The sequence below is a fragment of the Phyllobates terribilis genome, unplaced genomic scaffold, assembly GCF_046119375.1.
Source record: "Phyllobates terribilis strain yellow unplaced genomic scaffold, ASM4611937v1 Scaffold_9__5_contigs__length_417890890, whole genome shotgun sequence".
NCBI lineage: Eukaryota > Metazoa > Chordata > Amphibia > Anura > Dendrobatidae > Phyllobates > Phyllobates terribilis.
This window is the reverse complement of record NW_027362769.1, coordinates 248,306,534-248,378,622: the sequence shown is the minus strand read 5'-3', so window position 1 is coordinate 248,378,622 and position 72,089 is coordinate 248,306,534.

The following is a 72,089-nucleotide window of genomic DNA, read 5'->3' as shown; positions in this document are numbered from 1 at the left end:
ATAGCCTGAAAATGCAAGTGAAAATGCTGACAGGCTGACTCTTTTAAAAATGAACAAGGGCTGGATTGGGCCACACATCTCAACACCACCGAATTATAGCAGCATAACATAAACTCAAATACCATTTGTTATTTTGGGGAGGTCTAACTCTATTCCCATGCACCTCTATCTTCACATCCAGACATGGGTATACATTTTCAGATTTTATGTATTTGCTCTTGTCCTCCTCCTTCTCCGCATCCTCATCCTCCACCATCATATCACCACCATATGTACAATATCAACATATCTACATCTCTTGCAAGGGGCACTGGAGTTCCTCCAAATTTTTGGCAGCTGTTGCTTCAATGCATAGGCAAACAGTATGGGAGACCCACTTCCTAATAATGGGAACATTGTTTTCAGGAGGCCCTCTGACCTCTACGTCTCTTGCAAGGGGCATTGGATTTCCTCCAAATTGTTGACAGCCATTGCTTCACTGCATAGGCAAACAGTATGGGAGACCAACTTCCTAATAATGGGAACATAATTTTCAGGAGGCCCTCCAACTTCTATGTCTCTTGCAAGGGGCATTGGAGTTCCTCCAAATTTTTGGCAGTGGTTGCATTCACTGCATAGTCAAACAGTATGGGAGACCTACTTCCTAATAATGAGAGCATTTTTTTCAGGGGGCCCTCCCATCTCTACGTCTCTTGCAGGGGGCATTGGAGTGCTTCTAAATTTTTGACAGCCATTGCAGTCAGTGCATAGGCAAACAGTATGGGAGAGCCGCTCCTTTCTAATGGGAAAATGTCATTACTGAGGCCCACCTCTATGTGTCTTTAAATTGTTATCTGGGTTTTTCCTAAATTTTGGCAGCCGTTGGACTCACTTGATACCCTGTAACTGTTTAGCAGACTGGCTCCTTTCTAATGTTAACATGTCATTACTGTGGCCCTATTCTATGTGTCTTTTAATTGTTAGTGTGCTTTTTTCTAAATTTTGGCAGTCGTTGGACTCACATCATACCCTATAACTGTATAGCAGACCCACTCCTTTCTAATGGAAACTTGTCGTTACTGTGACCCTGCTCTATGTGTCTTTAAATTGTAAGTGGGGGTTTTCCTAAATTTTGTCAGCCATTGTACTCACTGCATACCCTATAACTGTATAGCAGACCCTTTCCTTTCTAATGGGAACATGTCGTACTCGTTACTGTGGCCCAGATCTATGTGTCTTTAAATTGTTAGTGGTGTTTTTCCTACATTTTGGCAGCCCTTGCAGTCACAGCATGGGCATTACTACTATAGGAGCCCGCTCCTTTATAATTGGAACATTTTTTTTACTGAGACCCTCTTCTATGTCTCTTCAAAGGGGTATTGGGTTGCGCCCAAATTTTTGGCAGGCCTTGCAGTCACTGCATATGCAATAACATTATAGGAGACCAACTCGTTAATAATGGTAATAGCAAAGCATAGCCGGCTGATGGCTCTCTAACAATAGCGAGGGCCGACTGCTGGCCCTTTAAGAATAGTAAGGGCCGCCTGATGACCCTAAAAAAATAGGCTTTGTGACTTTCAGAGTCCCTCCATCATAAATGAAACAGGATGTGTCTGATGATGTGTCACACACCACGTGGCCAGATAAGGTTGTAAAATGTTAAAATGACATTTCCCGGTGAATACATTTGTCTTAAAAAATAACGTAAAACAAAATAAAATTAATAAATAAAAAAAACACAGTAGGATATTTGTTTAGTTAAAAAAAACAGACTCTCCAATGTAGCCTTAATGTAATCACATAGTTCAGCTCCTGCACCTCCTGCTCCAGTTCAGCCTCCATCTCCGAAATGACGACATCAGTCACAAGCTGAAAGCACTGCAGCTCTGCCTTGGCCAAGGGGCAACAGGCTGTGCTGAAAATAACATGCTTAATGCTTAGGTGACAAACTGCCCACCGTTGCAGAGTTGTTGAAAGCTGTAACACAGCAGCCTGATCTGTGGCTCTCACCGCTGAACATACAGCCAGGCATGGTCGTATGTGACAATGGGCAGAACCTGGCGACAGAGAAATGACAGCAGGAGTAGATACGGTTTCCCTCTATTCCAGTCCTTTCACCGAGCTAAAGAATATGGCTGTGGTGGAATACAACTCCCACTGAGAAGCAGTGGACTGTCTCTGTACTGTCCCTTGCCATATTCACCTGTCCATGTGTTTGTGGTTAGGCGGTCCTTCCCAGTAAGTGCACTGGGGAGGGCACGGGTAATGTTATGGGACCCGCGCTTGAGGAAGGTGGAGATCATACCAGGAGAAATATTGGCTGCTGGGGACAGAGTATGGACAACTGGCTGTCGCCGCCATGAGATTGTGAAAAGCTTCCGCCTCCATGAGCCTAAAAGGCCACATTTCAAGTGCCCAGAAATCTGACAGTTTACTATTGCGTGCCTGTGGGTGGGTGGGAGGGTGGCTGGCTGCATACTTGTGCTTGCATTCCAAGTAACAGAAAACTAAGCAACTGGTGGCCTCTATCATCATCATGGCCTCATCTCGACACTATGAACTCTCCCGATGGAGAAGCCAGGGCCCACCGGAGCAGTCTCTGGTTCTCTGGTGGGTCCGTCCAACCCTGAGGAGAAGCAGCCCTGGCTAAGAAAAGTGTGTGGGAAGGTTCCCGGACACACTATGGCTGCTTTTTTTTAATGTGGATTGGACGTGCTTAATTGCATGTTATTTCTCAAACCACATTTCAGATCAGGCCATTGCCCAACTCTGTAGTCATGAAATTAAAGGGCAAAGAAAAATGTTTGTGTGTCGAAGCACCGACAAGTGTGAGCTGATGTTGGATGGGCTGCCATTGCTTATGCGACAAGCTGCATTAAAGGACTTCCTGGGAGAAATGACAGCCGGAGTAGATACTGTTTTCCTCTATGCCAGCCCTTTCACCGAGCTAAAGAATATGGCTGTGGTGAAATACAACTGTCACTGAGAAGCAGTGTCAGACTGAAAAACATTGGGCCCACCAGAGGATTTGAGTCTAAGGGCCCACCTTTCTTCCCCGCTCAAGAGCCCCATAGCAGCTGCAAAGTTTGCTTCTTTCATGAACTCTCCTGATGGAGAAGCCAGGGCCCACCCGAGGATTCACTGGTAGGCCCGTTAAACCCTGCCGAGAAGCAGCCCTGGCTAAGAAATGTGTTTGGGTAGGTTCCCGGAAAGTTTATGGCTGCATTTTTATTGTGGACTGGCTCCTTACCGTCCCTGGCCCCATTTACCTGTCATCGTGTTTGTGGTTAGGCGGTACTTCCCACCTAAGTGCACTGGGGAGGGCCCGGGTAATGTTGTGGGACCCCTGCTTGTGGAAGACGAAGATGACACTGGGAGAAATAGTGGCGGCTGGGGACCGAGTATGGACACCCGGCCGCCGCCACCTTGAGATTGTGAACAGCTTCCGCCTCAACGAAACTAAAAGGCCACGTTTCAAGTGCAAGTAGCTGTCAAAAATTTGGCAGTTTAGTATTGCAGCCTGTGGGTGGGTGGCTGGCTGCATACTTGCACTTGCATTCCAAGGAATGGGGTAGGGACAACTGAACACTGCGTTGGTACAAGGACGTGGACGGTGATTGTTGTAAGTCTGCAACGACAGGTGCATGACGAGAGGCATCTTCGCATGCCCTAAGGATCACTTATGATGGGCACACTTTTAGGCACTGACCTGGGAGTCAGAGAAGCTTCCAGGGCGCTTGCTCATGCTGTTCCCATGTCTTTTCAGCACTGTATGCATGTGTTTGATGATGTGTCACACACCACATGGCCAGATAAGGTTGTAAAATGTTAAATTGACATTTCCCAGTGAATGCATTTATCTTGGTTGAAAGCATTGCAAAAGTGCAAAAACGCATCAAAAACGCTACGTGTGAACATAGCCCAAGGTGTGGAGGAGCATTTTTGTTTTTGTTTATTTATTTTGCTTATATACAAGTCATAACCCTGGAAAGGATGTTCCAGGGTAATGACTTTTGGTTTTGTTTTTACATGTCTTATTGTGAGTCCATAAAAGTGGCGTAATACCTCTGACAACATTGTTGACAGCAGTGACCTGGGCATCCGAAAAGCTTCCAGGTGTCTTCCCCATGCTGATCCCATGTCATTTGAGCACTGTTCCTATCGATTTGGGCAATATTTAGGCCCTCTGCAGACCGCTGGGGGGGTTGGCAGTGAGGGAAATTCAGAAGATGTCCAAGCCTACAAGGCATAGACGCAAAACTGGGACTGTCTCTGTATCTGGTAAAGTTGGAACTAGAGATGAGCAGATCAATTGACAGGACTCCAGTCCAGCCTCCAGATCAGTGGAGGCTGGACGGGAGGCCACAAATCTCTTAAGCTCCGGTTTCCCTGGTGCGACTGTTGATTAGCCAGAGCAGGCTAAAGTCAAATCCATCTGTGAATCATCCTCATCTTAAGTTGGGACCTGAAATGTATTTTTTGTTCATTCATTCACAGTCATAACTGTTTCACGTGATTAATTTTTTTCAGGAGATATTCCACATTATGTACTTAAATTTCATGGGTGCCAATAATGATGAGCAAGACTGTATGTATCAGTATGATCTGCATGTGGTGTCACTGCCTGAAATACAGATCAAATACACAAAACTCTCTAAGTGGTGTCAGCAGAGACTTTGGCTCAATAGATTCAGCTCCTTCCTTCAATGTTGTAGATTGTGGGTTGAAGTCCCAGGGAGACTCACAAAAAATTAAAATGTCATTATTGTATATGTTTTTCATTATTTATTAGTAAATTATTAGGAAGAAAAATATTTTTTATTTTCCCTCTAGAATACGTGGACATATAAATACACTGTTATATACAATGCATCTCTATGTATGTTTAACATGCCTGTGGGTCTACTGGCTACAATACAGGTCAAGTGTACAAAATTCTCCTTAGGCTGTCATTAGATCTTGTGGCTCAATAGCTTTGCCTCCATCCTGCAATAATAGAGGTTGTGGGTTCAAGTCCCAGGGAGAGTCACAAAAAGAAGAAAACTTTTTTGTAGGTTCCATTTATTTTTGCTTACAAACATTGATTTAAAATGCTGCCTGTGTGAGTTGCTTTTAGGCACATTCCACAATGTAAAAATGCAGTTAAATGCATAGACAATTGCCTTCAGATGACTCTAAAGATAAAAGTCTAAGGGGTTCAGATCGGGAGACCTTGGTGGCCATTAAACTGGCCGACAACGACCAATCCACTTTTTAGGAAACTGTTCATGTAGGAATGCTCAGACCTGACACCCATAATGTGATGGTGCACCATCTTGTTGGAAAAACTCAGGGAACGTGCCATCTTCAGTGCATAAAGAGGGCAACACATCATCATGTAGCAATTTTAGATATCCAGTGGCATTGAGGTTTCCATTGATGAAAAATGGCCCCACTATCTTTGTATTCCATATACCACACCTTTTATAAGTGGTCATAAACTTGGTAAAAAACTCATGAAAGAATAAAGTTATGTTAAAACTAAGCACACCATTGTTTTTCTTACGAAATTCTCAATAAGTTTGATGTGTCACATGACCCTCTTCCAATTGAAAAAAATAAAGTTGAATCCAAAGTGGCCAACTTCAAAATGGCCACCATGGTCACCACCCATCTGGAAAAGTTTTCCCCCTCCCATATACTAATGTGCCACAAACAGGAAGTTGATATCACCAACCATTCCCATTTAATTTAGATGTATCCATATAAATGGCCCACCCTGTACACACACACACACACACACACACACACATACACACACACACACACACACACACGCACGCACGCGCACACACACACACACACACACACGGGAGAGACCATTCAAACAATCTGGAACATGGTGGTGAGAAGCTGGCCAGAGAAGTCATTAAATTAGTCAGGTCTCTCTGTATAAACACAGGTCAACTTTTCAAACTATGATCTCTATCTGTAATGCAATAGCACTACTGTACAGAGAAAAACATACCTGGCTGCAATTGCGCAGTCAGGCTCTGATTCATGTGACCCATTATTCAGGCAACATGAATTGTATTGCAACTTCACTTTAATAAAATGAAAGAAATAAGTTATATGTACCAAAAAATGATGCTGAAAATACAACTTATTCTCAAAAAAACAAGCTCACATAAAATAGTTGAGGCTCTCGGAAAGCAACAAAGAACAAAATGTACTTTGACCTGAAAGCCCAAAATAGGCCAGTCTTAAAAAGATGATAATGAATCAAATCTTGACATCTATAAGGAAATTATTCAAAAATAAATAAAAATTTTGAATTACTTTTTACATTTATGCTTACTCTATAAAGAAAACAAAAACAAAATTTAAGGAGGAAAAGAGGAGGGGCGTAACTAAAGTAGCTGCAGGGGCTACAGTCACAACCGAGCCCTGAAGAATAGGGAGACCCTGCGGCCCATATGAGAACTCCAATATTCTCAAGTATCTGTGATAGTTTGGGGCTGTATTGGAGATTTTGTATTGTGCTCACAAGCTTCAATTTATGATCGTATTGCTTCTTTAAAAGAAATACTTTCACCTCTTTTCACTATCTGGGCTAACAGCTTTCAAGATAAAATTATATAAAAATGCAGATATCGTGAACACAGGCCAGCATTGTTTTACGATTATTTATTCCACTATAAAAAGGTGGCAGTTATCAGTAGTGTCTGGTTCCTTTGTAAGGAACGTGTTCTTGTAAGCTGTTGTTTGCTATGCACCTTGCAAGCGCTGCTTTGAAGCTGACTAGATTGCTGAAGCTTTAGTATCACTGCTTTCTTCTTTAATGCTGCAGAGTAGAGATGAGTGGATCTTTAAAATTCAAGTTTACTGGCTTCACTGAATTTTCCATGAAAATTTGATTTGCAGCGTATAGATTTCCACAAATCGCATAATTAAAAAGTTCCCCTTATAGTCAAATGAACCCATTTCAAGCTTTGTAATGCAAACACAGCTTTTTAATATCCAAATGGCAACATCCAAAAGTGCCTGAAAGTGTACAATAATCTAGGCCTGATTCAGCTTGACAAAGATTTGGTTTGTCAAACTCATAGAGGATAACATGGTTCGCTTTGATGTGACAAATCCACTGACCACGCTGAACATCTTCTCGGATATTACAATGGAAACTGGACATGATAGTATGCCAAAAGCAAACTGGTCCAGTTCTTGCCACTGGTCCAATTTGTTGACCCAAAAATTCACGAGATTAGGGGTTTTGCTTTGTGAAAGGATAAAGTCTAGGAAGGACTGAGATTAGTTATTCAGGTGGTACAAATCTGTTTGCTGATGTTTACCAATTTTTGCACCATAAAATAAGTGATCTGGTTAATCCTGTCATTTATTGTAACTTGGTGTTGCTAATGCCTCAGTTATTTGTAAAATTGGTAATTTTGTGAAAGAAAATGGCACTTTTGGAATTCAAAGCATTTATTAAAAAATGTGGCCTTTTCTGATAATTTTTCCCATTCTGACTTACCCTCGACTTGGGCTGAACACTTGGGGAAGTGTAGGCTCTGCATGGATCGCATACTCGTCACTTGGTCATACAAGTGGACAGCAAAAGTCTAGTGTGTAAAAACTTCAGCAAATAAATTGCAATGCTTCCTCCTCTAAAATGTCTTATTAATTTTGGAAAAAAATAATCATGTCTAATTTTGTGTCATAATTTTAAACAATTTTGCTTTTTTGACCCACTATGCACTGGAACTGCACACGAAGAATTGTTGACTCTACAAGGAGTGCATAGTAGTCATCTTGTTATACTTGCGGTTGGCAACCGTCCACTTTGCAAAAACTTCACCAATTGAATACAGATTTTCCTGCTAATATGCCAATTCCACCACATCAAAAACTTCTGAACAACTTTGGAAAATGTGATAATTTTGGTAAAGAAAATTGCAGTCATGAAAGTGAAAGAATTTTGGCTTCATAATTTTTAACAAATTTTTCCTCTCTGACAATTTTTCTCTTTCTGACCTGCCGTGCTCAGTGTCCACACAATTGGAATTATTGGCTTTACAGGCAGTGGGAAACGTTTTTCTAGTCAGTATACAGTCAGCAAATGTGCAAAAGCTTTGCCGATTAGGGAACACAGATTCTCCTAATTACATGACATTTCCACATCCCCACATCTTCTGAACAATTAGGAAAAAAAATGATAATTTAAAAAAGAATTCATTTATGAAGCCCATAGAATTTTAATTTGATTATTTTCAACAAATTTGCCCTTTCTCATAATCCTGATCAGGGTGAAACAGTGAAAAATCAATCCAGATGCAGATACAATAATATTTATTTTTACATAATATGATAAATTTGCTCAAAAATTACTGCATGTTGAACTCAAACCTGGCAGGATTGACTTTTGGTGCAATTCGCACACTTAAGTAGGTAAACACGTGTCTTTATATTTCAGGATAATGTAGTTTAAAAAAAAGACACATGCCGTTACTAAATAGAATGGGACCAGAAAATGTAGGCAGAATCATGTTCGAATAGCAAGCACATGCAATTAGCCACTGTATTCAGGTGGCGTGTGTACACGTCTTATTTTAGACTATAAGAGCAATGAAGATGGTTCAAAAATTATATTAAGCAACTCGCACAGTTAAGTAGGTAAACACTTGTGTTTAAGTTTCAGGATAAGGGAGATTTTTCTAAAAATAAAAGGTGTGTTTCCAAACACAGGGAGCACACTTTCATTCACAAACAGAAACAAGCCTTGAATACAGAATTTGGAATTAATTGTAAAATTTTCAATGAGTGGTTCATTACTATCTTTGCTTGCTGGCACTATGTGAAAACAAAAAATTAGCTATTAAGGTGCTGTTGCTGTTCCATATCAGATGTATTAACCGGTTCCCGACCGCCCACTGTAGATAAACGTCCGCGCTGCCTGGGCTCTGTGCAGCGCCGACGTTTAAAAACGGTGGGTGGTCTCGCAGCGCTCAGGACCCCTAGGGTCCTGCAAGCGCTGCGATTCCGGTGCAGAGCGTTAGCTCTGACAGGGAACATCATCGGGACCTGATTAGATCAGGTCCCAGTGATGTTAACCCTTAGCTGTCATCTATATGCTGTGATCTATAGTGATCACGGCATATAGGAGACAGCAGGAGGAGAGGGGGTCGTCAACTTACCTCTCCGAAGACCTCCGTGTCCTTCCAGGACCTGGGGTTGCTATGGCAGCTGGAGGTCACATGACCGCCTCCAGCTCTGCCATATATGGTGTCCTGTCTGGCTCAGCTACAGCTGAAGCCTGGCAGGACACACTGACTGTGTGAAGATCTCATGTAATGTAATATATGTCTATTACATTACATGAGATCAGTGATCAGAAAAATAAAAATTAATGTCCCATACAGGGACTAAGTAAAAATGTGAAAAAAAGTAAAAAAAAAGTTTTTAAACTATTAATAAAAAAATCACAAAATAAATAAAAATAAATAAATAAAATATTAAACCAATAAATCCGTATATTTTTACAAAACCAAAAAAAGTACACATATTTGGTATCGCCGCGTCCGAAACAACCCGAGCTATAAAACTGTCGCACTAATTAACTCCTTCTGTGCACACCGTAATAAAAATAAATAAAAAACGGAGCAAAAAAATATGCTTTTTCATCATATTGCCAAACAAAAAGTGGAAAAAAATGCGATCAAAAAACAAAATAGAAATAAAAATGGTACCACTGAAAACGTCATCTTGTTACACAAAAAAAAAGCCGCCATACAGCTCCATCAGCCGAAAAATAAAAAAGTTATAGCGCTCAGAATAAAGCAATGCAAAAAAAATATTTTTTTCTATAAAATAGTTTTATTGTGTAAAAACGCCAAAACATAAAAAAATACAGTAAGTGTAGTATCGCTGTAAACGTACTGACCCGAAGAATAACGCTGCCTTATCACTTTTACCACACGCAGAACGGCATAAAAAAAAAACTCAAAAAACAATTCCTGAATTGTTTGTTTTTGTTAATTTTACCTCCCAAAAAACGGAATAGAAAGCGATCAAAAAATGTCACGTCCCCAAAAATGGTACCAATAAAAATGTCAACTCGTCCCGCAAAAAACAAGCCATCACATGACTCTGTCGGCCGAAATATGGAAAAATTATAGCTCTCAAAATATGGTGATGCAAAAACTAGATTTTGCAAAAAAAGCGTCTTTTAGTGTGTGACAGCTGTCAGTCATAAAAACCCGATATCAATCTGGTATCTCTGTAATCACACCGACCCGAAGAATAAAGTAATCTAATCAGTTATATCACACTAGGAACGGCGTAAAAAATAAATAAAACCAATTCTTCACCTGCTACTGATTTGTTTATTATGTCCCCAAAGATCCCAGTAAGGCTCTGCCCACATTTATCCTGTGCTCTGCGCTGAGCACTTACACCAGAGTTTCCGTGTAAATCTCTGAAATACATGATTCAGCCGGAACCCATGACGGAAGATTCCCTGTAATGAGACAGATATAGGCCACTGTGGACGCCGTCTAGCCTGGGATCCCACGGTGTCATTTGTTTTAGGCGTGCATAAAAGTGCGGTTGGCCACAGTTTTGTGCACTTCTGAAAAAAAGGACACCGCTACACAGAGGCCAGACGGTGTCCAGAGTAACTCTGCTGCCTCATTACAGTGAATGGATCCTGCAGGGGTTTCATCTGAATTACATCACTTGGAAATTTAGATGGAAACCCCGATGTAAGTGCTCAGCCTAGAGCGCCGGATAAATGTTACGTAAAATGTTCCCAATAAAAGCTTCAACTCAGTCCTCAAAAAAGCTAGTCCCCACTCAGGTCCGTCATCTGTTAAAAATATAAGGGACTTCCAAGTTACTGGTAGCAGAAAGGCTCTGGAAAACCAAAATGACCCTTGCCCCCCAAAAGAAATTCAGAAAATTTTGTGCTCCCAAATCCAAATGCCTATTCTACAATAATTTGTTCTCCAATTGTCAAATAGCACTCCGTCCCCCCCAGATCTCACCGTATGGCTAAGCGGTACGATACAGCCACATATGGGGTATTGACACTTTTAGAAGAAATTGTGTGACACATTTCGGCACCATTTTTACCCATTGCCCTGTGTGAAAATGTAAAATCTGAGGGTAAAACATTTTTTTGTGGTAAAAATATAATTATGATTTTTTCACTGCCCAATGGTATAAATTTAAAAATTAAAAAATACTCACTACTTCCCTAGATGAATTCCTTGAGAGGTGTAGTTTACAAAATGGGGTCATTTGTGGAGGTTTCTGCTGTTTTGGCATGTCAGCGACTCTTCAAATGTGACATGGTGTCTGCTGCCTATCCCAGCCAACATAGCGCTCCTTTCTCTTCCGAACCCTGCCGTACACCAAAGCAGTGGTTTTCCCCCACATATGGGGTATCGGCGTACTCAGGAGAAATTGTACAACAAATTTCATGGTGCAATTTCTCCTGTTACCCTTATGATAATGCAAAATTAGGGGATGAAAAACATTTTTTATGGGAAAAATGTGAAAATTTTATTTTCACGGCTCAATATTATAAACTTCTGTGAAGCAGCTGGGGGTGCAAGGTGCTCACCACACATCTAGATAAGTTCCCTAAGGGGTCTAGTTTCCAAAATGGTGGCACTTGTGGGGGGTTTCCGCTGTTTAGACACATTAGGGGCTCCACAAATGTGACATGGCGTCCGCTAATTATTCAAATAAATTTTACATTCAAAAAGTCAAATGGCGCTCCTTCCCTTTCAAACCCTGCCGTGCGCCCAAACAGTGGTTTTCCCTCACATATGGGGTATCGGCGTGTTCAGGAGAAATTGCACAACAAACTTCATGGTGCAATTTATCCTGTTACCCTTATGATAATACAAAATTAGAGAATGAAAAAGATTTTTTGTGGGAAAAATGTGAAAATTTTATTTTTACGGCTCAATATTATAAACTTCTGTGAAGCAGCTGGGGGTGCGAGGTGCTCACCACACATCTAGATAAGTTCCCTAAGGGGTCTAGTTTCCAAAATGGTGGCACTTGTGGGGGGTTTCCACTGTTTAGTCACATTAGGGGCTCCCCAAATGCGACATGGCGTCTGCTAATTATTCAAACAAATTTTACATTCAAAAAGTCAAATGGCGCTCCTTTCCTTTCAAACCCTGCCATGCGCCCAAACAGTAATTTGCCTCCGCATATGGGGTATCAGCGTGTTCAGGAGAAATTGCACAACAAATTTCATGGTGCAATTTATCCTATTACCCTTATGATAATGCAAAATTAAGGGATGAAAAACGGTTTTGTGGGAAAAATGTGAAAATTTTATTTTTACAGCTCAATATTATAAACTTCTGTGAAGCACCTTGGGGTTCAAGGTGCTCACCACACATCTAGATAAGTTCCCTAAGGGGTCTAGTTTCCAAAATGGTGTCACTTGTGGGGGGTTTCCACTGTTTAGGCACATCAGGAGCTCTCCAAACGCAACATGGCGTCTGCTAATTATTCAGACAAATTTTACATTCAAAAAGTCTAATGGCGCTCCTTCCTTTCCGAGCCCTGCCGTGCGCCCAAACAGTGGTTTTCCCTCACATATGGGGTATCAGCACGCTCAAGAGAAATTGCACAAAAAATTTTGGGGTCCATTTTTTTCCTGTTACCCCTGTGAAAATAAAAAAAATTGGGTCTAAAGTAACATTGTTGTGAAAAAAGTTAAATGTTAATTTTTTTCTTCCACATTCCAAAAATTTCTGTGAAGCACCTGAAGGGTTAATAAAGTTCTTAAATGTGGTTTTGAGCACCTTGAGGGGTGCAGTTTTTAGAACGGTGTCACTTTTGGGTATTTTCTGTCATAAAGACCCCTCAAAGTGACTTCAAATATGATGTGGTCCCTAAAAAAATGTTTTTGTAAATTTTGTTGGAAAAATGAGAAATCGCTGGTCAACTTTTAACCCTTATAGCTCCCTAACAAAAAAAAATTTTGGTTCCAAAATTGTGCTGATGTAAAGTAGACATGTGGGAAATGTTATTTATTAAGTATTTTGTGTGACATATTTCTCTGATTTAAGGGCTTAAAAATTCAAAGTTTGAAAATTGCAAAATTTTCAAAATTTTCGCCAAATTTCCGATTTTTTCACAAATAAACGCATGTGATATCAAAGAAATTTTACCACTATCATGAAGTACAATATGTCACGAAAAAACAATCTCAGAATCAGGGGGATCCGTTGAAGCGTTCCAGAGTAATTGCTTCATAAAGTGACAGTGGTCAGAATTGAAAAAATTGGCCTGGTCACGAAGGCAAAAACAGGCTCTGGTGCGAAGTGGTTAATTCAGAGTCACACACTGAGGGGTGATAATGAGTCTCACTCCCATTTTCAAAATAACATTAGGTAATTGCAGCTCACAGGTTATATAGTGGCCATGTGGTCTGCAACTATGGTCGGTAAACCTCTACTAATACATATTATGTGGGATGCTTGTGTATGGAGCAGATTAGTGAGCTGAACCTGCACCATACTCAGCAATTGTCATATAGCAGCTGAGCCCACACCATTGGTAGTTCTGGTGTTGTTTTCAGGTACTGTTGATGGTTCTGGTGCAGTATTCATACACTGGTATTGATTCTAGTGCTGTACACATGTAGTAATGATGATAGTTCTGTGATGCATTAATTTACTAATAGTGGTTATGGTGATGTTTTCATGTACTGACGGTGGTTCTGGTAATGCATTCATGTACTGATGACAGTTCTTGTGATGTATTCATGTATTGATAGTGGTTCTGGTGATGTGTTTAAGTACTGATAGTGGTTCTGGTGATGTTTTCATTTAATGATGGTGCTTCTAATGATGCATTCATGTGCTGATTGTAGTACTGTTGGTGGTTCTGGTGATGTTTTCCTGTATTGATGGTGATTCTGGTGATACATTCATGTACTGATAGTTGTTCTGGTGAGTTGATGAATTAATGTACTCATGATGGCAGTTCTTATGTTGCATTCAAGTACTGAATGTTGTTTTGGTGATGTTTTCATGTACTCATGAAGATTCTGGTGATGCATTAATGTAATGATGGTGGTTCTGGTGATGTATTCGTGTTCTAATGATAGTTCATGTGATGTTTTTCTGTACTGATTGACTTGTGTTGTATTATTTCATAAGACACAATGATTTTTTTTTCCCTATACTGCAATACTGTATTGTATAACTATAGGATTTATGCTGATAAGAGTAGGAGTCTGGGAAAAAATAAAGAGATTAAATTCACAGAGGGAGAAAGATAATAGAGATGTTAGCAACAATAATGCCAAACTCAGTGTAATTGACCAGAGGTGTGGTGTAGATGGTACAAATCATTTAATGCATTTATTGCAAATTTTAAAGTAACTTTTTGAGAGTTATTCAAGACAAAAAAACTTGTAAAAATGCAGTTCTACAAAGATATTATATAATATTGCACTCCAAAAGTGAAAAAACTACAAATTCAGACTTGTTTTTTTGGTTGAGCCCCTTTCTCATTTTTTTATTTTTCTCTCTTCTAATGGGGTTAATTTGGGTGTATTTAGGATGATATTTATTGTCATGTAATGTACTATTTGTACTTTGTACTTTGCATCATGTATTAATCTATTTTTTTATTTCACGGGGTATAATGTGAGTAATGGTGAATATATATTGCTTGAATTTGTATTTTGTAACATTTTAACACAGGTATAAGCTTTGAATTATTCCATAGAGTGCTTTTACAGTATGTAAACCTAAGTAAATTTAAAATCTAAAACATTAAATCTGGAGGCTTATACTTGATTAGGAATTAGTGTTGTCTATTGCATTAAATTATTACTTTGACTCATGCAAAAAGGCAAATTATAGCTGGCATAGTTTAAAATGAAATCTAGTTTTAATCCCTTTTTAATTGCTATCATTATGATATAACTCATTAACCCATATTTTAATTTACCATTGGCCTAGTAAATAGTTTTGTGTTCTGGCTGTTATTGCCTTAGAATTGCCAAATTTAATATTACACCTTGATGTTTACAAGTCAATGGGTCAAATCTACTTATGGAGCTGTGGCCGAACTCCCTCATTAGATGCACCATAGATTTGGAGCAAATCATTTCAGAAAAATATGTTAAGAAATTTGTGTAAAAGAACAGATTTGTGCAGCACAGCTAACACTTTTCCAAATTGGATTTAACCCCTTTTCACCACAGCTAGTTTTGAACTTTCTGTCTAGGCTTTATTTTTCAGATGTCACATGTCAACTTATGTGGTAAAAACTTTAAAATTCTTCTTCCAATGTCAGTGATTTTAAGTGTTACTTTTTTCACAACTCATTGTACTTTTAGTTAGTGGTAAATTTAGGACAATATTATGTGCATTTATTTATGAAAATATCAATAATTTGATGAGAATTTTGAGAAATTAGCAATTTAAAAAAATTGTATTTTATGCCTTTAACCCCTTAAGCCCCGCGGGTGGTTTGCACGTTAATGACCGGGCCAATTTTTACAATTCTGACCACTGTCACTTTATGAGGTAATTACTCTGGAATGCTTCAACGGATCCCCCTGATTCTGAGACTGTTTTTTCGTGACATACTGTACTTCATGATTGTGGAAAAATTTCTTCGATATCACTTGCGTTTATTTGTGAAAAAAAACGGAAATTTGGCAAAAATTTTGAAAATTTTGCAATTTTCAAAATTTGAATTTTTAAGCCCTGAAATCAGAGAGATATGTCACACAAAAGAGTTAATAAATAACATTTCCCACATGTCTACTTTACATCAGCACAATTTTGGAAGTGTTTGGGCGCACTATAGGGCTCGGAAGGGAAGGAGCGCCATTTGACTTTTTGATTGTAAAATTTGCTTGAATAATTAGCGGACACCATGTTGCGTTTAGAGAGCCCCTCTGTGCCCAAACTTTGGAGCTCCCCCACAAGTGGCCCCATTTTGGAAACTAGACCCCCCAAGGCACCTTTCTAGATGCATAGTGAGCACTTGGAACCCCCAGGTGCTTCACAAATTGATTCATAATAATGAAAAAGTGAAAAAAAAAACACTTTTTCATTTTTACGAATCAATTTTACTTTCTCAGATGTGTTTTTTCTGTTTTTGCAGCTTAAGGATGGCTTGTTTCACCTGCATGGAGAGCTCCTTAGACCACATGTTTACATCACATCAAAACCTTCCAAATGCAAGCACCACACCTCAAATCAACTCGAGGCCTTTTAGCTGCTTATTTGAGAAAGACATAACAAAGGGATTGCTCACACCTGTCCATGAAATAGCCTTGGAGTCAATTGTCCAATTACTTTTGGTCCCTTTAAAAACAGGGTGGCACATGTTAAGGAGCTGAAACTCCTAAACCCTACATCCAATTTTAATGTGGATACCCTCAAAAGAAAGCTGAAAGTCTGAACTTCAACAGCATCTGAATTGTTTTGTTCAAAATTCATTGTGTAGCGTCGGCGTCCCTGCCTCCTGCTAGGCAGGTACGCTGTTCCCCTCACCTCTCCGCTCCGTGCCCAGCGTCTTCCTCCCGCTCTGCTGGCAGGGCGCGCTGCTTCCCGGCCACGGTGCTTAGGGCGCGCACGCGCGCGCTCCATCTCTCTTAAAGGGGCCGCGCGCGCCGTCCTAAGGAGTCCCCGGCCAATGGCCGGAGGACTTCACCATATATAAGGCACCTCCTCCAAAATGGAGGTGCCCGAGCAATGTTGTTGCAAAGCCTTCACTCTGCTTCAGCCCTCAGGTCCCGTTACCAGTTACCTGCCAGTCACCTGTCAGATTCCTGCTTGATACCTGACTGATATCCGTTTACCTCCTTGTAAGCCTGCGGTCCGACGGTCTGCCTTCCGACACCTGTCAGTCTGTCTATGGACCAGCCTGCCCGCTCACCTGGGAGCGCTCATCTGCTACCTGCTTGCTTGCCTACCTGGAGGCTCCGCCATCACTTGCCGTGACCACCTGCCTGTCCTGAGACTCTTGCCTGCTCACCTGGGAGCGCTCACCTGCTACCTGCCTGCTAGCCTACCTGGAGGCTCTGCCGTCACTTGCCGTGACCACCTGCCTGTCCAGAGACTCTCGCCCGCTCACCTGGAAGTGCTCACCAGTCACCTGCCTGCTGTCCTTCTACCCAGAGACTGTCCCTGTCACTTGCCGTGAGTACCCGTCCTTCTACCCAGAGACTGTCCCTGTCACTTGCCGTGACTACCTGCCCTTCTACCCAGAGACTGTCCCTGTCACTTGCCGTGACTACCTGCCCTTCTACCCAGAGACTGTCCCTGTCACTTGCCGTGAATACCTGCCCGTCTTCCCTGGGAGCCACCCGCTTCCTTACAAGGACCGCCCCCTTGTATAGTTGCTCAGAGGTTCCGCCTCCCAGACCCGTTACAGTTTGCTCGGGCCATGGAATCCGGTGGCACACAAGCTCACTCGCTCTCGGACCTATGTCATGAACTGTCCCATCAGAGGTCCCAACAAGAGTCCATCCTGAGTCACCTGCGGAGTGTCAACTCTCGCCTGGACACTCTGTCTGCTCCACCAGCAACCACCGCTAGTGTCATGACTCGCAACCCGGCAGCGCCGCTGCCCACTAATACCATGGTATCCTGTCCCGGACCCCGGTTTTCTGCACCTCCTCGTTTTGGAGGTGACTCCGCTCAAGCTCGGGGCTTCATAAACCAATGCACCCTGCACTTTGAACTCTTGTCCCACCAGTTTATCTCCAACCGGTCCAAAGTAGCCTTTATCATGTCCCACCTCATGGGGGAGGCTCTGGCTTGGCGAAATCCTCTGTGGGAGAGAGGAGATCCCCTGGTGTCCGACCTGCCAGCCTTTCTCACGGCTTTCCGGAAAGTCTTCGACGAACCCGGACGGAAGACCTCATCCGCACCGTCTCTGCTACGCCTCCGTCAAGGAGATCTCACCGTGGGCCAATATGCCATACGGTTCCGTACCCTTGCTTCGGAGCTGGCCTGGGATAACGACGCTCTGGTGTCTGTCTTCTGGGAGGGTCTGTCCGGCCGTATTAAAGATGAACTCGCCGGTCGGGACATTCCTACCACTCTCGACGACTTAATAACACTTGCCACCCGGATTGACATCCGATTCCAGGAGTGCGCCAAAGAGGTCACCCGTGAGAGGAGGTTTCCACGTCTAGCCCCCACCTTCCAGAAACCAGTCACTCCCTCCGTTACTCCCCAGGCACACTCACCTGAGCCTATGCAGGTCGACCAGACCAAGATGGTCAAAACCCGTCAAGACTTACGCCGTGCCGAGGGGAGCTGCTTCTACTGTGGCAGTAAGGAGCACCAGATCCGTTCCTGCCCAGAGAGGTCGGGAAATGCCTGTGTCTAGGATCGCTCAGAGAGGTCGCCCTAGACAAAAGTAAACCCTCTCCATCTCTGATGTTGTCAGTCTCTATCACCTGCGGAGAGAACCGCTATTTCGAACTGGCTCAACTTGACTCAGGAGCTGCTGGAAATCTCATTTCTCAGTCTCTGGTAGAGAAATACCGCATTCCCACCAAACCTCTGGCCGTACCTTTATCTGTCGCTGCCGTGGATGGGGGTCTCTTACCACATCCCATCCAACTCATCACCGAATCTCTAACTCTACAGGTGGGAATGCTGCATTCTGAGAGCATCTCCTTTCATGTTCTGCCTGGACTCTCTCACGCACTCTTGTTAGGCCTACCTTGGCTCCAGAAACATGCGCCCGTGCTTGACTGGCAGACCGGAGAAGTCCTTCGCTGGGGACAGGACTGCCATAGGACTTGTCTAGTTCCCGTTCATCCTGCTCGTCCTTCTCCTACCCCAGTCAATCTACCCGGTCTACCGGTTCCCTATTGGTCTTATGCGGATGTCTTCAATAAAAACGAAGCAGAGACATTACCCCCTCATAGACCATACGATTGTCCAATCGACCTGATACCCTGCTCTACTCCTCCCCATGGGCGTATCTACCCTTTGTCCTCAGCGGAGACCCGGTCCATGTCAGAATATATTGAGGAGAATCTGGCCCGGGGATTTATCCGGAAATCTACCTCCCCGGCGGGAGCAGGCTTCTTCTTCGTCAAAAAGAAGGACGGCTCACTCCGTCCATGTATAGATTATAGAGGCCTTAACCAGATTACAGTGAAGAATAAATACCCCCTCCCGCTCATTCCTGAATTATTTGACCGCCTGAGGGGGGCTAGAATCTTCACCAAACTGGATCTCCGTGGGGCGTATAACCTGGTCCGTATCCGTCAGGGGGATGAGTGGAAGACGGCATTCAACACCCGGGACGGCCACTATGAGTACCTTGTAATGCCCTTCGGTCTCTGTAACGCTCCTGCCGTCTTTCAAGAGTTGGTCAATGACATCTTCCGTGACCTTCTCTACTCCTGCGTGGTGGTGTACCTGGACGACATCTTGGTCTTCTCTCCGGACCTTCCTACTCACCGGAGGGATGTTCGTCAGGTCCTGCTCAGGCTCAGGCAGAACCACCTCTACGTTAAATATGAGAAGTGCATCTTTGAGCAGACCTCTCTTCCATTTCTGGGCTACATAATCTCTCAGACCGGCCCGGGGCGGTACTTACCCAAAAGTCATCTTCCGGAAGAATGGTAACCTGTGGTTTTTTCTCCAAACTCTTCTCCTCTTCTGAGCGCAACTATTCTATTGGAGACCGAGAATTGTTAGCCATTAAGTTGGCACTGGAGGAGTGGTGTTACCTGCTCGAGGGGGCTCTTCACCCAGTAATAATTTACACGGACCACAAGAACTTGGCTTACCTTCAGAGCGCCCAGAGACTTAACCCGCGCCAAGCCCGGTGGTCCTTGTTTTTTGCCCGCTTTGATTTTGTTCTTCATTTTCGCCAGGCAGACAAAAACATCAAAGCTGACGCCTTGTCCCGATCCTTCCTGGTATCTGATCTAGAGGAGGAACCTAAGCACATCATTGATCCCGCCAGAGTAATGCAAGTGGCTCCCGTGAATCTAAATCGTCTCCCTCCCGGTAAGACGTTCGTAGCAGTACCTGATCGGAAGAAGGTCCTACACTGGGGTCACTCGTCTAAGCTAGCTGGCCACGCCTGTCAGAAAAAGACCCTCCAGCTCATTACCCGGCATTACTGGTGGCCTACCCTGCACAAGGATGTAATAGACTTTGTTTATGCCTGTGTGTCCTGCGCCCGCAACAAATTTCCGAGACACCTGCCAGCCGGTCGCCTTCTTCCTCTTCCAGTACCTGCTGCCCCGTGGCAGCATATTGCTATGGACTTTATAACGGATCTTCCTGTCTCTGCCGGTTGTACGGTCATTTGGGTGGTCGCTGATCGCTTCTCCAAGATGGCGCATTTCATTCCCCTGCCGGGTCTCCCGTCTGCACCCGAACTGGCTAAAGACTTTATCCGCCACATCTTCCGTCTCCATGGCCTGCCCCTCCACATCGTGTCAGATCGTGGGGTTCAGTTCACCTCACGCTTCTGGAGAGCCACATGTAAGTTGCTTGACGTCACTCTGGACTTCTCCTCCGCTTACCATCCACAGTCCAATGGTCAAGTGGAGCGGATCAATCAGAACCTGACCAGTTACCTCCGGCACTTCGTTAATGCCCACCATTCGGACTGGGTGGATCTCCTACCATGGGCCGAGTTCTCTTACAATAATCACGAGAGCGAATCTTCCTCCAAATCCCCGTTTTTTGTAGTCTTCGGTCAGCATCCTCGGATCCCATTTCCCGTCTCCACCTCGGTGGACAATCCGGCTGCGGAATCTCTCGTTAGCGAAATCTCCTCCATTTGGGAGAGAACCCGATCCGCACTCCTTCAGTTGTCCGAGCGGATGAAAAAACACGCTGACAAGAAACGCCTGGATCCTCCACAATTCCATCCTGGAGATAAAGTCTGGCTCTCGTCCAAATATGTCCGGCTCAAGATTCCTTCCTACAAGTTAGGGCCTCGGTTCATCGGCCCACTGGAAGTTATCAAACAGATCAACCCGGTGGCCTTTAAATTAAAACTCCCGGCCAACTTACGGATCCCTAACTCCTTCCATGTATCTCTCCTCAAACCCATGATACTTAACTCTTTTTCCAAGTCTACAGGTACGCCTCCTGCTCCGGTTTCTGCTGAGAACGAGTTTGAGGTAGAGAACATTCTGGCCACCAAAAGGGTAAGAGGAAAAACCTTTTTTCTGGTAGATTGGAAGGGGTTTGGTCCTGAGGAGAGAACGTGGGATCCCCGGGAGAACATCCATGCCCCTCTCATCCTTGATAAATTTCTCTCTGACCTAAAAAAGGGGGGGCCTAAAGGGGGGGGTACTGTAGCGTCGGCGTCCCTGCCTCCTGCTAGGCAGGGACGCTGTTCCCCTCACCTCTCCGCTCCGTGCCCGGCGTCTTCCTCCCGCTCTGCTGGCAGCGCGCGCAGCTTCCCGGCCACGGTGCTTAGGGCGCGCGCGCGCGCGCTCACTCTCTCTTAAAGGGGCCGCGCGCGCCGTCCTAAGGAGTCCCCGGCCAATGGCCGGAGGACTTCACCATATATAAGGCACCTCCTCCAAAATGGAGGTGCCCGAGCAATGTTGTTGCAAAGCCTTCACTCTGCTTCAGCCCTCAGGTCCCGTTACCAGTTACCTGCCAGTCACCTGTCAGATTCCTGCTTGATACCTGCCTGATATCCGTTTACCTGCTTGCAAGCCTGCGGTCCGACGGTCTGCCTTCCGACACCTGTCAGTCTGTCTATGGACCAGCCTGCCCGCTCACCTGGGAGCGCTCATCTGCTACCTGCCTGCTAGCCTACCTGGAGGCTCCGCCGTCACTTGCCGTGACCACCTGCCTGTCAAGAGACTCTTGCCTGCTCACCTGGGAGCGCTCACCTGCTACCTGCCTGCTAGCCTACCTGGAGGCTCTGCCGTCACTTGCCGTGACCACCTGCCTGTCCAGAGACTCTCGCCCGCTCACCTGGGAGCACTCACCAGTCACCTGCCTGCTGTCCTTCTACCCAGAGACTGTCCCTGTCACTTGCCGTGAGTACCCGTCCTTCTACCCAGAGACTGTCCCTGTCACTTGCCGTGACTACCTGCCCTTCTGCCCAGAGACTGTCCCTGTCACTTGCCGTGACTACCTGCCCTTCTACCCAGAGACTGTCCCTGTCACTTGCCGTGACTACCTGCCCGTCTTCCCTGGGAGCCACCCGCTTCCTTACAAGGACCGCCCCCTTGTATAGTTGCTCAGAGGTTCCGCCTCCCAGACCCGTTAGACATTGTAGTAATGTCTAGAACCAAAATTAGAAAAATGTCTCTGTCCAAATACATATGGACCTAACTGTAAATGTTTAGTAGAATGAATAAATAAATAACAGCTTAATAATTGTTTTTATGTTTATTTTTTACATTATTTACAATTTTATAAAAGTGATAATACAACTTTATTCTTCAGTGCAATCCATTTACAGCTACACCACTTATTTATATAGAGTTTTTTGATGTTTGCCTACTTTTGTACACTAAAAAGGCAAAAGCTGCTTTATTACAAATCAAAAAATTAAAAAAAAGTCTTATATTTTCCACCAACAGAGATGTAGGAGAACTTATTTTTTGTTGGATGAGTTGAAGATTTTAATTGGTAACAATTTGGGATACTTAACTTTTGATTGACTTTTAGTCCATGTTTTTAGAGGGTAAAATGGAAGAAAAACTAGCAACTCAGGAACTATTTTATTTTAATTTGTTTGCTATGCCACTCACCATGCGATAAAATTAATAACAGAATCTTATTCTTCAGATCAATGTGATTACAGCAATATCAGATTTGTATAGCTTTGCTATGTTTTGCTACTTTTGCATGGCAAAATATTTTAAATAGTGATGAGCGAGCATGCTCGCTACTGCTCGCCCAAGCATCTCACTGCTCGAGATGATCGGCGCTCGCCGAGTATTTCCGGGGTTGCTCGGCAGGAGCTTGGGTCTCCTTCCTGCATGTTTGGTGCTATTTACAGAGCCAATGAACATGCAGGGATTGCCTGCCACTCACTGTAACGCTGTAGCCATGTTGGTTGTGGCATTACAGAGATTGGCTGGCCGCACTGCGTCATCAGGTCTATATCAGACCTGGCGCCGCCATGCTCATCATAGTCACTCCGGAATCAGACAGTGTAGGGAGAGGTGCTGCTGTGCTAGGGAGAGATTTGCCTGTTTCTAGTTAGTGTAGGTGTACCAAACTATATTAGAGACACATATCTATCTCAACAAACAGTCCTTCTGAGGACTAATCCATCTGCAGAGATATCAGGCAGGCAGTGTAAATAGGCAGGCAGGGTACATAGCAGACTGGAGTGCACATAGCACAAGAGGCTACATTCCAGTTGTCTGCTGCTGCTTTTAGATATTTCTAAAAATAGGCCCAGGTCTCCGGGGCCAGGAATAATTTTTTTTTGGATCTTAATCGTCATTATTTGCTTAAAAAGCATTCCAGAGAACACTGTTGTTCTGTGCCATTTTCCTGCTGGCATTGCAGAATACAGCTAGGTGCTTTCCATATTACAGAGCTAAAAATCCAGCTATTTAAAACTGTGTTTTCTCCGTCACACGGATCACATATATGTTTTCAGAAAATACTGCCATTTCTGGTCTCCATTAAATTTTTTTTCAGTGTGTCAGCAAAGTTTTTGACACCGGTTTGCTGTTCAAAATAATTACCTACAGGCAAGGTATTTAAAAATGTGGTTTCTCCGTCACACGGATTACATATAACTTCGCTCAAAATTCAGCCATTTGTAGTGAGCGTGGAAGATATTGTCCTCCATATATGGGCAGGGCGCGTGGCAAGGGACGGGGAACTGGACGTGATGGTGATGGTGCATGCAGAGGCCGAGGCCGTTGGCAAGCTGAAATTGTGCCACAACAAACACCCAAAGCTTCTCGCCCGACCTTCCTGTCCCAATTCCAAGGGGACTCCAGCACACCACTATTGAACCCAGAGCAGTGTCAAAAGGTTGTTGGTTGGATAGTGGATAATGCTTCCAGTCACTTTGCCACCACCATCACCCTGTCTTCCACACGGTCAAGTCTCAGAAGCCGTGAGTCTGGACTGCATAGTCTTCACTCTGATCCTCCTTCCTCCCACCATGCCGAGTGTCTGGAGAAAACTGATCCCACACTTGGACACTCCGAAGAGCTGTTCACTTTTCCATTTAAAGATTCAGGCCTCTCACCTGGTCCACTTGAAGTGGGGCAAGAGGAGATCGAATGTAGCTATGCCCAAATATTTTAGCAGCCACGGTCACATGAAGGCAACGGTGGGAAAGTGTCACAAGAGATGAACGATGATGAGACACAATTGCCAGAAAGTCAGGAGGAGGACCAGGGTGCAGAAGTGGAAGACGAGGTGGTGGATGATATAGTAACTGACCCAACCTTGCAGGAGGACATGTCGAGTGAGGACAGCAGCACACAGGGGAAGGGAGGCAGAGCACCTTAACAGGCAGGAAGAAGCAGTGTGGTGGCCACAGACAGTAGGCAGGCAACCGTTCCCCGTAACACCAACACGAAGGAAGTTGCCAGTACAACTGTTAGGTCTTCCCGAGTCTGGTTATTTTTTAAAGACTCTGCCGATAACCCCAAAAGGCCATTTGCACCACCTGCCAGGCCAGCATCAGCAGGGGTGGCAAAACGACCAGCCTGACCACCACCAGCATGATCAGGCACATGGCAGCAAAGCACCCGACTTTGTGGGCCAAACCCCAGGGTCCAGGAATAGTGTCTGCGGGTGGCACCACTGCGCTTCTTCCGCTGTTGTTCATGCAGGCCAATCCTCTGTCCATGGTGCATGCGAAGATGCCTCCTGTCCTGCACCTGTCGTTGCACACTCTCAAGTAGCAGCATCAGGAAGCATGTCCACATCCTTGTCCCAACGCAGCGTTCAGTTGTCCATACCCCAATCCTTGGAAGGCAAGTGCAAAAACGCAGCCATCGCTCCACAGGCTACACTACTAATTTCCCACATTTCATGACTGCTTGCATTCGAAATGTTGCCTTTTAAGCTCATGGAGATGGAAGCATTCCGAAACCTGATGGCGGTGGCCGTTCCTCGGTACTCGGTCCCCAGCCGCCACTATTTCTCCCGGTGTTCCATGCCCCAGTTACCTGGAAAGTCCACCTAACCATGGACACATGGACAAGTGGGCAGGGACGGTACATCTCCATCTTCAAAATGACCTCATCAGTCACAAGCTGGAAGCACTGCAGCACTGCCTCAGCCAAGCGGCAACAGGCTGTGCTGAAGTTAATATGCTTCGGTGACAAACTGCACAATGCTGAAGAGCAGTGGACAGCTCTGAAAATTCAGGCAGATCTGTGGCTCACACCGCTCAACCTACAGCCAGGCATGGTCGTGTGTGACAATGGCCGGAACCTGGTAGCGGCTCTGAGGCGAGGTGAGATCACACCATGCCTGGCCCATGTGCTTAACCTTGTGGTTCAGTGGTTTCTCAAATTCTACGCAGAGCTTCTGGATCAGCTTGTTAAAGTATGCCGCCTGTGCGCCCATTTTAGAAAGTCACTTACAGATTCCGCCGCCCTTGCCATGTTTCATCAGCGTTTGCAGCTACCGGCTCACAGACTTGTGTGTGATGTCCACACGCATTGGAACTCTACACGGCAGATGTTGGGAAGGATTTGTGAGCAGTAGAGGGCAATTTTTGAGTATCAGCATCAACAAGGCCGTCGGTATTCAGTTCAGACTCCACACATAAGACATCAGGAGTGGACATGGATGTCAGACATATGTACCATCCTCCAAAACTGTGAGGACTCCACCAAGATGGTGAGCGACGATGATGCCATAATTAGAGTCTCCATCCTGCTTCTCTGTCTTCTGAAACACTCTCTGCTCACAATCAAAGAGGATGCATTGCAGGCGGAGCACGATGAGATGGAGCAAGGAACCATACAGGGTGATAACACACAACCCAGCCTCATCTCATCCCAATGTGGATTGGGTGACAAAGAGGAAGAGGAGAAGGAGGAGGATGAACAGGAGCTAGTTTCATGCGCTATAGACGGTACACAACTGTCATACCGTCTGTTCAGCGTGGATGGCCAGAGGACAGAGAGGAGGATGAGGAGGAGGAGAGCATGTTCAGTCATCCTCTTGGTGAGGACACGGAAGTCTTGCCTGTTCACAGTCTGGCACGCATGGCTGAGTTTATGTTACGCTGCCTTTCCCATGACCCTCGCATTGTCAAAATTTTGGGTGACTGCCATTACTGGTTGGTGACACTTATAGACCCACGCTACAAGGAGAAATTAATATCTCTTGTTCCTGAGGCGGACAGGTCTACAAAAATGGGGCAGTACCAGAAGGCCCTTGTTGCAGAACTATTAAAAAAAATCCCATCTGAAAACGCTGGTGGCAGAGGTCACAGTTCGTTGGACAACCAAGAAGTAGAGGTGAGAGAGACACAATTTCAATTCAGCAGAGGCAGGGGAACAATGTCAAAGTTCTGCAAGAATTTTTCCAGCCCCTCCCATCACACCGGCCCTGAGGGTACTCTTTCAAGGAGTGCAAAGTGTGGGAAGATGCTGAGGAAGTACATTGCCGGTCATACCAACGTCCTCCGTGATTCCTCTGTGCCTTATAATTATTGGGTATTCAAGATGGATACGTGGAATGATCTGGCTCTCTACACTTTGGAGGTCCTGGCCTGCCCAGCGTTTTATCACAGCGGGTTTTTAGTGACGCTGGTAGAATTATAACTGTTAAGTGCATCCGCCTGTCAACTGAAAATACTGACAGGCTAACTCTTATAAAAATGAAAGAGGGCTGAATTGGGCCAGACTTTTCAACACCACTGAGTGATAGTAGCGTAACCTAAACTCAAATCCAGTTTCTTTTTTGGGAGGTGTATTCCCATGCACCTCTTCACACCCACACATGGGTATACGCTTCCTGATTTTGGCTAATTGCTCTTGTCCTCCTTCTTCTCCTCATCCTCATCCTTCACCACCATATCACCAGGGTGACCGTGGTCTGTGATGCAACACACACATAATTTTTTTAAAGGGTGTTTATGATGCCCGTAAAAAAATTTTTTTTACAGTATGTTCATGTATACCACCAAGGGGTAAATGTTTGTCAGCCCATACACTTAGTGCATGCTCATTACAGGTATAGGAGACCCGCTCCTTTCTAATGGGAACTTTTTTTATGGGGCCCTCCTCCACGTTTCTTCCAAGGGGCATTGGAGTGCCTCCCACTTTTTGGCAGCCCTTGCATTCACTGCATAGGAAAACACAATGGGAGACCCACTTCCTAATAATGGGAACTTTTTTTTCAGGAGGCCCTTCTCTACGTCTCTTCCAAGGAGCATTGGAGTGCCTCCAAATTTTTGTCAACTCTTGCATTCACTGCATAGGCAAACAGAATGGGAGACCTACTTCCTAATAATGGGAACATTGTTTTCAGGAGGCCCTCCTCTAATTGTCTTCAAATTAGTATTGGGGTGTGTCCACATTTTCAAAGTGGTAATGGGGTGCGTCCAAATTTTTGGGCAGCCCTGCCACTTACTTAGCAGAGGATGAGCGCCAGACCTTCAGAGATCTACTGGACCTACTTAATTAAATTGAATCAACTACAGGTAGGTGGATGTTTCCACAAAAGGTTAAATCTGCGGTTAGTCCATCTTTTGCCTAAGTACCTGCTGTAAAAATCTTTTTTGACCTCGTTAGGAGGGATATTATGAAAATGTCAGCAGGTACATCTTTTCCCTGTAACATTACACCAACCGAGAGGAAGGCATTGCTTGGACTTAAAAATAACAATAGTTTTCTCATCAAAGAGGCAGACAAGGGGGGCAATGCTGTCCTCTGGCCCTTACACCTCTTTCTGGAGGAGGCTTCGAGACAACTCAGCAACCCCCGGTTCTACCAGAGATTGCCCATTGTATCTAGCATAGGGAGCCTCGGTGAACATTCTGGCTCTTATGTGGATTTCTTCTTACAGCCTTAGGTCATTTCCCTACCCTCGTATATCAGGGATTCTTCCCACTTTATCGAAATATGCCGTGACATCACCCTTCCAGACAAATCATTAATCGTTCCTTGTGATATAGAATCTTTATTCTCCAATATTGCTCATAAGAACGGTGTTACAGCTCTCACTTTCTTTTTTGATCGAATGGACGATCCCATGCATAACTCTTTTATTATTGATTTGCTAAATTTCATACTCTATCATAACTATTTTTTGTTTGATAGACATTACTACCATCAAATCTCAGGCGTGGCAATGGGCGCACGGTGTACGCCCGCATATGCAAATATCTTCTTAGGATGATGGGAGGAAACAGTGGTGTCTCAGATGACGGCCTTCCAACAATGGGTATCCCACTGGCACATGTACATAGACGATGCCTTTTTTGTTTGGTCGGGCACATAGGAAGATTGCTCACAATTCATCTGTGACTTGAACCATAACACCCATAACATCTTCTTAACCCACTCTATTTCGTCTAGTACCTCCACGTTTTTGGACCTAGGGATTACCATCACGGATCAGAGACTGATTACTGATCTTTTTTGCAAACCCACCTTTATCAACAGCTTGCTCCTATATAACAGCTTTCACCCATCACATACTAGGAAAGGGATTAAAGCAAAGGGGATACCCCAAAGAGATCATATCGAGGTCTTTCCAGAGGGCCAAGATTCAAAACCAGGAATCCCTCTTGACACCACGTCATCGACCATCGGACGCTGCCCCTAGGATCATTACCAGTCACAGTACGGGTTGGAATCAAGTGAGGAATGTTTTAAATCAACTTATTCTATTGTTAGTCCTAAACCCCTGATGGCTGCCAGGAGGGCCTCCGATCTTCATGACTTGCTCACGTCTAGTAATTTTGTTAGACCTACTGTCAGGCTGAACCGTGGCTTCTCCTTGAGGGGTTCCTTTCCTTGTGGAGATTGCAATGTCTGCCCCTACATGCGTCCCACAAGAAATTATTTTTGTAATCCTTTGGACAATCAGCATCATCCACTTAGATCGTATATTAATTGCAAGATGAAAAATGTCGTCTATGCAATTATTTGCTCCTGCCCTAAAGTATATGTGGGCCAAACATCCCAAGAACTGAGGAGGCAGGCTCAAAAACATCTATCTACTATACATTTAGCATCTTCGGATTTTAGGAAAAAAAAAAACACTTACCCCTATAGCTTCACACTTCTTGACCGAACATGGTGGCAAACCTCATAATGTTTCTATCTTTGGCTTACAGAAAGTCCACAACAACAACAGAGGTGGTAGTAACCACAAATTATTATTACGCATGGAATCCAGGTGGATATTTACACTACCCTCGGTTGCTCCGTTGGGACTCAATGAAGAACTCCTCTACACTGGCTTTCTGGTAAACCTGGATCAGGACTATGGATCTGCCTCCTCATTCATCTTTGTTGTTTTCTTGCTCTTTTATTTGGATTTCTCTCTGGATGGGACTACCTTATTCTATAAAAAACGGGAATTAAACTCCTTGACATTTGTTGCAACATCACAATAATGCCTTATCTGACTGGCATGAATTATCTTTGGGGTCCTTAATCAATTCACACTGCATATATGCACTGGGTAATGTACTCTATTAATAAAGACATCTCCGGAAGATCATATCATGTCGCTAGAGCTTCTCCTATCTGTTGCTATATAGAATTGAAAGGGAGTTAATCTCATTACATCAAAAAATATATATTCCCTCTATCCTACTTATTTATCATTTGGTTTATTTTATATTGCTCATGTGGTACCTCTTTGGTACCCTTTTTTCTTGGGGACATACCAGCCCCAACCAATTATGAGCCGTGATATGTGGCCCTGAATAAATCTTAGCATCTCTATATATACATTACTAAACATATTTGTGCCATTATGTTTTATTGGTGGCTTTTTGTCCTCAGGGATTTAAACATGCACATGTGCATAATAACGTCGCTGTGCATGTTGCATGTTATATTCTCTGATGTGCGCATGCATGTGCACCTGGACGCGCACATCTTTCTCTTCATATTCATTATTCCTCCCCCCCCACTTCAATATATGGATCTTCAATGATGACTATTTGAGTTAAATAACCCATATCTTATTAGGCTATATATTAGTTAGCTCTGATCGTTCTTTCTTCCCTTTGCTTTTCCTCCTTTACTTATTATGCATACTTTCACATCTGTTGGTTTGCGTTTAATCTTCACCATCCTGCAAGAGAAACCATGCTCGCATTGACATATGCATTCAATCCCTTGTTCACCAACGCTCCATATTGTGTGTGGGCGTTTTTGTCCACACTTGTTTTTCTATTGGTCTGTGCAGGCGCTGACAGCGCTTTGCCTTATGGGTAGGTGTCATGTGATGCCTCTCATGTGACTTGTTCTTTCACTTACTTCCTCTGTCTGCTTCGGAGATAGTGTGCCCCGCACAGCGGATTGTGGAACCAGGTAATCACATTGTGTATATATATATGTGCATTGACCCTCAAGCATCAGGACCTGCCCTGATGAAGCCGTATTGACGGCGATACGCATGGTTTTCACTCACTCCTATGGTCCCTCTCCCATTTTCCTCGCTACATCCACGTGCATTCCTCTTCATCCCACCACATGGGGATCTATATGAGTAACACTGTCTTTGACAGGTTGGAGTAGCTACACTAGTCTACATTTCAGTTTTTTTGCCCGCACAGTGGATTTGTATAGTTATATATATGTTATATGAGCCATTATATAGGTGCTATACTGAGGTTAAATATTTTCTCCAGGGACGCCTGATTTTGAGTTCTATATCTCTATTATACTATATACCTACATGTTTCTGCCTATATGATCCTGTATACCTGCCATTTTGTTCAAACAAAATGCAGTATTTAATGTATGGCGGTTATTTGTAACATGTTGTTATGGGAGAGTGTACCTAGCAAATGATCTATGTCATTATCTGTACCTTCAGGGTATTGATTACTTGTGGACATGGTCTTTTTGTATCATTTCTGTTTTTAGTTGGTTTTAGCAGGTTTGTGTCAGTGCACAATAATCATTTTGGAATTTTTTGATTTAACACTATTGACTCATAGGGGTGTATTTCCATATTACATTGTCTCTTTCTTCTTCTGCCACTCACTGCATATGCAATAACAGTATAGGAGACCCACTCTTTAGTAATGGGAACAATAAAACATAGCCGGCTGATGGCTCTCTAAGAATAGTGAGAGCCGACTGCTGGACCTTTAAGAATAGTAAAGGCCACCTGATGGCCCAATATAAGCTTTGTGACTTTCAGAGCCCCTCTGTTATGCTGGCGTGTCCTTTAATAAAATAAAATAAAACTTAAAGGACACGTCGGGGTCCACCGGACTGCAGAGAAGCTGCAGAGCTGAGTCCCAGAGGAATGTTCAGCTAAGCACAGAGAAAGAAGTGAACTAGTGTGTTAAGCGCACACACTAGTAGTAACTAAACAAGGTACAATGCTGGGAGTTAACAACACTGCAGAAAAGAAACTAATAAACTTCTGCACTGCAAGACACCGCTGTGCAGAGCAGGAAGGATTTGGCAGCATGAAACGCCTGAGCACTAGATGGTGGCGTACAGAGCTGCAGATAGCTGCTGGCCAAGAAAGGCCTGGAGCCTAAGTTCCTAAAGAGTAGGAGGATCTCTGCAGCACCCAACACAAGGGTGTAAAAGCGGCAATGTGACCACACATACATTGGCGGACCCGGGAATACTGGACCGATAGCAAGGACGCCTCCATGGCGTGGATACCAACCGGTGAACCGACCCGATAGAGCGTGCAGCTCACAGCATTCCACTAGCCCTAATTGATGGCTAGGATGACTAGGGAGTTTTCAGCAGGAACCCTTGACAACGACTCTCACACACTGCATTTACTGCCAGGGACCTCACCCCTGGTCAGAAAGAGATAGACTAGGCCCACGGAGCCCTTAAATACGCTAGAGACAGCCCCAACCCCCCTGGACAACCAACCACGCTGTACCAGACAGCATGGGGCGTGGCTTAGTGGCAAATGACCACAAGGGGTGTGGATTAGCGGCACATGCCCACAAGGGGGCATGGCTTATCGGCACAGGTGCAGAAACGCAGAAACCACACTTAGAATCCCTAGAACAGAACCTAAATACTGACAATTACTGACCAGCAGGAAAGGGCCTGGCCTGACACTGCGAGAAAGCCCTTCTCCTGCGTACCGGCCTAACACCCTCCTTCATAAATGAAACACAATGTGTCTGATGATATCTCACACACCACATGGCCAGATAAGGTTGTAAAAATGTTAAAATGACATTTCCTGGTGAATGCATTTGTCACGGTTCAAAGCAATGCAAAAGGGAAAAAACGCATCAAAAACACTAAGTGTGAACATAGCGCAAGGTGTGGAGGAGTATTTTTGTTTTTGGTTATTTATTTTGCTTTATATACAAGTCATGACCCTGGAAAGGATGATCGTTAACATATTTCCCAGGAAAATCCATTTTGGTTTCGTTTTTGTTTGTTTTAATGTGAGTCCGTAAAAGTGGCGTAATACCTCTGACAATGTTGTTGACAGAAGTGACCTGGGAGTCAGAAAAGTTTCCAGGGGTCTTCGCCATGCTGTTCCCATGTCATTTGAGCACTGTTCCCATTGATTTGGGCAATTTTTAAGCCCTCTGCAGACCGCCGGGGTAGTCGCCTGAAAAATGCTCAAGTTTCTCATAGACTTACATTGGGCTCGTTGCTCAGGTCGAGCACCCGAGTATTTCAATGTGCTCGACCTGAGCATCAAGCACCCGAGCAATTTAGTGCTCACCCATCATTAATTGACACCAGTTTGCTGTTCAGAATGGTTACCTACAGGCCAAGTATTTAAAACTGTGGTTTGTCCGTCACATGGATCACATATACGTTTTCAGAAAATACTGCCATTTCTGACCTCCATTAAAAATTTGGATCACATATAAGTTTGCTCCAAATTCAGTAATTTGTAGTGAGAGTGGAAGATATTGTCCTCCATTTAAAATTGGCAAGGCACATGACAAGGGACGGGGAACTGGATGTGATGGTGCATGCAAGCTGAAACTGTGTCACAACAAACACCCACATCTTCTCGCTCGACCTTCCTGTCCCAATTAATAGGGGACCACAGAACACCACTATTGAACACAGAGCAGTGTGAAAAGGTTATTGGTTGGATAGCAGATAATGGTTCCAGTCACTTAGCCACCACCACCGCCACCTTGTCTTCCACATGGTCAAGTCTCAATAGCTGTGAGTCTGGACCGCATATTCCTCACCCTGAACCCCCTTCCTCCCACCATGCCGAGTGCCCAGAGACAACTGATCCCACACTTGGACACTCTGAAGAGCTGTTTACTCATTTATACATTCGGGCCTCTTGCCCGGTCCACTTGAAGCGGGGCAAGAGGACATCACATGCAGCGATTCCCAAACCTAGCTGACCAAACCTAGGAAGAGGACATGCACAGCAAGGAGAGCAGCACACAGGGGGAGGGAGGAAGAGCACCCCAACAGGCAGAAAGAAGCAGTGTGGCAGGCAACCATTCCCCGTAACACCAACATGAAGGAAGTTGCCAGTACAACTGTTAGGTCTTCACGAGTCTGGTTATTTTTGAAAGCCTCTGCCGATAACCCAAAAAGGCCATTTGCACAACCTGCCAGGCCAGCATCAACAGAGGTGGCAAAATGACCAGCCTGACTACCACCAGCATGATCAGGCACATGGGAGCTAATCAACCGACATTGTGGGCTGAACCCCAGGGTCCAGGAACAGTGTATGCGGATGGCACCATTGCTTCTTCTGCTGTTGTGCATGCAAGCCAATCCCCTGTCAATGGTGCATGCCAAGATGCCTCCTGCCCTGCACTTGTCATTGCACATTCTCAAGTAGCAGCATCAGGAAGCACATCCAAGTCCTTGTCCCAGCGCAACGTTCAGTTTTCCATACCCCAGTCCTTGGAACGCAAGCACAAATACGCAGCCAACGCCCCACAGGCCACACTACTAAATTCTCACATTTAGCGACTGCTTGCACTATAAATGTTGCCTTTTAGGCTTGTAGAGACGAAAGCATTCCGCAACCTAATGGCGGCAGCCATTCCTCGGTACTCGGTCCCCAGCCACCACTATTTCTCCCGTGTGCCGTCCCCGCACGTGTCCCAAAACATTAGCCATGCCCTCAACAACGCAGTTACCAGAAAGTCCACCTAACCACGGATACATGGACAACTGCTTGTGGGCAAGGATGGTACATATCTCTGATGGCACACTGGGTTAACATAGTGGAAGCCGGGACCCAGTCGGACCTTCGGACGAAACACGTTCTCCCGACGCCAAGGATCGCAGGCCCTAGGTCAATCAGGGTTGCCCGGACAGTCTACAACTACTGCACCTCATCCTCCTCAGCCTCCTCCTCCTCTTCAGCCCCCATCTCTGAAATGACCATATCAGTCACAAGCTGGAAGCACTGCAGCACTGACTCGGCCAAGCGGCAACAGGTGTGTTGAAGCTAATATGGTTAGGTGACAAACCGCACAATGCTGAAGAGTTGTGAACAGCTCTGAAAGAGCAGGCAGATCTGTGGCTCGCACCACTGAGCCTACAGCCAGGCATGGTCGTGAGTGACAATGGCCGGAACCTGGTGGCGGCTCTGAGGCGAGGCCAGCTTAAACACGTACCATGCCTGGCCCATGTGCTTAACCTCGTGGTTCAGCGATTTCTCAAATCCTACTCAGAGCTGCCAGATCTGCTTGTCAAAGTATACTGCCTATGTGCCAATTTTAGAAAGTCAGCTACAGCTTCCGCCGCCCTTGCCGTGCTTCAGCAGCGTTTGCAGCTTCCGGCTCACAGATTGGTGTTTGACGGACCCACGTGTTGTAACTCTACACTGCAGATGTTGGGAAGGATTTGTGAGCAGAAGAGGGCAGTTGTTGAGTACCAGCATCAACAAGGTCGTCGGTATTCAGTTCAGACTCCACACATAAGACCTCAGGAGTGTACATGGATATCAGACATATGAACCATCCCGCAAAACTTTGAGCACTCCACCAGGATGGTGAGCGGTGATGACACCATAATTAGCATCACCATCCCGCTTCTCTGTCTTCTGAAATGCTCTCTGCTCATGATCAAAGAGGAGGCATTGCAGGCGGAGCACGAAGAGATGGAGCAAGGAACCATACAGGGTGATTACACACAGCCCAGCTTCATCTCATCCCAAAGTGGATTGGGTGACAATAAGGAATAGGAGGAGGAGGATGTACAGGAGCTAGTTTCATGCGCTATAGTCAGTACTACCTGCACAACTGTCATACTGTCTGTTCAGCATGGATGGCATGTGGACAGAGAGGAGGAGGAGGAGAGCATGGTCACTCGTCAACTTGGTGAGGACACGGAAGTCTTGCCTGTTAGCAGTCTGGCATGCATGGCTGAGTTTATGTTACGTTGCCTTTCCCATGACCCTCGCATTCTCAAAATTTTGGGTGACTGCCATTACTGGTTGGTGACACTTATAGACCCACGCTAGAAGGAGAACTTTATATCTCTTATTTCTGAGGCGGACAGGTCTACAAAAATGGGGCAGTACCAGAAGGCCCTTGTTGCAGAACTATTAAAAATATTCCCATGTGAAAACGCTGGTGGCAGAGGTCATAGTTCGTTGGACAACCAAGGACTTCAAGCAAGAGAGACACAACTCCAATCCAGCAGAGGCAGGGGAACACTGTCAAAGTTCTGGGAGAATTTTCTCAGCCCCTCCCATCGCACAAGCCCTGAGGCGCAGGGTACTCTCACAAGGAGTGCAAAGTTTGGGAAGATGCTGAGGGAGTACCTTGCCGACCGTACCAACATCCTCCGTGATTCCTCTGTGCCTTATAATTATTGGGTATCCAAGGTGGATACGTGGAATGAACTGGCTCTCTACTCCTTGGACTTCCTGGCCTGCCGAGCGTTTTATCAGAGCGGGTTTTTGGTGCTGCCGGTGGAATTATAACTGATAAGCGCATTCGTGTGTAACATCCAAATACTGACAGGCTGACTCTTATAAAAATGAACAAGGGCTGGATTGGGCCAGACTTCTCAACACCACCGAGTGATAGCTGTGTAACATAAACTCAAATCCAGGTTCTTTTTTTGGGAGGTGTATTCCCATGCACCTTTTCACTTCCACACATGGGTATACGCTTCCTGATTTTGGCTATTTGCTCTTGTCCTCCTCCTTCTCCTCATCCTCCACCACCATATCACCAGGGTGACCGTGGTCCGTGATGCAACTCCCACATAATTTTTTTAAAGGGTGTTTATGATGCCGGTAAAAAAAATTTTTTATACAGTATGTTCATGTATACCCCCAGGGGTAAATGTTTGTCAGCCCATACAGTTAGTGCATGGTCATTACAGGCATAGGAGACCCGCTCCTTTCTAATGGGAACATTTTTTATGAGGCCCTCTGAGTCTCTTCCAAGGGGCGTTGGAGTGCCTCCCAATTTTTGGCAGCCCTTCCATTCACTGCATAGGACAACACTATGGGAGACCCCCTCCTTTCTAATGGGAATTTGTCATTACTGTAGCCCTGCTCTATGTGTCTTTAAATTCTTAGTGAGATTTTCCTAATTTTGGTGAGCCGTTGGACTCACTGCATACCCTATAACTGTATAGCAGACTCTCTCCTTTCTAATGGGAATTTGTCGTTACTGTGGCCCTGCTCTATGTGTCATTAAATTCTTATTGTGATTTTTCCTAAATTTGGTCAGCTGTTGGACTCACTGCATACCCCATAACTGTATAGTAGACTCTCTCCTTTCTAATGGGAACATATCATACTCGTTACTGTGGCCCTGCTCTATGTGTCCTTAAATTCTTAGTGGGGTTTTTCCTAAATTTGGTCAGCCGTTGGACTCACTGCATACCCTATAACTGTATAGCAGACTCTCTCCTTTCTAATGGGAATTTGTCGTTACTGTGGCTCTGCTCTATGTGTCTTTAAATTGTTAGTGGCTTTTTTCCTAAATTTGGTCAGCCATTAGACTCACTGCATACCCTATAACTGTAAAGCAGACTCTCTCCTTTCTAATCGGAATTTGTCGTTACTGTGGCCCTGCTCTATGTGTCTTTAAATTGTTAGTTGGGTTTTGTTAGAACCCTCCAGTTTGTTTTTTCCATCTTGTGTTATGCGGTCACATGACCATCTGCCTTTATATTCCAGCTCCGCCCTTTTGGCTGTGCTGGACTTCAGTGTTATTTGACTGTTTTGCTAGCCAGGTGCTTCTGTGCCTATCTCTGTCAGTTTGCTTGGTCCTTCTGGGACCTCTAGTACCTTTTTGTCAGTTGTCTTTTTGGGTTCTGCAACAACTTTCTCTGTTGAGGAGGTGTCCCATTTTTCTTCCAGTCCTTGGTTCTTTTAGGGACCCCTTCCCTTTATGCATTAGGTCTTCGTTCAGACTAGCCGAGGACTAAGGCGAGTCTGTTCGCAAGGAACAGGCAGCCCGCTACATCATAGGGTTCCAGCTTAGTCTTACTGTAGGGATAGCTTTCCCCCTTCTTTCCTTAGTACTTGTTGCAGATCATAACAGTAAGTCCAGCCTAAATAAACTAAAAGGAAAGAAATTCGGGGATCAGTATGGCTTAGATCCAGGCTTTAGCTCAACGCTTACAGGGATTGTCTCTGGAGGAGACCGAGCTCCAGCAACACGCGAGTAGCTGTTCTGGAGAGCATTTTGTGGAACCCAAGGTAGGACTGCCTGATGTTTTTTAATGGTAAACAGCAAGATTTTTTTTCTTTTAAAAATGCTTGTTTGTTATATTTTCATTTGAGACCAAGGTCCTCTGGGAATGAATCACAGCGCACTGGTTTTATTATGTCACTTTTGCGCAATGAACCACAAGGGTGGGCCTTTTATATCCAACTTAATGATCAATGCTTAAGGTCGTTAGAGGAATTTTTTTCTGCTATGGGTCTATTATATGATGATCCTGATCGAATCTTATCTGCTGAGGCAGAACTCAGGCTTTTGAATCAGGGGTCAGGTGATGTTGAAAATAATTACACACACTTTAGAAGGTAGGCATCAGAAGTCAAATGGAATGATCCTGCTCTGAAATGTCTATTTCTTGCTGGTCTAAGTGAAAAGGCTAAGGATTTTCTAATTGCATTCCCCGCACCTGAAACTCTGCAGTATGCCATGCAATTAGCTTTTCATGTGGATAGGAGGCTGAGATCTAGGCAGAATGAGATAAAGACTCCTGTAATGTCAGGTCCTTGTCCACAGAAAATCTGCTCAGATGGTGGAGAACCGATGGAGGTTGGGGCAATGTCGCTCCGCTCTCAGGAAAGAGACCGGAGGTTCGCCGAGGGATTGTGTCTTTATTGTGGTAAAGCTGACCATTTGATTAAGTATTGTGAGCTTCATTTAAGTAAAGAAAAAAAAAAGGTCAGGTACGCCTGTATAGCTTGTTTACGCTCTGCAGGAGTATTTCTTTCAGGGAGTAATACTTTGCAGGAAAATTTGATTGAGTTTCAGGTATTTTTGGATTGTGGTTCAACACTTAATGTGATTGATAAAGGGTTTTTGGAAAAACTTAAATTGAAATCCAAACCTTTGTCATCACCTATTTCTGTGATTGCAATTGATAACACTCCCTTGAAATGTATTACTCGCAAGGTTGCTGCATTTCCCCTCACTATCAATGGAGTTCACCAAGAAATTTTGGACTTGGTTGTATTAAATAATTTACCCTCTCTGGTCGTTCTAGGATTGCCTTGGTTAAAACTGCACAATCCTTTGCTGGACTGGTCTACTAATATGATAAAGTCTTGGAGTCCGAAGTGCTGTGATAAATGTTGTAATGGGCGCATTGCGGCTGTGGAAAAAGGGGAATTACCTGTACCTATTCATGATTTTTGGAGGGTTTTTTCAGAGGAGGAGTCGCAAGTTTTACCTCCTCATAGGGATTCTGATTGCGCCATTGAGTTTGTTCCGGGAGATACTCTTCCTAAGAGCCGCTTGTTTAATTTGACTATTCCTGAAAAAAGGCCTTGGAGGAGTACATACAAACTAGCCTGGCTGTTGGTCACATTATACTTTCTAAGTCGCCTGTGGCAATTGGATTTTTCTTTGTTAAAAAAAAGGACGGGGGTCTACGTCTATGTCTGGATTTTCGTGAAATTAATAAGATTACCGTACGCAATTCCTACCCATTGCCATTAATTCCTGACTTGTTTAACCAGTTAGTCGGGGCCAAGTGGTTCTCTAAGATTGATCTCCGGGCGGCATCCAATTTGTTACGATTGAAGGAGATTGATGAATGGAAAACTGCTTTTAACAATCCGGTATGTCATTTTGAGAATCTGGTGATGCCTTTTGGTCTTACCAATGCACCTGCATTTTTTCAGAACCTTATTAATGACATCCTGAGACCTTTGATTGGTAAGAATGTGGTTGTGTGTTTGGATGACATTTTGATTTATTTGCCAGATCTGAAGTCCCATTGGCAGAATATACGTAAAGTTTTGCAGTTATTGAGTGATAATTCACACTTTGCTAAGCTGGAGAAATGTGAGTTCGCTGTGCAGAAAATTAGTTTTTTGGGCTACATTGTCTCCAGCAAGGGCTTTGAGATGGACCCGGTGAAGGTTCAGGCTGTGCAGGGATGGCCGAGGCCTATTGGTTTGAAATCTCTACAGAGATTTTTGGGTTTTTCCAATTATTACAGGAAATTTGTTAAGAATTTTTCTATAATTGTTAAACCTCTAACCAATCTCACCAGGAAAGGTGCAAATTTGGTCCAGTGGACTACTGAGGCCATTGAAGCGTTTAAGTATCTCAAAGAGAGGTTCTGTTCTGCCCCTATCCTTATTGCAGCCTGATGAGACCAAGCCATTTTTGGTTGAGGTCGATGCTTCATTGGTGGGGGTCGGAGGAGTTTTGTCTCAGGAGAAGAGGGATGGAGTACATCCTTGTTCCCTCTTTTCGAAAAAAAATTCAGAAACCGAACTGAATTATGATGTTGAAAATCGGGAGATGCTGGCTATTAAACTCGCGTTTGAACATTGGCGTCATTTTTTGGAAGGCGCTAGATTTCCTATTCAGGTTTTCACAGATCATAAGAATTTGATCTATCTGGATGCTGCCAAGCACTTGAATGCCCGTCAAGCAAAGTGGGCCCTTTTTTTTCTCGGTTTCATTTTTCTGTTACCTATATCCCTGGTACTAAGAATGTTAAAGCCAATGCATTATTTCACAGCTTCTCTCCTACGGTCAGTGCCGAGGAGGAGGAGAGCATTTTACAGAAAGGAGTTGTGGTGGCGGCATTGGACTCCGTTTTGGAGAATGGGATTCTGAAAGCTCAAGATGATGTTCCATCTAACACTCCCCATGGGAGGTTGTTCGTGCCTAGAACCTTTAGGAGAGATTTGTTTGTGGAGTGTCATGAGTAGTGTTGAGCGATACCTTCCGATATCAGGAAATATCGTATCGGATTGGATCGGGCCGATACCCAAAAAGTATCGGATATCGCCGATTCCGATACCGGAAACCAATGCAAGTCTATGGGACACAAATATCGGAATGAAAATAAACCCTTTCTTTCCGTGTAGGTTAATTCTACATGAAGGAAAACAACTAAGAATAATGTAGAATGACATGAAAAGCCGGCAATTCATCAGCGGCATACACCGATACCCGACAATTTACAACAGAAAGAATAGAGCTTCACACATAGATTAGATAGATAGAAACATGTCAGTCACATATATATGAAGTACAGTGACAGTGTTGCTTACTGTACTTGTCATTTAGTGTAAAGGATTTATTAAAAAAAATATTAGTGTTTTCGTGCACCGTCTCTTTAAAAAAGCCGGCCGGCAATTCAGCATCTGTACCCGACAATTTATAACAGACAGAATAGAGCTTCACACATAGATTAGATAGATAGAAACATGTCAGCCACATATATAAGAAGTACAGTGACAGTGTTGATTACTGTACTTGTCATTTAGTGTTAAAATAAAGGATTTATTTAAAAAAAAATTGGCGTGGGGTTCCCCTTAATTTTAGGCTCTAGCGGAGGTTAAGCAGACAGCTGGGGCAAATGTTTGAAGCCTGGGAAGGGGGTAATACCCACGGAGCTTCCCAGGCTACTAATATCAGCCCCCAGCTGAATACCTAGCCTTTACTAGCTATTAAAATGGGGGAACCCCCCCAAAAAAATAACGTGGGGTCCCCCCTAATTTAATAGCTAGCACAGGCTAGGCAGACAGCTGGGGGCTGATATTAATAGCCCAGGAAGGGTGCCATGAATATTGGCCCCCTCCCAGGCTAGAAACACCAGCCGTCAGCCGCCCCAGAAATGGCGCATCCATAGGATGCGCCAATTCTGGCACTTAGCCTCGCTCTTCCACGCTGCCCTGGTGCGGTGGCAGGGGGTAATAGGGTTGGGGTTGATGTCAGCTTATAATGCCAGCTGACATCAAGCCCAGGTTAGTAATGGAGAGGCGTCTATAAGACACCCCCATTACTAACCCCATAGTCAAAGTTAAAAGAAAACACAAACACCCAGAATAAAGTCCTTTAATTGAAATAAAGACACAATTCTTTATTGTTCTAAATTAAACCATACTTACCATCACGCCCATTCCAGCTGAAGCCAACGATCTCCTGCAATAAAAGTAAAATAATAAAGCAACCTCATCCTTACCTTTCCATGGTTCCCACGACAGCTTCAGCTCTGCTACATCGAGATGACAGGCTGGACCGCAGCAGAACGCTGCCATCCAGCCTGTCATCCCGCAGACACTGAGAAGCGCAGGCATGCTTGCGCTCCTCAGTGTCTCTCTGTGACGTCATCCAGATGAGCCGAGTTCATGTCCAATGAACTCAGCTCACCTCATGCACGTCACTGACAGCGTGGGAAAATTCTCCTGCACTCAGCGCTTCAGCGTGAGAATTCTCCCACGCTGTCAGTGACATACATGAGGTGAGGTCATGTCCAATGAACTCAGCTCACCTCATGCACGTCACTGACAGCGTGGGAAAATTCTCACGCTGAAGCGCTGAGTGCAGGAGAATTTTCCCACGCTGTCAGTGACGTACATGAGGTGAGCTGAGTTCATTGGACATGACCTCGGCTCATCTGGATGCCGTCACAGCCAGACACTGAGGAGTGGAAGTATGCCTGCGCTTCTCAGTGTCTGCGGGATGACAGGATGGATGGCAGCGTTCTGCTGCGGTCCAGCCTGTCATCTCGATGTAGCAGAGCTGAAGCTGTCGTGGGAGCCATGGAAAGGTAAGGATGATGTTGCTTTATTATTTTACTTTTATTGCAGGAGATCGTTGGCTTCAGCTGGAATGGGCGTGGCGGTAAGTATGGTTTAATTTAGAACAATAAAGAATTGTGTCTTTATTTCAATTAAAGGACTTTTTTCTGGGTGTTTGTGTTTTTTTTAAATACTTTACTAGAAATTCATGGCGGTCATGTCTAATATTGGCGTGACCCCATGAATTTCGGGCTTAGGGCCAGCTGATAATGCCAAGCTGGCCTTAACCCCTTTATTACCCAGTGAGCCACCGCACCAGGGCCCTGGATGAGTTGGGTACAGCGCCAGAAGATGGCGCTTCTATGAACGCGCCATTTTCCGGGGCGGCTGCAGACTGCAATTTGCAGCGGGTGGGGCCCAGAAAGCTTGGGTCTCCCTGCGCTGCAGATTCCAGCCCCCAGCTGCCTAGTTGTACCTGGCTGGACACAAAAATAGGGCGAAGCGCCACACATTTTTTTTTTTAATTATTTCATGAAATTCATGGAATAATTAAGAAAAAAAGGGCTTCCCTATATTGTTGTGTCCGGCTAGGTACAAATAGGCAGCTGGTGGTTGGGGGCAGCCCGTTCCTGCCTGCTGTACCTGGCTGGACACAAATATAGGGCGAAGCCCCACATAATTTTTTTTTAATTATTTCATGAATTTCCTGAAATAATTAAAAAAAAATTGACGTGGGGCTTCACACTATATTTGTGTCCAGCCAGGTACAGCAGGCAGGAACGGGCTGCCCCCAACCACCAGCTGCCTATTTGTACCTGGCCAGACACAACAATATAGGGAAGCCCTTTTTTTCTTAATTATTCCATGAATTTCATGAAATAATTAAAAAAAAAAAAACGTGGAGCTTCTCCCTATTTTTGTGTCCAGCCAGGTACAACTAGGCAGCTGGGGGATGGAATCTGCAGCGCAGGGAGGCCCAAGCTTTCTGCCCCCCCCCCCCGCTGAAAATTGCAGTCCGCGGCCGCCCCGGAAAATGGCGCGTTCATAGAAGCTGGATGCTGTACCTGGCTTTCATACAAAAATATGGCGAAGCCCACGTCAAAAGTTTTGGGAAAAATTTATTAAAAAATAAATAATAATTTAGGGACTGCATCTTTATTAAGTCCTCAAATGTCATTTAGTGTTAAAATAAAGGATTTATTTAAAAAAAAAATGGCGTGGGATCCCCCATAATTTTAGTCTCTAGCGGAGGTTAAGCAGACGGCTGGGGCAGATGTTTGAAGCCTGGGAAGGGGGTAAAACCCACGGAGCTTCCCAGGCTACTAATATCAGCCCCCAGCTGAATACCTAGCCTTTACTAGCTATTAAAATGGGGGACCCCCCCAAAAAAAATTACGTGGGGTCCCCCCTATTTTAATAGCTAGCAAAGGCTAGGCAGACAGCTGGGGGCTGATATTAATAGCTCAGGAAGGGTGCCATGAATATTGGCCCCCTCCCAGGCTAGAAACACCAGCCGTCAGCCGCCCCAGAAATGGCGCATCCATAGGATGCGCCAATTCTGGCACTTAGCCTCGCTCTTCCACGCTGCCCTGGTGCGGTGGCAGGGGGTAATAGTGGTGGGGTTCATGTCAGCGCCAGCTGCCATGAAGCCCAGGTTAGTAATGATGGCCGTCTATATGACACCCCCATTACTAACCTACAAAGTGTTAAAAAGAAAAAACACACTACACCCAGAAAAAAATAATTTATTTGAAATAAAACTCCATTTTATTTAATTCTTAGTTTACTAAAAAAAAAATAGTTACCTGTCCACGTTCCTGCGCTGATCTCCCATGCACAGCTGTCACATCTGGAGATGGTGACAGCTGTGCATGGCTGCTGTAAGCTCACGCTGCCGGGAACACGTCCGCTCCCGGCAGCGGGAGCCACTGACTGAGGTCACCGGAGTGCATTCAGGCAGCGCAGCTCCGGAGACCTCCTTTACGGCAGTGCTGTACCGTGGGAATTTCTCACGATACAGCAGTGCCGTAAAGGAGCTAACCGGAGCAGCGCTGCCTGAACTCCGGTGAACCCTTACGGCCCCGTCATTCTAGCGGCGGCAGCGGTTCAGAGCGGTCACATTCTATGTGGCTGCTCTGAACTGGAGATCTTCGTGGGACACTCGTGGACTGCTACGGAGGGGTAAGGATAAGGTTGTGGTTTATTATTTTATATTTTATTACAGGAGATCGCTGGCTTCGGGGAATTAGGTGTCTAGGTGAGTATAGATGTAGTTTTTTATTTTTTACTTTATTTTAGGTGGCGATCGGCGGGGACAGGTAATGTATGAACTAATTTCTTTTAGGTAACCACTGGCCACCAATGACATGTATTTAACATTTATTGGGGACACAGTAGGGCAATTTAAATAGCAGGATCAGGCTGATGGGAACTACTGCTCCCATCGAGCTGATCCTGCTGGCAGGAGTGGACGGGGGACAGACATAGGCCGATGGGAGTAGTAGTGTCACATCGGCCTATGTCTGCCTGCACGCACACACACCGCACACACACCCCGCACACACACACCCCGCACACACACACACCCCGCACACACTAATCATGACGGGTCTGGGAGGTGAGGCTGACCTGTGCGGCCGTGGGAAAGTTCATGTGAGTTCATGCAGTCAAGCATGAACTCACATGAACCCTCCGAGGGCACCGCGGCTACTTCAAATGAACAGCTGATCGGCATCACCTGATACCTCAGCTGTTCATTTGAAATAACCGGCGGGAAAGCGCAGCACAGAACGGGAAAGCCGGTGGTGAAGTCTTTTCACTGCCGGCTTCCCCGCCCGGGTCCTTCGCTCCTTGGTGCTGCGCTCCCCGCCCGGTCCTAATTTACGATTGGGATGGGAGGTGGCGAGGGGAGCGGAGGATCGGGGTGGGAGGCTGCGGGGAAGCAGTATGGGGCTGCGTGATTGTTTAAAAGCCGGCGGCTTTTTACCGCGCGCCGGCTTTTAAACAATCAGGAGAATTCTCCCCCGCTGGGATGGCATTCTGATGACAGGCTGGATCGCGCTGCCATCCAGCTTGTCATCCTTCACAGACACTGCAGAGCGCAGGCATTATGGGAACTTCCGATTCCGGTATTCGATATTATAAAAGTATCGGAATTAAGTATCGGAATTCCGATACAGTGAATATCGGCCGATACCCGATATTTCAGTATCGGAATGCTCAACACTAGTCATGAGTCTCGGTTGGCAGGTCTGAGACTAAGAGACTTTTCAGTCGCAGCTTTTGGTGGCCTGTATGTCAGAAAGAAGTCATCAAGCGGGTGCATCAATGTACTGTGTGTGCTAGGTCAAAGGCTTCACATACTCCTGCTGCAGGGCTGCTTTGGCCTCTGGAGGTTCCTAGTGCACCTTGGCGCATCTAACAATGGATTTTATTACTGATCTGCCTGTGTCCGAGGGTTTTACTGTCATCTGGGTGGTCGTGGACTGTTTTAGTAAGATGTGTCATTTGGTTCCATTCATTAAGTTGCCCTGCGCCAAGACACTTGCTAAAGCATTTGTTAAGGAGATTATCAAGTTTCATGGCGTTCCCACGGATATTGTTTCTGATAGAGGACCTCAGTTTGTGGCTCACTTTTCATGTGCTTTTTGTGACAGGTTGGGAGTCCATTTGTCATTTTCGTCTGCATATCATTATGAGTCTAATGGACAGACTGAAAGAAAGAACCAGGATGAAGAACAGTTTTTGCTTTGTTTGTGTCAGACAATCAAGAGGTGTGGTCTGAGTTTCTGCCTCTCACAGAATTTGCTCTTAATAATCATACATCCTCCTTAGCTGGGTGTTCTCCTTTTTTTTGTTGTACTGGGAGACATCAGTCTTTTGGTTCATTCTCCAAATTGAGGTCGGCGGTGCCAGAGCAGGAGATTTTTTCCAGTGATTTGGAGAGAGTTTGGACTAATGTACGTTGCAACCTTCATGAGGCTAACAAGAAGTCCAAGAAGTATTTTGACAGGAAACGTAAGGAGTTATTGTTTACTGTGGGTGACATGGTTTGGTTGTTCTCAAGGAACTTGCGGTTGAGAATTCCCTCTAAAAAACTGGATCCTAAGTTTGTGGGTCCATTTATAGTGCTTCAGGTTGTTAACCTGTCTGCGATTAGGTTGGATGTCCCTACTTCCTGGAAGATTAATCCTGTGTTTCATGTTTCCTTGTTGAAAAAAGCTGATGTATCAGAGAGGGATGCCACTGTTACAGTTCCTCCTGTGGTGGAAGACTGCAAATATGAAATTTCTCGTATCTTGACTTCTAGATGGCATAGAGGGAGATTACAGTATTTTGTCTCCTGGAAGGTTTTTGGTCCCGAAGATAACTCCTGGGTAAGGGAGGATGATGTCTCTGCTCCTAGGCTTGTTAGAGTTTTCCACAAGAGGTTTCCAAATAGGCCTGGGCCTCGAGGATCCAGAGGATCTTCATAAAAGAGGGGGTACTGTTAGAATCCTCCTGTTCCTTTTTTTTGATTTTGTGTTTTGCGGTCACATGACCATCTGACTTTATATTCCAGCTCTGCCATTTTGGCTGTGCTGGACTTCAGTGTTGTTTGACTGTTTTGCTAGCCAGGTGCTTCTGTGGCTATCTCTGTCAGTTTGCTTGGTCGTTCTGGGACCTCTAGTACTTTTTTGTCAGTTGTCTTTTTGTGTTCTGCAACAACTTTTTCAGTTTTGGAGGTGTCCCATTTTTGTTCCAGTCCTTAGTTCTTTTAGGGACCCCTTCCCTTTATGCATTAGGTCTTCGTTCAGACTAGCCGAGGACTAAGGCAGGTCTGTTCGCAAGGAACAGGCAGCCCGCTACATCGTAGGGATCCAGCTTAGTCTTACTGTACGGATAGCTTTCCTCCTTCTTTCCTTAGTACTTGTTGCAGATCATAACAGGTTTTTCCTAAATTCGTTCAGTTGTTGGACTCACTGCATACCCTATAACTGTATAGCAGACTCTCTCCTATCTAATGGGAATTTGTCAATACTGCGTCCCTGCTCTATGTGTCTTTAAATTCTTAGTGGGGTTTTTCCCAAATTTTGGCAGCCCTTGCAGTCACAGCATGGGCGTTACCACTCTAGGAGTCCTGCTCTTTTATAATGGGAACATTTTTTTTTACTGAGACCCTCCTCTATGTCTCTTCAAGGGGGTATTGGGTTGCGTCCGAATTTTTGGAAGCCCTTGCAGTCACTGCATATGCAATAACAGTATAGGAGACCCACTCTTAAATAATGGGAACAATAAAGCATAGCCGGCTGATGGCTCTCTAACAATAGCAAGGACCGACTGCTGGCCTTTTAAGAATAGTAGGGGCCGCCTGATGGCACTATAAAAATAAGCTTTGTGATTTCAGAGTCCCTCCATCATAAATGAAACAGGATGTGTCTGATGATGTGTCACACACTACGTTGCCAGATAAGGTTGTAAAATGTTAAAATGACATTTCCCGATGAATGCATTTGTCTTAAAAAATAACATTAAAAAAAACAAAAAACAGTAGGATCTTTCTTTAGTATAAAAAACAGAGTCACCAATGTAACCTCAATGTAATCACATTGTTCAGCTCCTGCACCTCCTCCTACATCTCTGAAATGACCACATCAGTCACAAGCTGAAAACACTGCAGCACCTCCTTGGCCAAGCAGCAACAGGCTGTGCTGATGATAACTTGCTTAATGCTTAGGTGACAAACCGCCCAGCACTGCAGAGTTGTTTAAAGCGGTAACACAGCAGCCTGATCTGTGGCTCTCACCGCTGAACAAACTGCCAGGCATGGTCATGTGTGACAATGGGCAGAACCTGGTGACGGAGAAATGACAGCCGGAGTAGATACGGTTTCCCTCTATTCCAGTCTTTTCACCGAGCTAAAGAATATGGCTTTGGTGAAATACTACTCCCCCTGAGAAGCTGTTTCAGATTGAAAAACATTGGGCCCACCAGAGGATTTGATTCTGAGGGCTCACCTTTCTCCCCCGCTCAAGAGCCCCATGGCAGCTGCAAGGTTAGCGCTATCATGAACTCTCCTGATGTAGAAGCCAGGGCACACCAGAGGATTCTCTGGTGAGACCGCCCAACCCTGCTGAGAAGCAGTCCTGGCTAAGAAGAGTCTGTGGGAAGGTTCCCGGACACACTATGCCTGCTTTTTTACTGAGATGGAAACCTACGCAAACACGGGAAGAACCTACAAAATCCTTGCAGATGTTGTCCTTGCTGGGATTTGAACCCAGGATCCCAGCGCTGCAAGGCTTCAGTGCTAACCACTGATCCAATGTGTGCCCTTTACCCTCTGATATCTAACAGGCTGGAGAAACTTTCACCTACAGCCACTCTATCTTCAGCTCCTTTGTGGGAAACTAATGTATTTGGGCAGCCACTCAGTCTACCAAATAATATTCCTGAGAAGGAAATTGGGGATGGCTTTGCTACTGGTACTGGGGGCAATGCTAATACCATGGCGTTGTACGATAGTTTACTGGAAATATTCCAGGCTGGTAGGAGGCAAGCAGATTCCCACAGAAAAGTACGAGCAGTAGTGTTCAGGGACCTGCACTTGTAGAAGGCGGAGACAGCACCAGGAGATATAGTGGCGGCTGGAGACCGAGTATGGACACCCGGCCGCCGCCAGCTTGAGGTTGTGAAAAGCTTCCGCCTCCACGAGCCTAAAAGGCCACATTTCAAGTGAAAGCAGCTTTAGAGGACTTCCTGGGAGAAATGACAGCTGGAGTAGATATGGTTTCCCAAGTCCTTTCACCAAGCTAAAGAATATGGCTGTGGTGAAATACAACTCAGCAAAAAAAGCTGTGGACTGGTTCCATACCGTCCCTGGCAACATTCACTTGACTACATGTTTGTGGGTAGATGGCCCTTCCCAGTAAGTGCACTGGGGAGGGCACGGGTAATGTTTTGGGACCCGTGCTTGTGGAAGGCGGAGACGATACTGGGAGAAATAGTGGCGGCTGGGGACCGAGTATTGACACCCGGCTTCTGCCGGCATGAGGCTGTGAAAAGCTTCCGCCTCCACAAGCCTAAAAGGCCCCATTTCAAGTGCAAGCAGCTGCCCAAAAATCTGGCAGTTTAGTATTGCAGCCTGTGGGTGGGTGGGTGGCTGGCTGCATACTTGCACTTGCATTCCAAGTAACAGAAAAATAAGCAGATGGTGGCCTCTATCATCATGGCCTCACCTCGGAACTATGAGCTCTTCTGAAGGTGAAGCCCAGGCCCACCGGAGGAGTCTCCGGTTCTCTGGTGGGCCCATCCAACCCTGCTGAGAAGCAGCCCTGGCTAAGAAAAGTGTGGGGGAATTTTCCCGGACACTCTGTGGCTGTTTTTTTTAATGTGGATCAGACGTGCTTATGCATGTTATTTCTCAAACCGAATTGCAGATCATGCCATTGCCCAACACTGTAGTCATGAAATTAAATGCACAACGAAAGATGCTTGTGTGTCAAAGCACCACAGAGAAGTGCGAGTTGATGTTGGACAGGCTGCCATTGCTTCTGCAAAAGCTGCTTTATAGGACTTCCTGGGAGAAATGACACCCAGAGTAGATACGGATTCCCTCTATGCCAGTCCTTTCACCGAGCTAAAGAATATGGCTGTGGTGAAATACAACTCTTAGCAAAAAAAGCTGTGGACTGGCTCCGTACCATCCCTGGCCACATTCACCTGTTCACGTGTTTGTGGTTAGGCGTTCCTTCCCAGTAAGTGCTCTGGGGAGAACACGGGTAATGTTGTGGGACCTGTGCTTGTGGAAGGCGGAGACGATACCTGGAGAAATAGTAGCGGCTGGGGACCGAGTAAGGATACCCGGCCGCCACCGGTAGGAGGTTGTGAAAAGCTTCCGCCTCCTCGAGCCTAAAAGGCCACATTTTAAGTGAAAGCAGCTTTAGAGGACTTACTGGGAAAAATGACAGCTGGAGTAGATATGGTTTCCCAAGTCCTTTCACCAAGCTAAAGAATATGGCTGTGGTGAAATGCAACTCTGCAAAAAATGCTGAGGACTGGCTCCGTACCGTACCTGGCCACATTCACTTGACCAGGTGTTTGTGGGTAGGTGGTCCTTCCCAGTAAGTTCACTGGGAGGGCACACGAAATGTTGTGGCACCCGTGCTTGTGGAAGGAGGAGACGACACCAGAAGAAATAGTCGTGGCTGGAGACCGAGTATGGACACCCGGCCGCCGCTGGCATGAGGTTGTGAAAAGCTTCCGCCTCCACGAACCTAAAAGGCCATATTTCAAGTGCAAGCAGCTGTCCAGAAATCTGTCAGTTTAGTATTACGGCCTGTGGGTGGGTTGGTGGCTGGTTGCATACTTGCACTTGCATTTCAAGTAACAGAAAACTAAGCAGATGGTGGCCTCTATTGTCATCATGGCCTCACCTCGGCACTATGAACTCTCCTGAAGAAGAAGCCAGGGCCCACCAGAGGAGTCTCCATTTTTCTGGTGGGCCCATCCAACCCTGCCGAGAAGAAGCCCTGGCTAAGAAAAGTGTGGGGGAAGGTTCCCTGACACTCCATGGCTCCTTTTTTTAATGTGGATCAGACTTACTTATGCATGTTACTTCTCAAACCGCATTGCAGATCAGGCCATTGCCCAACTCTGTAGTCATGAAATTAAATGCGCAAAGAAAGATTTTTGTGTGTCAAAGCACCACCGACAAGTGTGAGCTGATTTTGGATGGGCTGCCATTGCTTCTGCAACAAGTTGCATTAGAGGACTTCCTGGGAGAAATGACACCCAGAGTAGATACGGTTTCCCTCTATACCAACCAGCCTTCGCCTTCACTGAGCTAAGGAATATGGCAGTGGTGAAATACAACTCTCAGAAAAAAAAAGCTGTGGACTGCCTGCGTACCATCCCTGGCCACATTCACCTGTCCACATGTTTGTGGTTAGGCGGTCCTTCCCAGTAAGTGCACTGGGGAGGGCATGGGTAATGTTGTGGGACCCGTGCTTGTGGAAGGCGGAGACGATACCGGGAGAAATAGTGGTGGCTGGGGACCGAGTATGGACACCCGGCCGCTGCCAGCATGAGGTTGTGAAAAGCTTCCGAATCCACGAGCCTAAAAGGCCACATTTCAAATGAAAGCAGCTTTAGAGGACTTCCTGGGAGAAATGACAGATGGAGTAGATATGGTTTCCCAAGTCCTTTCACCAAGCTAAATAATATGATTGTGGTGAAATACAACTCAGCAAAAAAAGCTGTGGACTGGCTCCGTACCATCCCTGTCCACATTCACTTGACCATGTGTACTTGACCACGTGTTTGTGGGTAGGCGGTCCTTCCCAGTAAGTTCACTGGGAGGTCACGGGTAGTGCTGTGAGACCCGTGCTTGTAGAAGCGGAAGACGACACCGGGACAAATAGTGGCGGCTGGGGACCAAGTATTGATACCCAGTCGCAGCTGCCATAAGATTGTGGACAGCTTCTGCCTCCACGAGCCTAAAAGGCCACATTTCAAGTGCAAACAGCTGTCAAAAATTTGGCAGCATAGTATTGCAGCCTGTGGGTGGGTGGCTGGCTGCATATTGCGCTTGCATTCCAAGGAATGGGGTAGGGACAACTGAACGCTGCACTGAGACAAGGACATGGATGGTGATTGTTGTAAGTCTGCAACAACAGGTGCATGGCGAGAGGCAAATTCGCATGCGCCAAGGATCACTTATGATGGGCACACTTTTAGACAGTGACCTTGGAGTCAGAGATGCTTCCCCATGCTGTTCCCATGTCTTATCAGCACTGTATGCATGTGTCTGATGATGTGTCACACACACACACCACATGGCCATATAAGGTTGTAAAATGTTAAAATGACACGTGTGAACATAGCCCAAGGTGTGGAGGAGTATTTTTGGTTTTGGTTATTTATTTTGCCTTATACACAAATCATTACACTGGAAAGGATGTTCCTTAACATATTACCCAGGAAAATCCATTTTGGAATCGTTTTTGTTTGTTTCATTGTGAGTCCATAAATGTGGCGTAATACCTCTGACAACGTTGTTGACAGCAGTGACCTGGGAGTCAGAAATGCATCCAGGCGTCTTCCCCATGCTGTTTTCATGTCATTTGAACACTGTTCCCATCAAACTGGGCAATTTTTAGGCCCTCTGCAGACCGCCGTGGGGAGCCTCCTGAAAAATGCTCGAGTTTCCCTAAGACTTACATTGGGCTCGTTGCTCGGGTCGAGCACCCGAGTATTCCAATTTGCTCGACCCGAGCAACGAGTACCCGAGCATTTTATTGCTCGCTCATCACTAATCCTAACAATAAGGGCAACAATAATGTTGCAGATAGTGCAGCAAGAAGGTACTCATGTGTCGGGTGCTTCCATGAGGTCCAAGTCCATGGTGTGCTGGTGGAGGGGTAACAATCAACCTTGCTTTCTCCATCCCCTCCTGCCAAACACGGATAACAGAGAGTGGATTATTATCCTCTTCATCTCCTGACTTTTGTGCAACCATCACTTCTTCCTCCTCATCCTGCTCCATTTCTTCCTTGGCTCCTGCAACTTCACTAACAGTTTGTCTGGTACCTTAAGCCCCCCTCGATCACCGTAATTCATCGTCCTTTGGAACTCACCGGTGTGACGACACTCTGGAACTTAAAGATATTGTTATCCCTTCCACATTCTCCTCTGCTTCCTCCTCTTCCTCTAGGACCACCACCTCCTCCTGTAGACTATTCAAAGTGTGCTCCAGAATGTAGATGAGCAGAATAGTGATGCTGATGATGGCATCGTCAGTGCTAACCATCTTAGTAGCCAGTTTGAAACTGTGCAGAAGGGTGCAGAAGTCTTTCATCTGTGCCCAATCCTCAACCGTGATTTGCACTATGTCAGTACTGGGTTGGTCCAGGCTATGCTAACTTACATAGTGCACTAGGTCTCCTTGCTGCTGCCACAGTCGCTGCAACATGTGCAGAGTTGAATTCCACCATTTCGGCACACCACATATCAATCGGTTAAGCGGTAAGCCAAAAGATCTCAATAGCGATGCAAGTTGATGAACCCGTGAGTTGCGAATGGCATAAGTGAGCACACAGCAAACACGGTTTATGCAGCAGTACATCCAGGCAGGGATAGTGGCGGAGAAATAGCTGTACCACCAGGTTGAGAAAATGAGACATGCAAGGCACGTGTGTGAGGTTGCCAGGTGTAGGGCCCCCACCAGGTTCGCAACGTTATCGCATAATGGCCATTTGATGCAGCACTTGCCATCACTGGAGCACATGCTATTTCTGGCTCTCATCTACAAGGCCTACCACTGTGCGGCTGCCAAAGAAAGGAAGTAGCCCGTCCAGTAAATGAAGTTGTCAAAATGCTGCGCAATTGCTCTCTGCAGCAAAACAAATCTCTCATCTCTCATATCATCCCTGTCTCACAACCCTAAACAGCTATTCAGTACTTTCAATTCTCTCCTCCATCCACCAGCTCTCCCTCCCTTTCCTCTCATCTCAGTTGAAGACTTTACCTTATTCTTCAAGCAGAAGATTGTCAACAAATGGCAAAGCTTTTTCCTAAAGTCCCCACAGCCCCTACTCATAACTACTCAACTCTCCTCCTCCTCCAAAACCTGCTTCTCTGCCATCACGGAAGATCAACTTTCCTGCTTACCCTCCAAATCACTTCTCACCATCTGTGAACTTGACCCAATCTCATCCCACGTCATTCCGAAACTTACCACAGTCTTCATCCAAACCCTAACCCACCTCTTTAACTTGTAGCTAACAGCTAGTGTCTTCCACTAATGCTTCAAACATACCTTGATCACAACCATGCTCAAAAAACCCTTCCTTGACCCATCTTTTGTGTCTAGCTATTTCCCCATAACATTTCTCCCCTATGCCTCAAAACTACTGGAACAACACATCCATTTTGAACTGTCCTCCCACCTCTCCTCCTGCTCCCTCTTTGACTGATTAAAATCTGTCTTCCGACCCCACTATTACACTGAAACTGTCCTGACTAAAGTCACCGATGACCTACTAACCACAAAATTTAAGTGACACTACCAGGTCTTCCTCATTGAGGACCTGTAATCTGCCTTCGACACAGTGGATGATTCCCTCTAACTACAGATTATCTCATGTCTTGGCATCACAGCGTTGGCCCTATCTTGGCTATCCTCATACGTAACAGACCATTCAGTGTCTCCCACTCACACACCACTTCCTCATCATCTCTATTAGTGTTGAGCGAGCATGCTCGACACTGCTCGGTACTCGCCCGAGCACCATGCTACTCGGGATGTTCGGTGAGCACTGAGCTTTTCCGGGTTACTCGGGCAGGAGCTCGGGTCTCCGTCCTGCATGCTTGGCGCTATTTACAGAGCCAATGAACATGCACGGATTGCCAGCCAGTCACTGTAATGCCACAGCCAAGTTGTTTGTGGGCATTACAGTGATTGGCTGGCCGCACAGCGTCACCTCGAGTAATTAAAACCGGGCGCCGCCATCTTGGACACAGTCGCTCCGGATCAGACAGTGTAGGGACAGTGCTGCTGATTTTGGGATAGATATATCCTGCAAAATAGTTAGTGTAGGGTCTGTAAAGGCTGCCAGATCAAACAAACAGTCCTTCTCAGGACTAATATCCATCCCAGATATCAGGCAGGCAGGCAGGCTGTATAGGAGACGCAGTGGTTATACCAGCAAACAATGCTTTACAGTCCTGTGTGCTCCTGTTGCTGAAATTGCTGGACTTAACTCCAGGTCTCGGGGGCCAGGAAAAATCCTTTTTTTTCATCTAAATCCTCTTTTTTTTTTCCTCCTTCACCCTGTACAAATACCCGTCTTATTAACCTTTTGGTGTCCCCCCCCCCCCCAAAAAAAGCGTGTCTTTGATTTTTCAGACACAAATATATCTGTTGAAAATAGTGTGGTGTAGGTCAGAGAAATAGAAGTGTGGTTTTGCTGTTCCATGGGCCATTTGTATCTAAAAAAAACAGTTTGAGTGTGTCGCTCACTGTTCAGCCGCAAATATATATATTTAAAAAAGTCTGGTATAGACCAGTAAATTATAACTTTGATTTTGCTGTTCCACGGTAAAAAATCTCTATTATCCTGCTTTTGGAATTTTTGCCGTAAAAAGTAAATAATAGTGTCTCTTGATTGTTCAGACACAAATATATCTGTTGAAAATAGTCTGGTATAGGCCCGAGAAATACAAGTGTGGTTTTGCAGTTCCACTGTTCAAACCTCTGTATCTCTGTATTATCCACTTTTGGGCCATTTGGATCTAAAAAAAACAGTTTGAGTGTGTCGCTCACTGTTCAGCCGCAAATATATATATTTAAAACAGTCTGGTATACACCAGTTATTTATAACTGTGGTTTTGCTGTTCCACGGTAAAAAATCTCTATTATCCTGCTTTTGGCATTTTTTGCCGTAAAAAATAAATAATAGTGTTTCCTGATTGTTCAGACACAAATATATCTGTTGAAAATAGTCTGGTGTTGGCCCGAGAAATACAAGTGTGGTTTTGCAGTTCCACAGGTCAAATCTCTGTATTATCCACTTTTGGGCCATTTGTATCTAAAAAAAAAACTGTTTGAGTGTGTCGCTCAGTGTTCAGCCGCAAATATATATATTTAAAAAGTCTGGTATACACCAGTAAATTTTAACTGTGTTTTTGCTGTTCCACGGTAAAAAAATCTCTATTATTCAGCTTTTGGTATTTTTTCCGTAAAGAAAAACAGTAATAGTTTCTCCCTGATTGTTCAGATTGTTTAAAAGAGTCTTGTGTAGGCCAGAGAAATAGAACTGTGGTTTTCCTCTTCCACGGTTCTAATCTCCTTTTTTATTACACTTTTTCCATTGATAGTGCAAGTGTAAGCTATTTTACTTCCTTTACAATGGGCAAGGCGCTTGGCAAGGGACGTGGAAGTGGACGTTCTGGTGATGGTGCGTGCAGAGGACGGGGCCGTGGCAAAGTTGAAAATGTGCCACAACCAACAGCCACATCTACTCGCTCCCACTTCTTGACCGAATTACTAGGGAAGCACAGAACAACACCAGTATTGCGAACTGATCAGTGTGAACAGGTTATTAATAGGATAGCAGATAATACTTCCAGATACCTTGGCACCACCACCTCCGGCCTGTCTTCCACACGGTCGACTCTTAGTAGCCGTGAGTCTCAACTGCATACTCCTCCTCACCCTGATGCTCCTTCCTCCCACCATGCCGAGTGTCGTCAGACAGCAACTGATCCCACAGTTGGACACTCTGAAGAGCTGTTCACTGGTCCATTTCCATATTTGGGCCCCTCGCCTGCTCCGCTTGAAGTGGTGGAAGAGGAGATCTCATGTAGCGATGGCCAAATATTTGAACAGCCACGGCCACAGGAAGGCGACACTGGAAATTTGTCACAAGAGGTGGACGATGACGAGAAACAACTGCCACGAAGTGAGGAGGAGGACCGTGGTTCGGAAGTGGAAGAGGAGGAGGTGGTGGATGATCTGGTAACTGACCCAACGTGGCAGGAGGACATGCAGAGCGAGGCCAGCAGCACACAGGGGGAGGGAGGCAGAGTACCCCAACAGGCAGGAAGAAGCAGTGTGGTGGCCGCAGACAGAAGGCAGGCAACCATTCCCCGTAACACCAACACGAGGGACGTTGGCAGTACAACCAGTACGTCTTCCAGAGTCTGGAATTTTTTTTAAAGACTCTGCTGATAACCCCAAAAAGGCCATTTGTACCACCTGCCAGGTCAATATCAGCAGGGGTGACAAAACTACATGCCTGACCACCACCAGCATGATCAGGCACATGTCAGCTAAGCACCCGGCTTTGTGGGGCGAACCCCAGGGTCCACGACCAGTGTCAGCCGGTGTCACTACTGCTTCTTCCGCTGTTGTGCGTGTAAGAAAACCCCCTGTTGTGCGTACAAGGCAATCCCCTATCCATACTGCAAGCAAAGATGCCCCCTCCTCTCAGGTCTTCACTTGTTATGGCAGTTTCCAAAGAAACAGCATCAATGTCCACGTCCCACCGCAGCGTTTAATTGTCCATATCCCAGACCTTTCAACGAAAGCGCAAATTTGCAGCCAACGCCCCACAGGCCACAGTCCTAAATTCGCACATTTCATGACTGCTTGCATTGGAAATGCTGCCTTTTAGGCTGGTGGAGATGGAATCCTTCCGCAACCTTATGGCGGTGGCCATTCCTCGGTACTCGGTCCCCAGCCGACACTATTTTGCCCGGTGTGCCATCCCCGCACTACACAAGCACGCGTCCCAAAACATCTGCCGTGCCCTCAACACCGCAGTTACTGGGAGAGCCTCCTGACAACGGACACGTGGACAAGTGCTTGTGGCCAGGGACGGTACATCTCCCTAACGGCACACTGGGTAAACATAGTGGAAGCCGGGACCCAGTCGGACCTTGGGACGGAACACATCCTCCCCACACCGAGGATTGCGGGCCCTATGTCAGTCAGAGTTGACCCCACAGTGTACAGCTCCTGCATATCATCCTCCTCCTCCTCCTCATGTTCAGCCTCCATCTCAGATATCACCACATCAGTTACAAGCTGGAAGCACTGCAGTACTGCCTCAGCCAAGCTGCAACAGGCTGTGCTGAAACTCATAAGCTTAGGTGATAAACCTCACACTGCTTGTGAGTTGTGGGTAGCTGTGAAAGAGCAGGCAGATCTGTGGCTGAGACCGCAGAACCTACATCCAGGCATGGTCGTGTATGACAATGGCCGCTGACTGGTGGCGGCTCTGAGGCGAGGCGAGATCACACACGTACCATGACTGGCTCATGTGCTTAACATTGTGGTTCAGCAGTTTCTTAAATCGTTCCCCGAATTGCCAGATCTGCTCGTCAAAGTACTCCGCCTGTCAGCTCATTTTCAGAAGTTGGCTACAGCTTCTGCCGCCCCTGCTGTGTTGCAGCAGCGTTTGCAGCTTCCGGCACACCGACTGGTGTGTGATGTCCCCACACGTTGGAACGCTACACTTCAAATGTTGCAAAGAATTTGTGAGCAGAAGAGAGCAGTTGTGGAGTACCAGCATCAAGCGGCCGTTGGTATTCAGTTCAGACTCCACACATAAGACCTCAGGAGTGGACCTGGATGTCTGACATATGTACCATCCTGACAAACTTTGAGGAGTCCACCAAGATGGTGAGTGGCGATGACGCCATCATTAGCGTCACCATACCACTTGTCTGTCTTTTGCAACACTCTCTGCAGAGAATTAAAGAGGAGGCATTGCAGCCAGAGTATGATGAGATGGATCAAGAAGCCGTAGCGGGAGATTACACACAGCCCAGTCTCATCTCATCCCAACATGCATTGGGGGACAATAAGGGAGAGGAGAAGGAGGAGGAGGAGGAAGAAGAGGAGCTGGTATCATGCACTGTAGATGGTAGTACCTGTACAACTGTCATTCCGTCGGTTCAGTGTTGGGTGGCCTGAGGACAGGGGGGAGGAGGAGGAGGAGGAGGAGAGCATGGTCAGTCATCATCTTGGTGAGGACATGGAAATCTTGCACGTTACCAGTCTGGCACGCATGGCTGACTTTATGTTACGCTGCCTTAACCGTGACCCTCGCATTGTCAAAATGTTAGGTGACAGTCATTACTGGTTGGTGACACTTTTAGATCCCCGCTACAAGGAGAACTTTCACTCTCTTATTCCTGAGGTGGAGAGGTCTACAAAAATGGGGCAGTACCAGAAGGCCCTTTCTGCAGGACTCTTAATAAAATTCCCATCTGAACACGCTAGCAGCAGAGGTCACAGTTCGTTGCCCAACCAAGGCGTACAGGTCAGAGAGATGCAACTCTAATCCAGCAGAGGCAGGGGAACACTGTCAACGTTCGGGGACAGATTTCTGACACCCGCCCAGCTTACAGGCCCTGAGGCGTGGGGTACTCTCACAAGGAGTGGAAAGTTTCAAAAGATGGTGAGGGAATACCTTGCCGACCGTACCAGCATCCTCCGTGATTCCTCTGTGCCTTTTAATTATTGGGTATCCAAGCAGGACACTTGGAATGAACTCGCTCTGTATGCCTTTGAGGTCCTGGCCTGCCCTGCCGCTAGCGTGTTATCGGAGCGTGTTTTTAGTGCCGCTGGGGGAATTACAACTGACAATGCTGACAAGCTGACCCTTATCAAAATGTACAAGGGCTGGATTGGGCCAGACTTCTCATCACCACCAAATGACAGCAGAGTAACATAAAGTCAAATCCACTGTGTTATTTCGGGAGGTGTATTCACATGCACCGCTTCACACCCACACATGGGTATGCGCTTCCTCATTTCTGCTGTTTTATGTTCTTCTCCTTATCCTCAGCCTACACCACAACTATACCACCAGGGTGCCAGCATTGCAAGTTCCTCCGTCCTTATTTTTGTCAGCTTTTGCTTGGAAGGCATAAGCAAATCCTATGGGAGACCCACTCCCCAATAATGGGACTTATGTTTGTAATATGCTGTACTGCATGGTTCTTGTAAGGGGCATTACAAGTTGCTCTGTCCTAATTTTTGGAAGCTTTTGCTTGGAAGGCATAAGCAAATCCTATGGGAGACCCACTCCCCAATAATGGTGTAACATACCTGGCGGCGTCCTTGCATAGTGGTCCATCTCCCACTGTGCAAGAGCGCGCACTTGATCTCCTGTCCAGAATGTCTCTCTGGCTTCCCTCCATGCTGTCTGTTTGTGTCTGTTTCTGCTGCTTAAGGGCGGCGCCCGATCACTTCCTGCTTTTTGTACCTGCTGTGGGTCACACCTCTTGTGCGTCCTCAGCCTATTGCTGTCTGTCACCTGGTATATAGCTCAGCTGCGCCCATCTATCCCTGCCTGAGCATAGTGTTTCTTTCAGTGTGTGCGTGCACTCTGAAGGTGCCAGGTCCCGTTCTGTGTTCTCTTGTCTGCCTATCCTGGAGGCTGTATTTCCAGGCCTGTCTGAACACGCTCCTAGCCTGTTCCTCCTGCCTTCTAGGGGCCGATTACCTAGACCTGTTCCTGTATCTTGTCTGACCTGTCTGAACACGCTCCTAGCCTGTTCCTCTCGCCTTCTAGGGGCTGATTACCTAGACCCGCTCCTGTATCTTGTCTGTCCTGTCTGAACACGCTCCTTGCCTGTTCGTCCTGCCTCTCTGGGGGCCGTATTCCCAGACCCGCTCCTGTATTCCGCTGCAGTGTCGGTCTCCTCCGTACACTCAGTTCCAGTCTGAACTCTCTCCTATCCTTTACCTGTTTTGCCTCTATGTCCGTTCCCTTCCTTTTTCTGCAGAGTCTGAACTCGTACCTAACTCCTGCTTGTTGTCTCTGTACTCCCGTTTGTGAGTTTGTGGTCCACTCGCTACTTCACTGCAAGTACCCTGTGGGTGTCTGGCTCTGCCTTTCCCTTCCTGTCTGTTCCGTGTGAAGAGAGCCCTGTCCCCCCTACTCAGCCTAGCCTGCTCTGACTCCTTTGCTCACCGCTCCGGCGGTTCTAGCCTGCTCTGACTCCTTTGCTCACCGCTCCGGCGGTTCTAGCCTGTTCTGACTCCTTTGCTCACCGCTCCGGCGGTTCTAGTCTGCTCTGACTCCTTTGCTTACCGCTCCGGCGGTTCTAGCCTGCCCTGCTTCTGCCCGCTGCTCCGGCAGTCCTGTCCTGCCCTGCTTCTGCCCGCTGCTCCGGCAGTCCTGTCCTGCCCTGCTTCTGCCCGCTGCTCCGGCAGTCCTGTCCTGCCCTGCTTCTGCCCGCTGCTCCGGCAGTCCTGTCCTGCCCTGCTTGTGCTCGCTGCTCCTGCAGCCCCGTCCTGCTCTGTTCTTGCCCACCGCTTCGGGTGTTCCCTCTCTGCTGTGGTTGTCTACCGCATCTGCGGTTCTGTGACCCAGTCTGTACTGGGTCTTAACCTTTCTGTGCTCCAGCCCGTCCTTTCGGCCAGTACCTCCCTGCCTGCATACTCGCCTGTATCCACCCATCTGCATACCTGCCGTGTTTGCTTATATCCACCAGTCTGTGCCAGCCTAACCTGCCTGTTCCTGAGTCCCAGTGTGTACTGGGTCCTATCCCGCCTGTGTTCCTACCTGCTAGTGCCTCCCTGTCTGCACTCTAGCTGTGCTTGCCTGTACCCCTCTACCTGTATTGTTCCTGAGTCCCAGTGTGTACTGGGTCCTATCCCGCCTGTGTTCCTACCTGCTAGTGCCTCCCTGTCTGCACGCTTGCCTTTACCCGCCTGCCTGCATACCAGTCGTGCCTGCCTATACCCTCCAGTCTGTGCGCCAGCCTAACCAGCCTGATCCAGTAATCCCTGTGTGGGTCAACCCCCGTGTCCGGAGTTTGACCTGGAGTAGCACCTGGTCCCTCTGCCCGGTTTCTCCCTGGTGCACTGGCGTCGTATGCCGTCGTGCCATCTTGGTCGGATCGGCCAGATACTTAGTCACGCCCCTCCAGGCACTCTCCGGTTCATGGTCCAGTGGAATCACTACAATCACACGCACACGCCGCTCAGCCCGGGCGTGTGCATAACAGCATGCTCAGGCCATGGTTCCCGTTGAGCCCCACGGCCTTCGCTCTCTGAGAAGTTTTCCAGCGAATACATGCATTAAAATAAATAAATAAATATATATTTTTTTTCCTTTAGCTGAGTTCCAGGCGAATTACGCACCCGTCCAGATGGATCTATCTGCTCTCGTTCCCGCGGATCCGCTACGTTATTATGGGGATCCTAGACAAAGTCGTGCATTTGTGGAGCAATGCATGCTACACTTCAAGTTCTACCCTCTATGTTTTCCCACCGATCGGGTTAAGGTGGCATTCATTATGTCTTACCTGGCGGGTGATGCCTTGGAATGGATCAACCCCCTATATGAAACACAGGATCCGATCCTCCTGGACCTAATGGCCTTCCTGGTGGCCTTTCTAATGGTCTTCGATGATCCTAACCCGGAGGCTCTTGCTGAAGCTTCACTTCCCAATATCCCGGAGCAGCCCCAATGGGTAATGTGTGTGGGTAGCGCAATAGTCCTCCAGCCCAATGAGACTACTGCCCACCCAGAATCCTCACAGGGTGACTACGCTTTCCGGAATACTTCTCCCAACCTCAAGAGGCAGTCCAGACGTGCTAGACGTAGAGGCAAGCCGTCACGCCAGGGTCTGTCCTCCCTGAGACCTCCTGACCCCAACCTTGAAGTCCCTACTGAAGCTTCATCTCCCTGTATCCCGGAGAAGCCCCAACGGGTAATGTGCGTGGGTAGTGCACCAGTTCTCCTGCCCGAAGAGACTTCTGCCCATCCAGACTCCACACAGGAGAACTTCCTGCACCCGGCATCAGATGCTTCACCCACTTTAACCGGTGTGCATGTCCAAGGATGCTCCAAAGCTGTGGTTACCTCAGAGTCTGTGCACCTCTACTACCTGGCGGAGGACCCCCTGTTGCCTCCTGAATCCTCCGGGATACCACTCGATGACAAATGGAGAGAGAATTCTCTACACCCGGTACTCGATACTTTGTCCGCTTCGTCCTGTGAGCCTGACAATGGGTACCCCAAAGTGGTAGTTACCCCCGAGTCTCTACACCCCTCCGACCAGGCGGAGGACCTCCAGTTGTCTCCTGAACCCTTCGGGGTGCTACCTGGTAGCGAAAGGACAGAGACTCTCCTATACTCTGTACCTGATACCTCGCTCGCTTCGTCCAGTGAGTCCAACCTAGTGTACTCCGAAGCAGAGGTTACTCCCGAGTCTCTACACCCCTCCGACCAGGCGGAGGACCTCCAGTTGTCTCCTGAACCCTTCGGGGTGCTACCTGGTAGCGAAAGGACAGAGACTCTCCTATACTCTGTACCTGATACCTCGCTCGCTTCGTCCAGTGAGTCCAACCTAGTGTACTCTGAAGCAGTGGTTACTCCCGAGTCTCTACACTCCTCTGACCAGGCGGAGGACCACCAGTTGTCTCCAGAACCCTTCGGGGTGCCACCTGGTGGTAAATGGACAGAGACTTTCCTATATCCTGGATCTGATACCTCGCTTGCTTCGTCCAGTGAGTCCGACCTAGTGTACTCTGAAGCAGAGGTTACCCGTGAGTCTCTACACCCCTCTGACCAGGCGGAGGACCGCCAGTTGTCTCCAGAACCCTTCGGGGTGCCACCTGGTGGAGAATGGACAGAGACTTTCCTATACTCGGTACCCGATACCTCGCCTGCTTCGTCCAGTGAGTCCGACCTAGTGTACTCTGAAGCAGATGTTTTCTCTGAGCCTCTGCACTCTTCTGACCCGGCAGAGGACCTCCAGTTGTTTCCTGAATCCTCCGGGGTACCACCAGAAAACAAAGAGACAGTGACTTTTCCTCATTATGTACCTGATAACCCGTCTATTTCTTCCTGTGAGCTTGACAAGATGTACCTCGAAGAAGAGATTACCCCCAAGTCTCTGTCCCCCTCCAACCCGGTGGAGGACTTCCAGTTGTCTCCTGTACCCTCTGGGGTGCCACCTGAAAATATGTGGAGAGAGACTTCCTTGTGTGCTGTTCCTGGTACTCCACCCGTTTCGTCTGTTGCTAAGGGTGGCTGGATGGGAGGTAGCATCCTAGCTACCCAGAGGAGACCAGTTTTTCCGGTGGACAGGGGAAGTGATCTCTTCGAAGTGAAGAATTGGCCCTCGAATTCCCTGCGGAAGATTCTGGCAGGCCTGAAGAAGAGGGGTCGTAAGGGGGGGGGTACTGTAACATACCTGGCGGCGTCCTTGCATAGTGGTCCATCTCCCACTGTGCAAGAGCGCGCACTTGATCTCCTGTCCAGAATGTCTCTCTGGCTTCCCTCCATGCTGTCTGTTTGTGTCTGTTTCTGCTGCTTAAGGGCAGCGCCCGATCACTTCCTGCTTTTTGTACCTGCTGTGGGTCACACCTCTTGTGCGTCCTCAGCCTATTGCTGTCTGTCACCTGGTATATAGCTCAGCTGCGCCCATCTATCCCTGCCTGAGCATAGTGTTTCTTTCAGTGTGTGCGTGCACTCTGAAGGTGCCAGGTCCCGTTCTGTGTTCTCTTGTCTGCCTATCCTGGAGGCTGTATTTCCAGGCCTGTCTGAACACGCTCCTAGCCTGTTCCTCCTGCCATCTAGGGGCCGATTACCTAGACCTGTTCCTGTATCTTGTCTGACCTGTCTGAACACGCTCCTAGCCTGTTCCTCTCGCCTTCTAGGGGCTGATTACCTAGACCCGCTCCTGTATCTTGTCTGTCCTGTCTGAACACGCTCCTTGCCTGTTCGTCCTGCCTCTCTGGGGGCCGTATTCCCAGACCCGCTCCTGTATTCCGCTGCAGTGTCGGTCTCCTCCGTACACTCAGTTCCAGTCTGAACTCTCTCCTATCCTTTACCTGTTTTGCCTCTATGTCCGTTCCCTTCCTTTTTCTGCAGAGTCTGAACTCGTACCTAACTCCTGCTTGTTGTCTCTGTACTCCCGTTTGTGAGTTTGTGGTCCACTCGCTACTTCACTGCAAGTACCCTGTGGGTGTCTGGCTCTGCCTTTCCCTTCCTGTCTGTTCCGTGTGAACAGAGCCCTGTCCCCCCTACTCAGCCTAGCCTGCTCTGACTCCTTTGCTCACCGCTCCGGCGGTTCTAGCCTGCTCTGACTCCTTTGCTCACCGCTCCGGCGGTTCTAGCCTGTTCTGACTCCTTTGCTCACCGCTCCGGCGGTTCTAGTCTGCTCTGACTCCTTTGCTTACCGCTCCGGCGGTTCTAGCCTGCCCTGCTTCTGCCCGCTGCTCCGGCAGTCCTGTCCTGTCCTGCCCTGCTTCTGCCCGCTGCTCCGGCAGTCCTGTCCTGCCCTGCTTCTGCCCGCTGCTCCGGCAGTCCTGTCCTGCCCTGCTTCTGCCCGCTGCTCCGGCAGTCCTGTCCTGCCCTGCTTCTGCCCGCTGCTCCGGCAGTCCTGTCCTGCCCTGCTTCTGCCCGCTGCTCCGGCAGTCCTGTCCTGCCCTGCTTCTGCCCGCTGCTCCGGCAGTCCTGTCCTGCCCTGCTTCTGCCCGCTGCTCCGGCAGTCCTGTCCTGCCCTGCTTCTGCCCGCTGCTCCGGCAGTCCTGTCCTGCCCTGCTTCTGCCCGCTGCTCCGGCAGTCCTGTCCTGCCCTGCTTCTGCCCGCTGCTCCGGCAGTCCTGTCCTGCCCTGCTTGTGCTCGCTGCTCCTGCAGCCCCGTCCTGCTCTGTTCTTGCCCACCGCTTCGGGCGTTCCCTCTCTGCTGTGGTTGTCTACCGCATCTGCGGTTCTGTGACCCAGTCTGTACTGGGTCTTAACCTTTCTGTGCTCCAGCCCGTCCTTTCGGCCAGTACCTCCCTGCCTGCATACTCGCCTGTATCCACCCATCTGCATACCTGCCGTGTTTGCTTATATCCACCAGTCTGTGCCAGCCTAACCTGCCTGTTCCTGAGTCCCAGTGTGTACTGGGTCCTATCCCGCCTGTGTTCCTACCTGCTAGTGCCTCCCTGTCTGCACTCTAGCTGTGCTTGCCTGTACCCCTCTACCTGTATTGTTCCTGAGTCCCAGTGTGTACTGGGTCCTATCCCGCCTGTGTTCCTACCTGCTAGTGCCTCCCTGTCTGCACTCTAGCTGCGCTTGCCTTTACCCGCCTGCCTGCATACCAGTCGTGCCTGCCTATACCTTCCAGTCTGTGCGCCAGCCTAACCAGCCTGATCCAGTAATCCCTGTGTGGGTCAACCCCCGTGTCCGGAGTTTGACCTGGAGTAGCACCTGGTCCCTCTGCCCGGTTTCTCCCTGGTGCACTGGCGTCGTATGCCGTCGTGCCATCTTGGTCGGATCGGCCAGATACTTAGTCACGCCCCTCCAGGCACTCTCCGGTTCATGGTCCAGTGGAATCACTACAATCACACGCACACGCCGCTCAGCCCGGGCGTGTGCATAACAAATGGGACTTATGTTTGTAATATTCTGTACTGCATGGCTCTTGTAAGGGGCATTGCAAGTTGCTCCGTCCTAATTTTTGGAAGCTTTTGCTTGGAAGGCATAAGCAAATACTATGGGAGACCCACTCCCCAATAATGGGACTTATGTTTGTAATATGCTGTACTGCATGGCTCTTGTAAGGGGCATTACAAGTTGCTACATCCTAATTTTTGGAAGCTTTTGCTTGGAAAGCATAAGCAAATACTATGGGAGACCCACTCCCCAATAATGGGACTTATGTTTGTAATATGCTGTACTGCATGGCTCTTGTAAGGGGCATTGCAAGTTGCTCCGTCCTAATTTTTGGAAGCTTTTGCTTGGAAGGCATAATCAAATCCTATGGGAGACCCACTCCCCAATAATGGGACTTATGTTTGTAATATGCTGTACTGCATGGCTCTTGTAAGGGGCATTGCAAGTTGCTCCATCCTAATTTTTGGAAGCTTTTGCTTGGAAGGCATAAGCAAATCCTATGGGAGATCCACTCCCCAATAATGGGACTTATGTTTGTAATATGCTGTACTGCATGGCTCTTGTAAGGGGCATTGCAGTTCCTCATAATTTTTGGAAAGCCTTCCATTCACTGCTTAGGCCAACAGTGCACAGGAGACCCAGTTGATATAATTGGAAAAAAAGGTTTAGTTAAGGCCCTCTGACCTCCATGTCATTTCCAAGGGGCATTGGAGTGCCTCGAAATTTTTGGTAGGCATTGCACTCACTGTAGGCCCTATAACTGTGTAGCCGAACCGCTCCTTTTGTTACAGAAACATATCCTACAAGACATATCTGGTTGACTGGCCTGATATTGATGTGAATGGTCCCTGTTCCTCCTGCTCTTTCTCCTTTGCCACTACCTCATCCATCATTTATCACCTGAAGCTTTGTTTTGAGGGGAGTCATAGAACATGGATAGTAGCAGGATAAAAACCAGCAATCCTCGGAGGAGGTAGGATATGCGCCAAAACGCTGACAACCTCAGGCCTAGCCGCTACTACATACATGCGCTTGCATTCCAACAAAGCAAAGCAGATGCTAACGTCTATCATCCTCATCATGCTCCTCACCTTGGCCCTCTCAACTCCCCTGATGGAGAAGCCAGGGCCCACCGGAGGAGTCTGGTTGTCTGGTGGGCTCGGCCAATGCTGCCCTAAAGCAGGCCAGGCTAAGAAAAGTGTGGGAAAGGTTACCGGGACAAATAGGGGTGGCTGGGGACCGAGTATGGACCCCCGGCCGCCCCCTGGGGGCTGGGGAGCAAGCGGGGACATACTGCCACCAGGCGGCTGCGGACTGAGTATGGATACCAGGCCGCCGACGCAGCCATGGCGTGGTGGCCAGATTCCGCCTCCACATGCCTAAAAGGCCCAATTTAAAGTGCAAGCAAGCAGTATGGTATTGCAGCCTGGGGGTGGGTGGGTGGGTGGCAGGCTGCATGCTTGTGCTTGCATTGCAGGGAATGGGAGAGGTACAATTGAACACTGCCCAGGGACAAGGATTTGAACAGGGTAGTTGCAAGTCTGCAACGACAGGTGCAGGGTGAGACGCATCTTCGCATGTACCATGAACAGGGGTTTGGCATGCTCACACTACAGCGGAATAGGCTCTCCTTCCCACTAAATGCACTGGGGAGGGCACAGGTAATGTTTTGGTATACGCGCTTAATCTTATGTATAAGGCACACCAGGACAAATAGGGGCGGCTGTGGAGTGAGTATGGATACCTCGCTGCCGAAGCAGCCATGAGGTAGTGTCCAACTTCGGCCTCCTCCAAACTAAAAGGCCCCATTTCAAGTGCAAGCTAGCAGTATGGCATTGCAGTCTGGGGGTGGGCGGGTGGCAGGCTGCACACTTACACTTCCATTAATAGAAAACAAAGCAGATGCTAACTTCTGTCATCATCATCATGCTCCTCACCTTGGCACTCTCAACTCCACTGATGGAGAAGCCAGGGCCCACCGGAGGAGTCTGGTTCTCTGGTAGGCTCGTCCAATGCTGCCCTAAAGCAGGCCGGGCTAAGAAAAGTGTGTGGGGGGATGTTCCAAGGAGAAATAGGGGCGGCTGGGGACCGTTTATGGACACCCGGCTGCCCACAGGCGGCTGAGAACCGTGTGTGGACACCCGGCCGCGGGGCAGCTGGGGACCGAGGATGGACACCCGGCCGCCGGGCGGCTGGGGACTGAGTATGGATTCCAGGCCGCCAACGCAGCCATGACATGGAGGCCAGATTCCGCCTCCACATGCCTAAAAGGCCTAATTTCAAGTGCAAGCAAGCAGTATAGTATTGCAGCCTGGGGGTGGGTGGGTGGCAGGCTGCATACTTGCGCTTGTATTTCAAGGAATGGGGTAGGTACAATAGAACACTGCCCTGGGACTAGAACTTGCACGGGGATAGTTGCAAGTCTGCATCTTCTGATGCGGCAAGGATCACTTATGATGGGCACACTTTTAGACAGTGACCTGGGTGTCAGAGATTCTTCCAGGGGTCTTCCCCATGCTGTTCCCATGTCTTTTCAGCACTTTATGCATGTGTCACACAGCACATGGCCAGATAAGGTTGTAAAATGTTAAAATGACATTTCCCGGTTAATGCATTTGTCACAGTAGAAAGCAATACAAAAGTGCAAAAACGCATAAAAAATGCTACTTGTGAACATAGCCCAAGGTGTGAAGGAGTATTTTTGTTTTTGGTTATTTATTTTACCTTATACACAAGTCTTTACCCTGGAAAAGAAATTCCTTAACATATTTCACAGGAAAAAAGTTTCAGTTTCGTTTTTGTACGTTTTATTGTGAGCCCGTAAAAGTGGCTTAATACCTCTGACCACGTTGTTGACAGCAGTGACCTGGGGGTCAGGAATGCTTCCTGGGGCGATCCCCATGCTGTCCCCATGTCATTTGAGCACTGTCACTATCGTTTTGGGCACTTGTTAGGATTTTAAAAGACAGCCGGGGGTGCCACCGCAAAAATGCTCGGTTCTCCCATAGACTAACATTGGGCTCGTTGCTCGGGTCGAGCACCCGAGTATCACAGCGAGCCCGGCCCGAACTTCGAGCACCCGAGCATTTTAGTGCTCGATCAACACTACTCATTAATCCTCTCCTCAGACCATTCACGCTGAACAGATGATATGACTGTTGTGTGGCTAGTACCATCTGTAGCACAGGAAAAAAGCTACTGTTCCTCCTCCTCTTCCTCCTCCACCTCATTATCACCTAATCCACGTTGAGATTAGATGAGGCTGGGCTGTGTGGCATTACCCTGTATAGTTCCTTGCTCCATCTCATTGTGCTCGGCCTGCAATGCCTCCTCTTTAATTTTGAGCAGCGAGCATTTATGTAGACAGAATGTGGGATGGTGACGCTAATTATGGCGTCATAACCACTCACCATCTTTGAGGAGTTCTCAAAGTTTTGGAGGACAGCACAGATGTTAGACATCCATGCCCGCTCATCAGCTCTTAAGTGCATTGGCTGACCTGAATACCAACAGGTGTATTGATGCTGGTAGTCAACAACTGCCTTCTGCTGCCCACAAATCCTTCCCAACATATGCAACGTTGAGTTCCAATGCGTGGTGACATCGCAAACCAGTCTTTGAGCTGGAATCTGCAAGCACTGCTGAAGCACAGCGAGGGTGGCGGAAGCTGTAGGTGACTTTCAGAAATGGGCTGACATGTGGTGTACTTTGACAAGCAGCTCAGGCAGATCCGGATAGGTTTTGAGATACCGCTTAACCACTAGGTTGAGCATATGGGCCATACATGGTACGTGTGCAAGGTTTCCAAGTCTCAGAGCCGCCACCAGATTTTGGCCATTTTCACACATGACCATGACTGGCTGTTGGTTTATCAGTGACAGCCACAGATCTGCCTGCTCTATTACAGCTGTCAACAGCTGCAGCAGTGTGCGGCTTGTCACCTATGCACATTAGCTTCAGCACAGTCTGTTGCCACTTGACCAAGGCAGTGCTGCAGTGCTTTCAGCTTGCGACTGATGTGGTTATTTTGGAGATGGAGGATGAAGAGGAGGAAGAGGTGCAGGATTTGTAGAATGTGGGGGCAACTCTGATTGACCCAGGGCCCACTATCCTCAGTGTCGGGAGGATGTGTTCCATCTGGGGTCCGACTGTGTCATGGCTTCCACTATACTATCCCAGTGTGCCACCAATTAGATGTACCATCCCTGGCCACAAGCACTTGTCCACGTTACCGTGGTTAGGTAGAACTTCCCAATAACAGCATTGTTGAGGGCATGGCTAATTTTTTGGGACACGTGCTTGTGTAAGGCAGGGATGGCACACCAGGAGAAATAGTGGCTTCAGGGGACTGAGTACCGAGGGACAGCCGCTGCCATGAGGTTGCAGAAAGATTCCGTCTCCATGAGCCCAAAAGGCAACATTTCAAGTGCAAGCATTCGAGAAATTTGGCAGTTTAGTGCTGTGACTTGTGGGTGGTTGGTTGCATATTTGCACTTGCATTCAAAGAACTGGGTTAGGGACAACTGAACGCTGCGCTGGAACAGGGATGTGGACGTGTTTGCTGATGATGGTGGTTGCAAGTGTGCAATGACAGGTGCAGGGCGGGAGGCATCTTTGTCTGCGCCATGGACAGGGGATTGGCGTGCACACACAACAGTGGAACAGGCAGTGGTGTCCACCGCAAACACTGTTTCTGGACCCTATTGTTTGGCCCAACTAGTCGGGTGCTTTGCTGTCATGTGCCTGAGTAAGCTGGTAGTGCTCAGGCTGGTAGTTTTGCTGCCCCTGCTGATGCTAACCTGGCAGATGTTGCAGATGGCCTTTTTTGGGGTTAGTTGGACAGTCTTTAAAAACAACCAGACTCGGGAAGACCAAGCAGTTGGACTGGCAACTTCCCTTGTGTTGGTGTTCTGGGGAACAGTTGCCCACCTTGTGTCTGTGTCCACCCCACTGCTTGTTCATGCCAGTTGTGGTGCTATGCCTCTCTCCCCCTCTGTGCTGCTGTCCTCACTATGCATGTCCTCACTATGACAGGCTGGGTCAGTGACTTCATCGTCCACCACCTGGTCTTCCATGTACGCACCCTGGGCCTCCTCCTGACTTTCTGGCAATTGTGTCTCATCATTACCACAGTAATATTGTATCGCGACTGATGACCACGGTTTTAGGCAGTGGCCTTGTAGTATGGTATTGGTCAGCGACCAAGTGTGAATATGTTGAACAACACAAAATTAGCAGACTTTAAATTTAGTGTAATATTTGCAACCCTCCCCAAAATGTCACGAATATTACTGCAGTAATATCGGATCACGTCTGAAGACCACTGCTTTAGGCAGTGGCCTTGTAGTATAGTACTGGTCAGCGACCAAGTGTGAATAGGTTGAACAACACACAACTGTCAGACTTTAAATGGAGTGTAACATTTGTCACGCTCCCCAAAATGTCACAATTATTATCGCTGTAATATCGGATCACGTCTGATGATCACGGTTTTGGTCAGTGGCCGTGTAGCATGGTATTGGTAAGCGACCAAGTGTGAATAGGTTGAACAACACCCAACTGGCAGACTTTAAATGGAGTGTAATATTTGGCATGCTCCCCAAAATGTCACGATTATTACTGTAGTAATATCAGATCACGTCTGATTTTGGACAAGTTTCTCTGCCCGCACAATACAGCAATGCAAATAAAATGAAACAAATTTGTCTGTGTGCTGCTAACAAACAAATGGAGCACAAAAAATGGTGTACTATATTGCTTTTCAAGCAAATAATCAAGATTAAGAGCAAAAAACTATTAGCGCTGATATCTAGGCTATGGATATCAGTAACAGCAGAAGACAGAATATGCAATGGACCTTATTCTGCTCTATACACTCTTCACAAACTCTGCCTAACTCCTGCTATCACAGGATTAATAAT